This window comes from Liolophura sinensis, chromosome 11, assembly GCF_032854445.1.
Source record: "Liolophura sinensis isolate JHLJ2023 chromosome 11, CUHK_Ljap_v2, whole genome shotgun sequence".
Taxonomy (NCBI): domain Eukaryota; kingdom Metazoa; phylum Mollusca; class Polyplacophora; order Chitonida; family Chitonidae; genus Liolophura; species Liolophura sinensis.
The window spans coordinates 7,985,318-8,057,406 of NC_088305.1; the positions used below are offsets into that span (position 1 = coordinate 7,985,318).

Here is a 72,089-nt window from a genome sequence, read left to right on the forward strand (position 1 = left end):
AATCCCAGCCCTGGGCAGGAGGCGTTGGTTCGATCCCAGCCTTGAACAGGAGGTGTGGGTTCAATCCCAGCCTTGGACAGGAGGCGTGGGTTCAATCCCAGCCCTGGGCAGGAGGCGTTGGTTCAATCCCAGCCTTGGACAGGAGGCGTTGGTTCAATCCCAGCCTTGGACAGGAGGCATGGGTTCAATCCCAGCTCTGGTCAGGAGGCGTTGGTTCAATTCCAGCCTAGGGCAGGATGCGTGGGTTTTATATACTTCCTTAATTCTTATATGGTTTGTGTTATACGTTGCATTGCGAATTGGCCTGACGATTGTTGACCTGGAACGTCTTTATCGGTTGACGGCTGGTATTCGACGCCTAGAGGTTGGCGGGAGGCGAGGGTTCAATTCCTGTCATGGGCAGGAGGCGTGAGTTCAAATCCAGCCTTAGGCGTGAAATCCTTGATGACTTCAATTAATACGATTTATTTATTTATTTGATTGGTGTTTTACACCGTGCACACGTCAAGAATATTTCAGTTATAGGAAGGCGGCCAGTATTATGGTGGGAGGAAACCAGGCAGAGCTCGATGGAATCCCAATACCATCCGCAGGTTGCTTGAAAACCTTCAATCAATATGAAATGCATATGTCCGTTATTAGAATGCTGCTACCAGCTTGTTGTCTTCTTTGGTAAAACGTATTTTACTTCATTCACTCCTCCGTCAGCTAACTGCTTTGCAGGGTAGCTTTCTTCTAGTTGGTGAGTTACTTGCAAAAGGCCGTGCATTCTCGGGATTTGACTCGGTATGAATCAAGGTTCAGCAGCATCAGTCTACACAACAAGCGGTGTTAACCTCTCAGTTAGAATGATATGCCAGCTGGGTGCCTTCTAAAAGCTCTTATTTTACTTCATTTAGTTCTCCGTTGGTTAGCTGGCTGCTTTGTAGGGTAGCATTGTGCTAGTTTGAGTCTCCTTCGAAAGGTTATATTTCCATATATAAATTCTACCATTCTTCTAATCCAGAATTATTCGTAGGATCCACCCTGTTATTCAAATGTTTCTATACACCAGATATTTGATACTTAGCTAGTTTAAGCGCTTGTCCTATGAAACAAGATGCTTATCACAAACGAGGCAGTCCTCTTGGTTGTCAAAAAAAAAAACATTGTACAAAACAAAAATATATGGTATTTTGTACTGTTCTGCAGCTTCTGTGGAGGATTAGCAGTTAATTCATTGCAGAGCAGAGCATGTGAATAAACCGCAACGCATCGAATTCGCGAGAGACTTCAACCATAGGTTTTTTCACAGAATGTCCAACAACCAAAGATTGTTAATAGCGCTGCCTGTTTCTGATATGAAACTGTGACGTATCGTAAACAGCTGTAACAGTGGCGTTGGAAGAAAATTAAAGTAGGGGTGGCCAATTCTACAGCACATTGGACCAGGGGCCGCCTATGTCAGTGAAACTCCGCAACACTAGATTACTGTGGATGAGACCTCAGCTTATTAAATGATGATCCAGGGGCCGGTTAGGTCCCGGAGGTTCCGCGACATTAGATTGCGACAGACGTAAACGTCTTCTTGAGCAGACATTCAAAGTTGGGGCGCCAAGACATGGGATTTAAATGTATAATGTACAGTCGTAAGAGTACCAAGGGTCAAGCTTTATGAAAGACTTAAAATGGGTTGCCGGCTGGTCTGTGCTATTCATTTTAATTCCGGTACAGTAATTTAGAAATTACTAAATTTAGAACGAGGCCCTACAGCACATACTTCACATTTCCTATTGTTCTCCATCCAAAGTAAAACATGGCGTTTGGGGCTCAAGCATATCTGACCCCCTCCACTTGAAAAGTGAGGGTGCTCCGGGCATCTATCCCCACGTTCCGATGCCATTGTGTCAAGAAACAATAAAAAGGAATCACCTAGATGCAAACTACAGTACAAATGGCCTTATGTTACTTTTCTCATTAATACAACCAAAAGCATTGACTCCTTATATTTGTGACAGAGTATTGTTTCCTTTGAATCTGAAAAAAAAGATAAACGGGCTCATGTACGCCCAAGGGCAAATGTTCACGCTATTTTAAACTAATAGTTTAAACTTTACATTTGGTGTAAAGAAACAACTTCAGAAAATATCGTAAGACATGGTTGTATCTCAGCGAAAACATTGCTGCTACACCCGAGGTGCCTTGATCATAAAATATCCCTTACAGCACCACAACATTTCACCAGTTATCTATTGTGTTGTAGTTGTAAAAGTGCCGAGAAACCTCAGCATGACGTCAAAAAAACATAATACACATGTAACATTTATAATAATGGATGTCTTAATAATACTGACACTGTGGTAGATGCTGGTTATCATGCTAACATACAAGGTCTCGATAATAAAATATGTATCTCAGTTGGGCTTTGATTACAACTGTTCATATTCCCAAAGTAGAGATCTATTTCAACAAGATGAATATATCGCCCCTAGTACCATTTCCAGTTGGAAAATCTGTCTGTTATCTTCGCTGCAATAGATTGTGTCCTTGCTCCACGGAGATAATTATGGTAGTAACACCGTGTACCGAACAACACAAGCACACCTATGTCTCAAGGTGATTACCATCACTATGTCTGAAGGTGCAACGACAACTATTTCTGAAGGTGCATACCATCACTATGTCTGAAGGTGCAACCGTAACTATCTCTGAATGCACAACAATAACTCTCTGCAGGTGCATACCATAGCTATGTCTGAAGTTGCATACCATCTCTATGTCTGAAGTTGGATATCATCACTATGTCTGAAAGTGCCTATCATGATTACACAGACGGTGCGGACGATTTTAATCTGTCAACAACAGCCTTCAAGAAGCATGGAGAGTTTAGAGTTAAGATTCAGATCGCAGTCTGAAAAAAATACTGAAATGCGGAAGGAGTGCTGTCCCGGAATTTCAGTCGAGAACAAATGGCTAGTCTCTGGAAACAGGGCATGTAAACCTACACGAGACGTCTCTCCTCTTTTCACCGTACTTCATATGAATGTGTTCTGTCTAAGTATTTGTTAGCTCTGCCTTACCTTGACAGTACTATCTTAGCTGTGAACATAAAACTGTCCTTGTGATATAAGAAAACAAAGGAAAAGTTAGTATTTCATTGCAGTGATGTTCCGTAGAACAACATTCGGGTTGTGTTTTAGGTTCTTTTCCGGTAGGAACAGCTTTTCCAGGTCAACTAGCGTCTGGGGCAAGTCCCTCCCCTTGGTTTCCGGAAGTAAGGGGCAGGCGAGGGCCACCAGCAAGCAGAGCCCTCCGAACACAGCGACCGGCGCCCAGGGTAGTTCACGGGCCTATAAACAAAATTAATAGCGAATATATTTGCGTGATTCGGGTTTTACTCAAGACTATTCTATCCTCACACTGCTAATCTGATTGTTCCTTAAAGCCAGTCTCCGAAATGATTCAATTATACTGTTAATTTCCTTGGATGAAGGAAACTGGAGCGCTCAGGGTACCTCATGTACCAATATGGTTATGTGTAGCATATTGGTAGGAGAATAGTGGTTTTCAATGTTAGACTGCGCAAACGATCAGGCTAGCGTCCTGAACCGCTTGTTTTCAACAAAGACGCACAAGCATTGAGGGGGGGGGGGAACTACAAATTGTATGTGCCAGACCAGTTTGAATTACACCAAAATTAAAAGGTTAAAAGGAAAAATTTTGGTGGCCGGGGTAGTCATTATCATATGAACTAACTACTCATGTACACAAGCTGTTTACTGGCTGCAAGCTCGTGGGAGAGGGGTACTACTGTTCGAAGGAAATAAATTCACGCCTAGACCCCGTCTAAAATACCATTTGTTAAATACATGGATGAGTTATGTTCGGTTCGGTGCCTTTTCCGGGGTTCATTAAGGGGACGCTACCGAACAGTGAATCCGAAAGTGCTCCCTTCCCCCCGCCTTCTCTGTCGCAATCAATAACGTGATACAAACAATCTAAAAAACTATCTTTCATTTATTTATTTATTTCATTGGCTGGTGTTCTTCACCGTATCTAGAATTATTTTACTTATATGACGACCGCCACTTTTATGGCGGGAAGAAACCGGGCAGAGTGTCGGGTGAGTGCTTGTGTTTTTTTCTTGGGGGGTCGGGGGGAGGGGCTATTAGGACGGACCCTAAGACTGTTCACAGCCCTTCTCAGGTTTAGACTCCTGTAACAACCGCATGACATCACATCGTACGACGGCGATAGATAGTCCCGTGATTTACCATGTCCTGCATTTGATGCATTTCAGTCTGTTGATGAGTGTCTCGAGAGATTTTGTGACTATGAAGAGCGACGTGTATTATTACCAAAATTTGATACTGTGTGTCTTCATCTTATACAAGAAAGCGTCTGGAGCACTGCAAAATTATTAACAAAAAAAAAAATAAACGATGTGAACGTATTGTGTTCACTGGGCACACATGGGAGAGCACTATAGTTAGTCGCCTTTTACGCAAGTCTAGCCTTAGGTCATATCGCTTTCATCCACGAAACACCAGGGAGAGGCTTGATTTAAGAACATATACCAAAAGTGTGTGCCATAAGTAGTACTGCATATACCAAAAGTGAGTGAGTGAGTGCTTGGGGTTTAACGTCGTACTCAACAATTTTTCAGTCATATGACGACGAAGGAATCATTAGGGTATAATGTGCCTCCTTGTTGCAGGACGGATTTCCACCGCTCTTTTATTTAGTGCTGCTTTACTGAGACGACTTACCGAAGGCAAGTAAGCCCGAGCCATTATACTGATACGGGTCAACCAGTCGTTGCACTATCCCTTTCATGCTGAACGCCAAGCAATATGTGTCATAAGTAGCACTGCATATACCAAAAGTGTGTGTCATTAGAAGTACTGCATATACCAAAAGTGTGTGTCATAAGCAGTACTGCATATACCAAAAGTGTGTGTCATAAGCAGTACTGCATATACCAAAAGTGTGTGTCATAAGTAGTACTGTATATACCAAAAGTGTGTGTCATAAGTAGTACTGCAAATACCAAAAGTGTGTGTCATAAGCAGTATTGCATATACCAAAAGTGTGTGTCATAAGCAGTACTGCATATACCAAAAGTGTGTGTCATAAGTAGTACTGTATATACCAAAAGTGTGTGTCATAAGTAGTACTGCATATACCAAAAGTGTGTCATAAGTAGTGCTGCATATACCAAAAGTGTGTGTCATAAGTAGTACTGCATATACCAAAAGTGTGTGTCATAAGTAGCACTGCAAAGCAAAGGAGGGCATTACGGACTCACTGGATGCAATTAGTTAACTACACTTGACCCTAGCGTTAAATATGCAATAAGATAAAATAAGATTATAAATGTTACAAAGCTAAGGCTTCCATTTACCCTGATGAATTAGACATTGTATACTAACGATACAATGTCGAACAAAGGTCCACTTCTAAAAACCATGACAAGGAACCAGAACCAAGCAGGACCACCAACATGCATCCATGTTCACCATTTATAACATTTGCGCTCAAACAAAGGAAATCATGCTGTAGACACCAGACCTGACATCGCACCCAGTCATATACCGACAGGGTCAAAAATCTCTGACATTCTGTTGCAAGACTGTGTCTAATTCCGCTTAACACGAGGGTAGGGGTAGTCTATTCATCGTGTTTAATTGGATCGCCAAGTTTGATATATAAACTTGCAATCATTGCGCAACTTAAATACATGTTTTATTATAGGCAACTTATATGCTAACATGGTACATGCATCTTTCCAACATTATTGAAAAGTGTGCACAACTTCTCTTTCCAAGTTCTTTGGTAGTTTGTGTTAAACGTCGTTTCGGGTAATTTGCCTTGTAATTATTGACCCAGAAAGTCCATTTTGTTTGACGGCTGGTACATGGTGTCTGTTATGGTGCGTAGATTTCCGACTTCGAAGCTGAAGCTCTAATCACTAGGCTACGGAAGTGGTCCCATCAGAAAAGAATACCCATGAGGGCAACCGTGTGTGTGTGATGCCTGGGCACTTACGCCAGGTTCTCTCTTTCGTCACGTTATTTTGTTGAGCAGTCAACTTTCTATAATTCTGCTGGTCACTGGATTAGGAGGGGTTCCAAGATCTTATCCTCCATCAAATGTGCGCATGTTGCTCTTAATGCATTGAGCAAGGGCCTTAGACAGAGGGATTCTTTTCTATGGGATTTCTTTTATAGTCCGATCTGAAAGCATCTGTAAATGATTCCGTCCTGATTTCGTACTTTCTTAGTATTTCGGAGCCTTGTGTTAAACGTTTTGGGAACTGACCTCGCAGCTATTGACCTAGAGCGTCCATCTTGGCTGGTATTTGAATGTCGCACATGACGCATAGATTCCTGCAGGGAATAATTTTATTCCAGATTAACAGCGCTGCAACTTTTCATAAACCATCTATATGTAGTTACATGTGCACTTTTTAGCCTTTTAACTATTGGTGAGTTTCATTATTACGTATACTAAACAAGTATCGGCTTCGTCTTAGTGCGTGGTCACCATGTTGTTATTCCACTGACAGAACTCCTACAAAAGACACACACCACTTTGCCCAACACAGCAGGTTATCTAAACCAGTAGGCTTATCCTATGACGAAATATTTTCACCTTTTCCCACCTTATCATTGTTTATGTCAAGTGTGAAGTATACTTACCTGTTTTGTGGTATACATGTATTTAAATCTAGTTCCTATACTTATAACAAATATACTGTAAAGATCAGAAATCGTAATTTCATTTTGTAAAGTTACAGTCCGTTTTTGGAGATATACGCTTGTAAACTTAGGTGTAACACTAGCGCTTGGGTATAGATAGATATTGGCACAAAGTGCAAATGAGAGATCGACAGCCTGAAACCTGTTAGGTGTGAGGTCACATGAAGGCGAAACAGATGTTAAGTAGATATGTTCTATGTGTACATTCACGGACTAGTATCTTGCTGATATCTCGTGCAGCGGATTGCAACTGACTTAATTTCTGACCAGAATTTGCTGCAGATTTTGTGATAATACTGATGCGTATAATGTGGTTTTAGTAAGAAGTCGTGTTTTAACAACTACGTGGACTTGTTCAACTGTAATCCAACACAAATTTTTACAGCTGACCTAGTCATAAACTCTTCACCAAAACTTACAGTCCAAAAGACAAAATCTTTGTACGGCCTCCTTTTTTCCCACACATACATTTTAATTTAAACATATTTTTTTCAGTGCAAAGTATTATCAAAAATAATGTCATAATATGCTGTAGTTGACAAAACATTCTCCTTACCTCGCGTACAACTTTTGGAAATGTTGGAAATCAAAGATTTTTCCAAATACGGCTGATAAGATGGCCATTATATTTTTCTTGTTTAAAAGAGGCACAGGCACTGTCTTCTGTTTCTCCTTTAAACTATAAAGCAAAAGAGTTGACATTACTTTTTTGATAATATTCCCGAAACTCGCCGAGCTGTCCGAAGGTTGTTGACGGATAAAAATCGTCTGCTGCGCATCGGAGGCGAGAAGACCCCATCGTGGAGAATGCAGGAATCCGCATTTCACGCATGCCCTCAACGTCAGAGATGGTGATCTTGTCTGCATGTTCGTGGTGTTGTCTAGACCTGGTCAATATGACCGTGACAGGAGCTGACTTTGATCCAACAAAAGTGCAGTCCCCTCGGCTTGGGAATGCAGAATGAGAAATTATCTGATAAGAAATGCTAAGTGTTTATTCAGTGACGATGGGAAAATACCTACTGGTTTAGGGAAAGGACCTCTAGAAGACCTTAAATACCGTTAATATACCACATCTCTTTCATTAGGTTAAATTGAAGCCTTAATTTTGTAGAATTTTTAAGCTTCTGAAATTATACATGTTCGAGGTATTTTCATCTTATTACCTATCCACCATGAGGGTTAAATGTAGTTAACGAGATGCATCCAAGCTGCAGTAGTTTCAAATGTCAACTTAAGTATGTTGTCATTTATGTCCATGTGAACTGTCCATTTATTTTCACTTATGTCCATGTGAACTGTATAACAGACTGTGACGGTGGTGATACCATACACTTCTGCTTATTACTATGGTAACATGGGTGAGTGGGTCACCATCTGTATGCCCACTTTTCTTTCATTATAATGTCCAGCCGTCGTAAAACAACAATGGAATAAATAAAATAAAGTTAACGCCACCTGAAGAATTCAGGAAGGATTTCTATCAGAAGAATTAATTGATGTGTACTGGGCGATTTTGAACTTGTATCACTGCAACCATATCTATGGTGAAGGAAACCCGAAATACGCAGACTTCGAAAATTTACCACAGTAGCTGCAAAGGGTGCCAGAATTCCACCGATTCTGGAGGAGACGCTCGCTGCTCCCAGACCAAACGCTCTGTATATAAAAGAAGAATACCAGTATGTTAGTGCAGTATGACTTTCAATTAAAATTCTTATCCGGTTTCACCAATACCCGGTGAAGGTCGGTGACTTTCACCACACTACGTTTTAGATCTTAGATTTTAGATTACTCAGCCGTCAATTAAAGCTTGGCACCACACTCATATTCTATTTAGTTGTTTACTTACTTATTTGATTAACTTTTTACGACGTACTCAAGAATATTTCAATTATACGACGGCGGCCAGCATTATGGTGGGAGGAAACCCGGCACAGCCCGGGAGAAACTTACGACCACCCGCAGGCTGGTATCAGACGTATCCGCGTACGGCCGGAGAGGAAGCCAGCTTGGACTTGAACTCACTGTGAGAGCACACTGGTAGAGGCTTCTGAGACACTCATATTATAAATATATAATCTATAGAATGTGTGTCAATAATACTACAAAAATGATATGGTATAAAGGTTTTACATACTGAATGACAGCACAGCCACTGACGCGGTAAGTTGGAATAAGGAGATCGGTGACGTGGTGGAACTGATGCAGGAGCATATGAAATATTGTTTTTATTATTTGATGTACCTTTTATTCCATATTCCTAAGAGATCGTGACGCGTATGATGGCGATTACGCTTGTACATGTTTTAGTAATTAATCCAGATTGAGACTGTTAAAAACATGATTTTTGGATAATGGAAACAAAAATTTGAAATAAGCACCAGTGTTAAGGCCATTGAAAGCTATGTCTATCCATATATATTTACTTATTCTTCTAAACGGAGATCACATGGACAGATCATGTGATCTCCGTCGTATTGCACGATTAAAGTCATGAAGGAAAAATCCGCCCAACCGGAAGAACGTTAAGTTTGTAAATACTGTGTGTAATAATAATTCGGGTTAATTCTGATGAATTTCATTTTTTAAAAAATTTTCAGATGGCGCGTCCAGTTATTCCTTTCCATCTCCTCCGGAATGACAAATTCACCAAAAATGAAGGTGTCAATCAGAAGTAAATCATCCAAGGGACCTCGCAAGAAGTATGCGTTCGTGGATCCCGACTGCATGTAGTGAAACGCCTAGGGCATTTTTTGTTTAGATTCAGCGAAATTAAAGTCCTGCTTATTCTTAACCGAATTTGACATCATATACATGTTGTATTGGTTATCTATGTCTCTCCCAGACTAAATGATGATTTATGGCTGATGATTGGATGAATATTCATTGATTCACTGCGTTTGGTTTTATTGATTGGTTGAATACCGAGCTGACGTAACACGATGGCAAAATCAATGATTAATTGATTGCATAACTCTGATTGATTAGTGCATTGATTGATGAATATTGGCTGATGATTTATACATTTATGATTAGTGATCCATGATGCATTGGTCAGTGATTCGTTGTTCAGTGGCTGGAACCTGACGATTCGTTGGCGTTTCGTGGTTGAATGGAAAGTTATTCTCTACGTCTTTATTTATCTTCTATCAATCATAGATAATCAGACATGAGCGCTAAATATATGCAAAACTGGTGATTCATGATTGACAACTCATATATTGGGGATTCATGGTTGATTGATCATTAATTTGTGCCGATTATTTATGATTCATGATTGACTGAATGTTCATGTGGCGTTTGGTGGTTTATTGATGAATTAATCATTGTGAGGGAATGCCTAAATAAGCTATCAAATTATCAAACGTCTTTTTGCTTAATTCAAAAGATCGTGGATGACTAATGATCCTCGTTGACATTAACCCTCATTATGTCATTAAGTAATGACCTGCATTACTTAATGACATACTGAAGGGCGTCCAATTTAACTTTAAATAAATTCGTTAACTATAATTCGTATATCAGTCGTTAACCAAGATGGACGTTCAAGATCAATAATCGCAAGACCAATTCTCAACTTGACATTTAGCACAAACCACCAGTGTACATATACTTAGTATATAAAGTACGAAATTAGCACGGAAACATGCAAGAGAAGCAGGACAGAAGTTGTGAGAAAGTAATGTTTGAAAAACAAAATTTGTCCAGGGGCAATAAAAACTTGTCATAACAATGTTCATATGTTAATTCTGTCCATGGAGAACAGCTCACTCCAGAGGATATGACATCATGCGATACTTGTGAGCTAAGTAGAGAGGTGATAAAATTTCTTGCCGATAAAGCCAACGATGACAAATCTTTCGTGACAGTCAGAAATTTCTTGATTGTACAATGCCTATCAACAGTGTGAACTGGAACAGTGTGATCGGAGGCATGACACTCCCAGATATGGAAAATGTCAATTATTTCTAAAGAAGATTTTTACTGGTGAGAGTACTATTATTGGTAGGTGTATACACTGTCTGACCTTTGCTGTTTGAAATAATTCGTAATATGCTGTTGATTTTAAAGGCCTAACCCAGTTCCAAGAGGAACCAAACGAGGCATTAGTCTTATGTGAACCATGTGGTATATCGACAGAGGCCTTTATTTCACCGGATACGTGTGACCATTCGCCAACAGTTACACTGTCGTACCTGCTCTGGTTTACTCTCCATGCTGTAAGTTTTTTTTATCACATTTGGCGTAATTCTTATTTTGCTACCTCAAGTCAATAGGCGACATGTATTGCAAAAACTTCTACAAAGGTGTCTTATTCACAGGGTCAGTGGTACTTACCTAATATTTGTAGGATATACTTCTGGTGTGTACATAAAGATAACGCTGTATGTACCGCTGATGCCCACCTTTCCAACCACTATCACACATGTCAGAGCGATATACCCTGTATATCCACCTAACAAACGATGAATGAATGAAATTATTATTTTCTTCGACACTTCGGTAATAGTGCAGTCAGAGGGTTGTTGAAACGTCGCTAAACTAGGATATATACTTTACTGCTATAAATGTTTTAGTGGTGGACACAATATATTTTTGTGTTAAGGACACACCCTCTTAATGCCTTAACTTTAAAGTTTTTAAATTGTGTAGTGTGTATGAATGGAAGCGATAGAACAGTTGTGAACCAAAATGGCATGCAGGGTAAATAATGGCGAGACTAAATTCCATGACAATGTTCAGCACAAACAATCGAAACACTAAGGAAGAATATATAGATATTAGGGCGGATTTTTGTAAAAAGTTTCCAGTGGTGATGGAAAAGGGCAGGCAAAGGTCTAAGCTAAAGAATTAAATGTAATCAATTATGCAGTAAAACAGATGTGTATAACAACTATATTTTACGACGTAAGCTAAATTACATTTGCCTCTGTTAATTAAGTGTAGCTTAAAAGTGAACCAGCATCGTTTGAATAAATACATTTGTCAGAAATAATCCATTCAGAATGAATCTTTACAGTAGCCTATAGTTGCACTGAGAAATGTCGGTTAATCACAGATAATCCAGGCAATAAGTGTAACTAAATACGAACCCGTGGTTGCACTGAGAAGTGTCGATGTAATTACAGATAATCCAAGCAGTATGCGTAACTAAATACTAACCCGTGGTCGCACTGAGAAGTGTCGATGTAATCACAGATAATCCAGGTGTAACTAAATACTAACCCGTGGTCGCGTTGAGAATTGCGGCTGTGATTAAGGATAGTCCAGCCAGTAAGTGTAACGCTATCAGCACCGGTCGCCTTCCACATCTATTGGTGAGATATACAAATGTAATAATAACACTTTTCAAGGATTTCACAAAAACAGTTTTGTATGTGTTGGTCGATTGCTCGTCCTTAGTCCTCTGGATGCAAAAAACATAAACTTTTCAATAAAATATGTTCTTACACACGGCAATTATAACAAAGAAAACTTTAATGAAAGCCTAAGGTGTCGAATTAAAAAGTTTTAGTTGTTTGTGACACTGCACAACAAATTTAAAGGTATTATGTAGAAATTAAGTTTTGTTAGGCAACAAATGTTGATTCTGCTATAGACTGTATATTCTGGATCATAAATGTTATACAGGAGTGTCCCAACTCCTACACCCGTGAAATAGGCCAAAGCCGACAAATTGTGGAGTATCAGGGCTTGTCGGGCCGTAACCCGAAGAGTGAACATTACTTTTTGGTGATGTTCTTAAATTTCAGGTACATCAAAAGAAAAGATATCTTACTTCAATATAATAGGAAATACAAGGAGGCTGGCTGGGACCTCTGCCACTGAAGAGAGAAACAAGTTGAGGTAGCGGTTTCCCGACATCACGGATGAGACCATGTACAGGCCGTAGTAGGTCAGGGAGTTGGTGAACCTGGAAATGTAGTTAAGTTAGTCAGCCAGGTAGGTACGTTAGTGAGCTTGAAAATGTAGGTAAGTTAGTCTACCAGTTAGGTACGTTAGTGAATCTGGAAATGTAGGTAAGTTAGTCAGCCAGGTAGGTGTTTTAGTGAACCTGGAAATGTAGGTCAGTTAGTCAGCCTGGTAGGTACGTTAGTGAACCTGGAAATGTAGGTCAGTTAGTCAGCCTGGTAGGTACGTTAGTGAGCCTGGAAATGTAGGTCAGTTAGTCAGGCAGGTAGGTGCTTTAGTGAAACTGGAAATGAAGGTTTTATAGTCAGCCAGGTAGGTATGTTAGTGAACTTAGAAATGTAGGTAAGTTAGTCAGCCAGGTAGGTATGTTAGTGAGCTTGAAAATGTAGGTAAGTTAGTCTACCACTTAGGTACGTTAGTGAATCTGGAAATGTAGGTAAGTTAGTCAGCCAGGTAGGTGCTTTAGTGAACCTGGAAATGGAGGTCAGTTAGTCAGCCAGGTAGGTATGTTTGTGAACCTGGAAATGTAGGTCAGTTAGTCAATCAAGTAGACACGTTAATGAACCTGGAAATGTAGGTCAGTTAGTCAGCCAGGTAGGTACGTTCGTTAGTGAACCTGGAAATGTGGCCCCACATTTATCAAACATCTTAATATAATTAATGGTCACATGTAAACGGTGAAACAGGTCCTGAAGTGGTTTAATTCGTCAGAATGTTAGCAACATGTCTACGACAGAACAAAGACGTCATAATCGACGATATGGTCTGAAAACTGAATTTGATCTGCAACCTGTTGATTTGAGGCCATGAAGTAAATTTCCATTCACCATTAACGAGCCACTATGAACAAACCTTCAAGACTAAATGTGTACAAATATGGCCTGGATATCGTTCAAAAATGTAACCTATCAGGCCAAATTTCTGTGCCAATTTCAATTCCATTCGATCAACAGTGTTGATAAAAAGTTTGGAAAACTGTTTCGGAAGGTTGGAGGTGGGGGGGGGGGGGGGCAAACATATTATCCATATGACCAGGAACAACCAATGAGCTTGTAAATGTTGAAATGTTGCCTAAAATCTTATCAACCAACCATGCGAGTAACATGACCAGTGTGACCCTCCTAAGTTTGAGGTGCTTCACAAGAGCCAGGGCCGTCACCTTCGTCTGTGCTGTGCTCGTGTTTTCTACCGACACACTTGGTTCGGTGTTAGTAGATTTTTCCTCCGCCTTCAACTCCTTGTCCGTATGGTTAATTTTACTCATATTCCCGTCTTGTGAGAAATACCGGGCTATGGCAGATGCAATAGTATCGGATTTGATACCGTTCTTTTTTCCGGCTTTACGAACGAGACGTGTGCCCTCTTCATGTTTTTGGTTTGCCAGCAGCCATCGAAGAGGTTCGTCAACAAACCTATGGGAAAACGAATCACAGAAGGAAATTTGTCTTAATACCATGTTAAACGTAAAAACACGTCCAGTCTTCTTGGTTTTACATAATACTCTTATTCCGTAATATATACTTACATGTCAAATCGTCTGTAAATATCCTGTTTCCTCCCACCAAAATGCTGTCCGCCGTCGTATAAGTGAAATATTCTTGAATACAGCGTAAAACACCAACCAAATAAATAAATAATGTAAGTAAATATATGTGTTTAAAAGGCACAGCCTCTTTACCAATATCATCTCCAATAAACTTAACCTTTCTGACGAATGTCCTTTAATGAAATGACTTTAATTTCTGAAAAGTTGACAGCCAGCGCCACTGACATCATTTGGTTGCTTCTACATTCCGGATACGTGGAGCATGGCGTATCTCTGTCCCTCTCTAGCCCCCCTCCCCCTCCCAACAAAGTTTTAATAGCCCTACAATAGTTTTATTGACAGAAACGCGCTTATTTCCGATTTAACGTTGCAACATTGCTTTTGTCGTATTGCAACGTTCCACACCGCTTCTACGGCAACGTTATAACCTTATGCAGACTAGGTTGTGACGATGGAAATATTTTCCTAATCAAACGAACCCTGGCTGCGCATATGTAACGTTTGGTTCAGATTTTACCCATCTGTTACGAGGAATCAGGGATTACCTCAGTCGGCGAAAGCGCAGCTGGCATTGTACGTCATATTTGCCACCGATTTTTATCAATGCATTATGTAAATGAGTGGAAGTTATCCGTCGGCAAAATTAAAAATATTATTCACCTTACATGTAAATCTGGTTTGGTTTGGTAATTGTACCTCATTGCCACAAAAGCTAGTTATTCCGTAACATCACATTCGATTAACATGATAATAGAAAAACACTAATGCGTACAATCCTGGGCATTCTTGTCTTTTGCTTAATTTTTAAATAAATACAATTAATTACTGAATTACCTCAGTTCGAACTTCAACAATCCTTTGCGACACCAAATCGACAATGCTGACACACCGTCTGAACAAGATAAATATGAAACCGGCAATTCTCTGGCAAAATCAAGCAAACGAACGAGTCGTATCCCTGATGGAAATTGAGACGACCACACTGGCTGATCCTTCATTGAACTCTGTTCGTCAGTTGCAATCAGGCAAATTAAAGCAGACTGACGCAACTCTAAACCAAGGACAGGTTAAGATTTACAAGAAACGGAAGAGGATCCTTATTGCGCAGACGGAATCATCTTACGGGGTCCAGAATAGTAGTCCTAAGGCAAATTACAGTATGATCAGACTGTGACATAAGAGTCGTTGTCTTTTTTTTGGTAAAACACAGCTGATGAGAGAAAAAGTTTTGTTGAATATGTCATACACGACTGCTATGCATGTTGTTTGAATTATCATCACAACATGGGAGAACTAGTAAAAACATCAGAGATACCGCACAGGTGGTGGTTCAACATGTACCTGTGGCAGATATTTATGATTCCCTGACTTGTGGCTAGTATCCTGTTGTTATTCAACACTCTTGTCCATCCCGAGAAGTAGAGATAACAAATTCACCGAGCGCAACTTCCGTCATTTCAAAACGTGAACGCATTTGCACATGAGTAGTAGAGATATTTGCAAACGTGTCTTCTTGGGGAGGACGGATGAGGGAATAGGGAGTGTGTCGTTGAGTCCGCGCTTTGCGCGTGACGTCAGCCTCGTGACGTCACACTTTCCATGTCGCGCCAAAATGTCACGCGCGAGAGCATCAGTTCCATGTCGCGCCAAAACGGACCAATGCGTGAGTACCATTTCGTTCGCGCCAAAACTGGGGGAGCTTCATGTTATTCGCGCCAAAACTGATGTCACGCAAGTGAGCAGCTCTGTTTTCCCCGCTCGATTATTTCGTCGACGTCCGCGTTGTATAGTCCAATGAGCGAGGAGGTTGACAAATGCATGTACATTGGATAATATATATCCACTGTCTGGGGGTAGGTTCACTAACTACACACGGACACCAGGACGACGTCGGACTGTGCCTCGCACCGGCCGCCAGCCAATTCGTCAGCGGCAGCCACCGCCCCCGCCGCCGCGAGACCGGAAGAGGGGTCTGAGAACGCTCGAGGGCAGAGGCTCAGACCCGGTCAATACCGCTCTCCGTGCATTGTACTATGACCCCAACTGTCCAGCGTCTTACAATGGTGTTCCTCCCTTGCTCAAGGCAACCCAGCAACATGGACTCAAAGTGAGCCGGACCCGTGTGTCGGCTTGGCTGGCTCAACAGGACACATACATGCTGCACCGTCCTGCGCTACGGCGCTACCCTCGTAACCGAGTTGTGGTTGGGGGTATAGACAATCAATGGCGGACCTGGTTGACATGACACCGTTTGCCAAAGAGAATGACGACAACCGTTACCTACTCACCCGCATCGATGTCCTCTCCAAGTACGCCTGGGTGAATCCACTGCGCACCAAAACCGGCGTTCGTCTTTTCAGGAGAGGACGTCGATCGTTGTACCTGCAAACGGAAGAGCGCAAAGAATTTCTGAACAGACCATTCCAAAGGACGACGGGGTGTTTTTCTTTCACACGTTTAACGAAACCAAAGCGTCCGTGGTTGAACGGTTTAACCGTACTTTGAAAGGACGCATGTACAAATATTTCAACACGTACAACACTTGGCGGTAGCTGGACGCCTTACCGGCGCTGGTCCGCGGTTATATTCGAGAGTATCACCAGAGTATACGGCGTGCACCCTTCGAAGTCACCACCCAGAACCAGAAAGAAGAGCGTCAAACCTTGTACAGTCCACCCACGTCCAAACGATTGGTGTACCGTTATCGTGCCGGCGATTTCGTGCGTATAAGTAAAGTGAAAGGGGAATTTAAAAAAATCGTACCTGCAGAATTGGTGCAGGGAAATGTTCTGCATCGTACGCACCGACCCTCGTCAGCCTGTCGTGTACTGACTGGAGAATTTGAACGGGGAACGGTTGCTCGAGACGTTTTACGAGACTGAACTGCAACCGTTTTATCAGGTGGAAAAGATCTTAAAAAGGGATCGTCGCCGAGCAATACTGTACTATTGGGTGAAGTGCATCGGCTTTAATTCTTGGGTGCCGGCCACGGACGTTAAACGTATGTAACCCCAACGATGACGGGGGTAACTGTCACTCCCTATCGACCTACCTCAAGGGATAGATCAGTGGGTAGAAGGGTTGCTCAAGGATAAAGGTACCGTGGCAGCCGTGCTCGGAGTTCTCTTGTAAATCGGAGTTTTAGTGGGTGGACTGGCCGTGGAACTGAGAATGCAGCTCCTCCAAGACCAGTCGACCCTTCAATATCTACAAGGACAATTCAACAAGACGGTCCTTCGTTGGTCTGGGAAGCCTTTGTCCCCATCGCCGCCGCCGTCATCACCACCATCATCACCACCGTTGTTGAGTGACATCGCGAGTGACATCGCGCGTCGGCTTGACAGCACCGTCCTGGGCGGTGACCTGACCCCCACCCCACTACCTACCACGGCATTTACCCCTCGGCAGGACGCGTCCACGGACCCAACCATCAATTCCCGGTTGAAGTTTACGGTTCACCCCAGCTACGCCGGCGTCACCGACCATCGCTCCCTAAAAACACTTCGGTACCGATCAACGTTTCCACACCCGTCTATTCTTCACCCAACACGGCGCGGAGCGGCATGTGCCGCAGCAGCAGCAGCACTGCGTTTACCTTGCCCTCCTCACCAGTGGCGACCAGCAGCAGCAGTCGAGGTAGCAGCCTCACCCTTCCCGCCCGTTACGACGGCGACGGTTTCCGCAGCAGCCTCTCGCGCTGTCCTTCACCGTCACCCGTACGACCAGCCAAACTGACTCACCTACCTTCTCCATCCTTGGATACTCGATTGGAGTATCCGTTTACCTGCATCGTCAGGAACGACGGGGTGTGGAAAGTCCGTGTTCGTGAAACGGTTGGTGGGACACGCTCAATCTCTCATTTACCCACCCCACAACGCGTCGTCTGGTGTTACGGGGAGTGGCAGACGTTGCACACCACGTTACCTAACGTTCGGTTTGAAGAAGGTGTGCCCAGCCCGTCAGCATTCCACCCGGGTTAGCGGTCGTTAGTCGTCGTGGACGATTTAATGGCCGAAGGGGACGAACGCGTGACAAAACTCTTTACCAAAGGCAGCCACCACCGTAATATCAGCGTGGTGTACATCGTGCAGAACTTATTTAACAAAACCAAAGATCATCGCACCATCAGTCTGAACACACACTACTGGGTGTTGTTCAAAAACCCGAGAGACGCTTCTCAAATTGCCACGATCGCTAAAGAGATGGTCCCGGGGTGGACGCAAGACGTGCGCGAGGCGTTTGAGGATCTCACTGCCGAACCTCAAGGGTATTTTCTGGTGGATTTCAAGCAAGCCACACCCGACCACCTGTGACTTTGCACCCACATCTTCCCTTGGGAGATTCAGCACGCCTACCTCCCCAAGTCATAAAACTTCGTACGCACGATCTGCCGAATCAGTTGTTCCCACGTCAACCACCCACGATGTCACGCCTGCTCCAACGTTACGGTTCCTTGGTGTCCCTGCTGGCTCGAGCCACCCTTGCTATTCGACGCGCCGTGCTGCGCAGCAACGATCCGGGTTTACTTCGGTGTTTGTGTGAATGTGCTAAGAATGTGTTAAATGGAAACGTTCCACTATCGAAGGGAAAGTTACAACGGCACGAGACGGGTCTTTGAACTTTGTTCAAGAAAAGTGTTCCCCTGCATAGGAAAAGACGGACTGTTCAACGCGGTGGTCTGATTGGAGCGCTGTTCGGCCCCGTCCTCACCGCCACGCCAGCCCTCATCGGTGGCATCGTTAAGAGCATAGCTGGGAAGTAATGCAGCACGCCAAGAAAATAGCCTTGGTCGAGCCACGGCTATTAGATACGCTCACGCGGCCTCCATCCCCCTATCCCGTCTCCCCGTACCTCGTGCCCAGTACTGTTAAAGCCCTTTACGCGCTCGACCAAGAAATGGCATCGACCCTCCATGACACGACTCTCTCGGACGATGAGAAAATACAACGGTATCATCACACCCTTCAACAGCACTGTGGGATTCAAGATCAATACCAAGCCGCGCAGCATCCAAGTCCGACGACGAACCCTCCCACCGCCAGACCGGTTTCGGAAACAACTGCGGCTCGGTTTCAGCCCGCCTCTAAAGCACGTCATGAATTTACCGCACAACTGTCAAATGGGGCCGGCGGATCTGCGCACATGCGTGTGAAGGATTTACATGCCACCACACCCACGCTGTACGTGTACACGGACATTTGCGAACCGCGTTTAGTGGGAGAAACGCTGGCACCGCTGCTGCGGCTGGTCACCACAAAAGGGAAGTACGGCCTGCACATTTCCAACACGTGGAATACATCCCCGTACAGCGCAAGCATTTCTCGACCGTGGACATCAGGGACGACGCGGGCCAAACAGTCGTATTTGAACGCAGTAAAATGGTGCTGACACTTCACTTTCGACAGCGGCAAGCATTACCTTTGCAATGAATGTCGTACACGACCCCGCCATGTGTCGATCCTACATCGACTATTACACCGAGCAAGCCGGTGAAGGTGGGTTACATGCGTTCCGGGGTGCCGTTGTACAGCGCAATCACGGTTTGAGCGGCACTTTCATTAAAGTGGCACAGCCCTTGTTGAAGACAGCTGTGAAAGCGTTGGGCAAAAATGCGTTACGTGCCGGACCGAAAGTCATGGACGACGTGTGGATCGAGGGGGTGCCGGTGAGCAAGGCTTTGAAACGACGAGCTCGCTTTTTCCGTACCGAAATTCTGCTGATCATACTTCCAATCAGCATACGCCTGGAACCAGGCATGATGTCATTCACCTCCGCGAACTCCGCCATGGTGGGACCTATGTCCTCCCAGCTCAAATCGATGTTTTTAAATATGGGTGGACATTCCGCAAAGTCCGCTTTGAGATGGTCCGGCACGTGGATGTCGCATTCGACAAAGCCTAACAACAGGCCTTGGATGACAGCCTGTACCAGCTGAGCCTGCGTCTTGGGCTGTCGCTGTGAAGGGGGTAAGCCGTACCGTTGCAGGAAGGCGCGCAAGGCCGGGTTCGTTTTGCCGCAGGCGAAGAAACTCGCACTCCCATATGCACATCAACTGGTATCCCAACTGGCGACGAATTTGTCCCGCACCTGCCGAGTGTAAGATGGCTTGGTGTCGTTGGGATCAATACGCACGTCTAACTCGTCCAGGATGTAGGCATAACCCGGTCATCGCTTCGTCCACAGTGGCCAAGTAAGCTTTGAAGTCGTAACATGCTAAGTAAGGGAATATTCCGTCATCTCCTTCCCAGAGGTAAATACCCATGTCCGCCAACACTTCGAAAATAGTGGGTTGATTGTGGAATACACTCCCCGGGTACTTCCCGCGAACTGTGTCGGTGCACGTTTGACCGTGCCGTCGTAATTCCCATAGCTTATTAAAGCTCTTAGAACACACTTGACAGGTGAAAGACTGGACGTAACGCCTCATATCCTTGATGTAGCTGAAAGGCTGATTGTGCAGGTTGAACCGCATGGTGGGAGAAGTATAGCGCTGTGCACTGCGATGGATGAGTTGAGCCAAGTACAACTTGTCCATGGAAACGAGCTGGTACTCTTGAATGCTTACGTTAAATAGGCTCTCCACCGTGTCCAGCGCACTGAGAGGTACACCTTGGAAATACCTCGACTCTATCTGGACCGCCCCCATATACATGCGGTGGTAAGCCCAGTCTGCTTGTCACAGTTTATTGGTTTGGGCTTGTCCAGTCTTTGAAGACGTCGACGTGCATGGTTTAGTAGAACACCACCACGGTAATAGGGCAATAGTACGGTCGCATAGCACCTTGACTGGGTGTAAAAGGTCTGGGGCGTGTGATGACGCGACACCCCGCGCGCAGTGTGTAAGCCAGTGTCCATGGGGGCTTGCCGAATATTTAAGGTTTGTTATAGATATAGTATCGCATAGTATAGCTATAGTATCGTAGAGTATATGTATAGTAGAGTAGAATATAGTTACAGTACAGTATATTGTTTATTTATTTATTTGAATGTTGTATTTACAACTATAGTAAAGTAGAATATAACTATAGTAAGGTCACATTCCGTTCAAACATGTGGGCTTAGATGAACCATACAGCGCCAATGGCTGGTCCCCGTCTATAGCCGTGTCAACAAGCGACCCAGAATTATTTCTCCTGAAATTCTCTCTCACAAATGGTATTGCTGATTCTAATGTGCGAAATTTGGCATGGGTTTATACTGCATAGTATGATAAATACGTCAGTTTTAGTCGACGGCCTAACAACACCTAGGCTATCTGGAAAAGCTGAAAAATACATTTATAAAACTAGGATATCTGTGAAGCTGAAAATGGCACAAATCTTTGATGTTCAGTAATGATTGTTTTATTCATTACATAAATTTACATAAATCCGTTTAAACAGGTGGGCTTAGATTAGTCATAAAGCGCCAAAGGCTGTTCCATATCTATAACCGTGTCAACAAGTGACTCAGAGTTATTTCCCCCTGATATTCTCTGTACAAAATACGGCATGTGTTTATACTGCATGATCGTAGGATAAATTTGTCAGTTTTAGTCTACTTCCTTCAGGTCTAGCATTATGTTGTACAAAAAAACATTACCGAAAAAAAAACCGCCTAGGCTATCTGGAAAATGCTATCTGCATGTATGTGCAGAAGCGAATAGAGGTGGGTAATATGTTTTGCTCCATAAAATTCAGAGGAAGTAACTCATTATACAATGATAATAAATCCACAGATTTATTCCCCTTGTTAAAACTGTCCTAAAATGTTTCGCTCCATACCAAACATGTATGAGCCTGGCCACCAATGCTTTAAGTTCAAACAATACAGCAATTGAGGACCAAGAGAAGTAAGCTGATAACTTGGAAGCATAGAGTTATGTAACACTCCCGGTGTCACTTCGAAAGCAGTTCACCAGTAAATGTCAAGTATCGAAATGAATATGACGACAGAAACGTGTTAGGCAACATATAGGTACAAAAATAAGCTGATAACTTGGAAGCATACGGTTATGTAACACTCGCTGTGTCACTTCGAAAATAGTTCACCAGTAAATCTCAAGTTTCGAAAATTAGACCATTGATAGTACGAAATACGGCTTGTGTTTATACTGCATTATCGTATCGCGTAGCCGAGTGGTACAAACTGTTCGGCTTTTACCAAACAGTGTGTGAGTGGATGTGTGACTTACCTTTCCGTGTTCAGCACGTCGTTGGACGCGCCATTCCCCTAACCGGTAAAAGGTCTTGTCACACCCTTCGCATTTCCACACACGCTCCTGTTTTTCATGTCGCCGCTGGTGCCGGATCACATGGCTCCGGCGGGGAAACGTCCGCCCGCAGGTCGGGCACGTGAACCTTGCTCCTCCATCCTCCTCCACGTGGCGCGTCCTCTCGTGTCGTAGCCAGTTGTCCCGCCGGGACTTGGTCAGTTTTGGTGCGGAATGGAGCTCACCCATTTGTAGTTTTGGCGCGTCATGGAGCGGAAGGAGCCCCTAAACCCAAATTTAGAAGCCGATGTTTTTGGTGTGACAAATGTTCTCCCATGGGTCAGTTTTGGCGCGAACAAATTGGAGCTCACCCATTGGTCAGTTTTGGCGCGATATGGAGCTGAAAGTGCCGCTTTTGCGCGTGACATCAGTTTTTACGCAAAATGATGTAATACTATACACACTGTTACAATGTTATACTATACAATATTATACTATACAATGTTATTTTGCTCCCTTCTCGAGTACGACTCCCTCAGCCTCCTCGGTCATTGGACGACGCAGCGCGGACCTCAACGAAATAACTGAGTGGAAAAAGCACATACACTCAAACGATCCACTTCATTGGTCCGTTTTGGGGCTACACAACGCATGACGTCACGGAGACCCATTGGTCCGTTTTTGGCGCGAACGGCATGGAACTCACCCATGGGTCCTTTTTGGCGCGCCTCACGTGACGTGTCACGTCACGCGCATGCGCTAACGTCACGCTCAAAGCGTTCATAAACCTAACCACTGTTATAAAAATGAAAAAATCTGGGACATGCCATTAAAGGTCAGTTCATCAGAATACAATGTAATGTGGACTTTGGTCAGCAGTAGACCACCCAGAAACTACATCTACGGGTGAACGGGCACCGTAAGTCTGTGCGCAAGAAACAATTGCTAATAGGCAAGCATTTCTCTGCCTCCGACCATGACTGGGACCATTTCAGCTTTCAAATAATAGAATCGGTTTATTCATCAACAAATGAGACAGATGTCGAATTTGTACGTAAAATTCGTGACCGTAAGCTTTTCTGGATTCTAGAGATTGGTTCAGTCTTCCCATGTGGGTTGAATGATAACGTTATGGGAATCGGCAATGTAACATCTAGCCAACCACATGACTCCGTCATAACAAATTTATTCAAATACCATAAACGTAGACCTCGCAGTTATAGTAGGAGAAAGTTCAACGGAAACATGATTCACAAACACGTTACAGTTAGCTATTTAGTCGGACTGTCGTATGACACCATACGCTAAAACAGGTAGTTCAAGACGTCAACATTCGATCAAACAAAAAAAATATCATCTCGGCACTTGAGGAGTATGTTAAAAATGGTCAAAACGGGAGAAAGTGTATTCTTCGGTACTTAACGATTGGCTTGAGATTGTCAAAAAGAAGGTTAGTTTAGCTATAGACATTGATGCTCTTCCTAAAGTTAAACAGGTTCTGAAGGATTCCACTAATCAAGAAACACTCGCTGACCTTCATAGTAAATTTGTCATCACTGTAGCAGACAAGGCTCCTAATAATGTCATCTTTATTTCCAAGAATTATTATTATCAAATTCTTGTTCAAGAGCTATGTGCATCTACAACAACATCCACGTATTCTGCTACTACATGTACTCTGGAAGACCTATTTAACAAACACAAAACCTTTTTTAAAGAAAGGTGCACAAATATACCTTCCCGTCATACAGAAATACCAAAACTTTACTGGATTCCTAAAATGCATAAATCCCCATACAAGGCTCGACTTGTTGCGGGTTCAAGAAGCTGTACCACAAAACTCTTGTCAGCCCTACTTACGAGAGCGTTACAAGAAGTAAAGTCATTTTGGATTAAGTATTGTTGTGCCATAACAAAAAATTCAGGTGTCAACTACATGTGGACTCTTAACAACTTCAAACGTCTTACAGAAGAACTTGATACTCATATGCATATACCGTACAAAGACGTATCCACATGAGATTTCTCTACTCTCTATACAACGATTCCTCACAAAGATCTTATTGAAAGAATATCCTCGTTAATTGTCTCTGTATTTACTAAAACAGGTCACCGTTACATTAACGTCCGAAGCAATAGGGCTTTCTTTAGTTCTACTATTTATAAAGGTTACCACTCATGGGATGTTACATTATTTATTGAATTACTAGCATTTCTCACTAATAACATCCATGTGAAATTCGGAGATACCATTTACCAACAGTGCATAGGTATTCCAGTGGGTACCAATTGTGCGCCTCTTTTGGCAGACCTATACCTGTTTTCATATGAATACGACTAAATGCAGGAATTACTTAAAAGTAATCTCTTTAAAGCTCGATCCTTTTCATTTACCAAGCGATGTATTGATGATCTACCTGCGTTAAATAACCCCCATATTTCTGAAGCAGTGATGGAAATCTATCCCCCTTCGCTGGATTAACAGGAGACAACAGATAGTCCTGATGGTACATCTTATTTGGATCTATATTTGTACAAAGATGAACAAGGCCTCCTTTCACGCCGCCTTTACAAAAGGGATAACTTCAATTTTGATATTGTAAATTATCCTTTTTTAGATAGCAATACACCAAAGGGTCCTGCATATGGCGTATACATATATCAGCTTGTAGCATTTGACAGATCTTGCGTTAATTGTGATGACTTTAATCTAGTTGCTAGTTCAAAACTAGTTTGTGAAGGATACTCCATCAAACGCCTTAATTCTAAGTTTCTCAAATTTTGCAACAAGTATAACACTCTCCTTGGCAGGTAAGGACAGAGCGTTCAGAATCTCTGGCGATCTGCATTGTGATCAACCACATAGACGGCGCTGTTTTTCCTATATACATATCTATCACGTACATGGTATTTATCAAAATAGATGGCGCTGGTTGCCCAGTGTAACCGTCTATCTTGCATGTCATGTGTAACATCATAGATGGCGCCTCTTGTAGCATGACATCTTTACATATTAATGGGAAGACGTAATCGTCCTTTACTTTTGAATCACAATCTGGTCGGTTAGGGTCTGTAACGCTCGTCATTATTAAACTGTATCTAATACCGCTTAACCTGGGGCTAGGGGCTGTGAAAGTAGCCATGCTCATTACATCAGCATAATGCCTTTATGAACAGTTGCAATTAAAGCGCGACTGAGATACTTGTTTAATTGTTATTTGACCTGGAACTCATTCATAGACTACGAATGTGAACGTTGATATGGAATTCATGCCTGGAATATGCATTGTCTGCCCGGCATCATTGAAAACTGATGACCGCTTCTCTCTTGTGTGTTACCGGCTTTATTTCTTATTTGTATAATTTCTTACATACCTTTGTCTTTGGGAGTTAGTGTTAAACTTTGGATCTGCGATTATCGACTTGGAACGCCTTTCACGGACTACGAATGGTATATGAATGTCGTATTCGACGCTTATATATTATCTCTAAATCAATGACAATCGTGAAACTGAGGTAAGTCCTCTATTTCCCCCTGAGAAAAAAATAGTTTTGTGTATGAACGACCCAAACCCTTTTCTCGCCCTGAGTGATCCAATGCCTTGCAATGTATTATTCACTTACAGAAACTGTCCAACGATGACTACGGACAGTGCAGACATGGCTAACTGGACGTAACGCCAGCTGTATCCCTTCATGAGGTAACCCAGAGCCGGAAGAAAGCAGGCACTCACACTCCAAACGACGTTTGTTATCAATGCGGCCAAGGTTCTGTGCCTAGGCAGGAAGATCTCCAGTGTTATCACCCATCCCACCATACCAGTGGCCTGACCAACAGAAAGATATAACGAAGAGAACGAGGACATGTTAATACCGTGAGTCAGTGATTGGTTTTCGAAGCGATACCTAAAACATCCAAAATCAAATAACATAGGCGGACATGTTTAAATGAGTTGAAAGAACCAATATTCAGATAAAGCTCTATATTCTACACTGTAAGAATAGAATGCAAAGTTACAGCCTGAAGCACTGTATATTGCTACAGTAAATGATGTTGTAAATATTTTCCACCATTTTTCAGCGCGATTCTACATCTATGTGGTGTAATTTTGTTCTAGTCGATGTGTACAGCAATGTCTGTAAAGCTGTAGCGGTTTGACCATTTGCAGTGCACTTTGCTGTAAACGTACACCGGTTTTCTTGGTAGATATGTAGATTTTGTGAATTTACAATGGAGTTAACTGATTATTTATATGTAAATTTCCACAATGGTATATGTGGAAATATACTACTATTTTGGGTGTAAATATTAAACAGCACATCTTGTAAATCTACAGTGAAAGAACTGGTCTCAAAATTGCCAGCACTTTTCACTGTAAAATTACAGTGTAATATATATAGAGAGCATGACATTCTAATTTCGTGCAGGCCTGCTACAGAAAGGCGTTACATGTCACAGGTGGAAATGAGTTAATAATTTGTCAACATAGCGAATAACTTTACATATAGGAGCGAACAGACTATCTCTGTAACAAATGAAACTATGAGAAACTAGCAAACTTACCCCTAAAAATGCGCCGATGAAAAACCTGGCGACAATAAATGACGTAATATTGGTGGCGAGACAATTTAGGAGCGACGCAGAAAGGTAACCCACATGACACCAAAGCACCACTTTTTTTCTTCCGTACGTATCCGCTATCGGGGTGAACACCACTGTCCCCAAGGAAAGGCCAACAGTGAAAATTGTCTGCGAAAGCTCAGAGAGGAAGGTACTGCCGCAGACCAGGTCCCACTGGAGATAAGTTGTATATATCAGGACTGGTAAATAAAGTTTGCCCCCACCCCCATATTTTCTTGGTTACATATTTGCGTTATAATCAATGATGACTGTCCAGAAAAGCCATCTAGATTTCATGAAAAGGCACACTCTGTAGTCTTAGTACATCTGTTCAAAATGCAACTCTTCATACATGTTTTTACTCACACAAAAATTGTTTTCTATATTAACAGGTGAGTAAATTTATTTCCCACACAACCTGGGGATGGTCGTAGGTTTTCTCCCACCATAATGATAACTGCAGTCGTATAAGTGAAATATTCATGAATAACACACCAATCAAATAAATAAATAAAATATTTGACTGACCTCGCTCACAATAGACGCCTCCTTGGGCTCGGCGTAGACAAATCCCCCTGAACACTCCCCAGACGTGTTTGCAGAGACACTGTGCCACACACATCTCTGACCGTAACTGATATTCAAGGACTGGTTCGGAGAAACATCTTTTAAGTCAGATCCTGGGGCTAAGCAGACAAAATCTGGAACAAACCCTACAAGCAACGAAACTATTACTCTGTATTTGGTCCTTGTAGTGCTATAAGGAATGTATAGGTGTCTAAAGAGACACTCATATCCTAGCCGTTGATTATGACGGACGTTCCAAAACGACACCAAAACGACAAACGACATAGGAAGAGTAATTAAATAATTAGGATGTATTCATGTAAAGAGAAGCTGTCAACAGAGACACAAAATGCTCTAGGTTACTTAATTTAATCAGCATAAAAATTGTGTAACAACCTAGTTTGTGAGTTTTCCTTCATTAAAACATGTAAATCAGTTGCGCTTTGAATGCAACTGTTAACACATATCCGTCGTGACAATCCTAATCATCAGAATTAGACCCAAAATCTACTGGCTAAAGCATAGGATGAGAAATAAAACTGTCCGTTCAATACATTCCGCTGTGGCTGCACAAAAATAGCAAGACATTCGACACGTGAAACTGTTTCAGGTATGTTCTTAGGTCGTACATGTAATATATCTAAGAGCCCAAGTTAGTTATTATGTATAAAAAAGATGTACCAGTTCAGGCCAATTTGTGTATTACAAGGAAAGGTGAAAATCACACAAATTACTGTTTTCGTGTGCTTCAGTTTTGTGTGTGTAATTTCGCTTATCCCAGCTCAAGAAAGTTTGGATCAATCGTGTTGAATAAGATACTCTCGGTTGGATGTGTGAGCATACTGACATGGTACGTAACTGCAGTACACTCTAAGAACTTGCTCTGCTTCTTTGCGAAATCCTTGAAAACTGGTAACAGCTTCTCTTAACATAATTCTGTTGGTGGGCTAAGCATCCTCGAGGGATGGCCGCTTTGCATTCTTTTACTGTGTTTGGATATTAAATGTGATGTCAGTGCAGTTTGAGTAATTCTAGACTAGTAACATCCAATAAATTGCAATTTACATCACAGCATTTTTGGCCTAATTCTGTCCTTGTGCCATTGTGTTAGAGTGTGTGTAATTTGCTACTGATTAAGCATTTACATGAACAGTAGGAATAAAATCCTAAAATGAAGAGGTTTTTAGCACTTCTCACTTGTGAGCATTTGCCAAGTACTACGCCGCCATACCTGCTCATATTATCATTTACAATCACATCTCTTTAGATATCCATTCGTTGTCTTATGTCAATCTAGAAAAGAAATAAGGTCAGTGAATAAATTGAAAAGTAGATTCTTTTATACACATACTGGTGTGGTTTTCGCCAAGATATAAGTACAGTGTTTGTCTAGTCACGTCCCTGATGTGTTCCTGTCAGTATCCCCTTTCTTCGCCCTAAATGCATTATACAGATATATATATCTTATGTGTTGTAAAACTGCGACAGGTCGTGCGTTTCCCACCCCGGATTCTACCTAGCAGTTATGTTTATTTATTTATTTGATTGGTGTTTTACGCCATACTCAAGAATATTTCACTTATACGATGGCGGCCAGCATTATGATGGGAAAAAACCGGGCAGAACCTGGGGGAAACCCACGACGACCCGCAGGTTGCAGCCAGACTTTCCCACGTACGACCGGAGAGGAATCCAGGATGAGCTGAACTTGAACTCACAGCGACCGCATTGGTGAGAGGCTCTTGGGTCATTACGCTGCGCTAGCGCACTAACCAAATGAGCTACGGAGGCCCCTGGTAAAGGAATACATCTTATGGTCATACTCATGGGAAGGTCTACCTGCGGATGGTTTTGGAGTCCAACTATAATGCTGACCGCCGTCGTATAAGTTACATATTCTTGAGTGCGGCGTAAAACCGCGATTAAACAAATAAATAAATAAATATTTGTCAGAAAATTGTACACGTTAGCTAAACTATTTCTCGGGTGCTTGATGTAAAAACAACGATGGAACCGCCTATGTTGCATACATGTACCTACAACACGAATGACAGCTTAAGCATGCAAGAGTTCGGTGTTGTTTGAAAGGTATATTTTTACGCAAATGCTAGTAAGACTACCGTTGACACCAAAATCTATTGACTGCCTTTCTTTACAGGAATACGTTCTTGCTTTAGTTGTTTCTTTGTATACTTTTGTGATATGTGCTTAACGTTGATTTGGGAAATGACCTTGCGGTTATTGACCTTGAAGGTCCATTTTGGTTGACGGCTGGTTTATAAATAATTAGATCAAACCACACGGAAACGCATAAATCTTCGAAGCCGTCATCTGTCTCTTCAGAGAATCGAACAAGTTCTGCGTCAACAATCTGACTTACCTAAAATGAGTATGCCAAGCCCTTGAGTCGCCCACGAGAGGTAAAAAAGCGTCAGCATAATAAACTGCAATATTTGCCATTGCCCAACGCCCAATAATTCCAGGACAGCATCAGCGTTTGACTCGTGATCAACCATCATAGAATCTTGACAAAGTAACGACGTGGATTTCAAGAAGTCCGGTGTAGCATAGTCCAGAGTAGTCTCCACTGTGAACTCAGTATGCTCTCTCTGCTACTGATCTCAGGCTATTTAAGTCCCTCCCACCTTGGATTGAACCCAAAGCTAAAGCAAATAGCCCAGATAAAATGTTATTCTACTCGACAATGCAGGTCATGCTAATATGAAGATGTCCTATGTTAATATACATCGTAAACTACCAGCACTTTAAAGACATATATATCAAACATAAAGACAGTCTTTATGTTTTTTCTACATAAACTACAATATACGTAGAATCCTCTTTTGCGTGCTGATCGAGTTATATACCAGTATGTAAAAATGATGACCCTTCTTATATAAATATTTTTAAATATTTAATACTGAAATATTATACAAAAATACACAACATTATGCCATGCATTATGACAATTTTATGTCTTCATCAAGGATAAGCAGTGTAATTTAAACACTAGAATAAAAATAGGTTACTTCAAAAATGAGCTATAATTCCTTCTAGGAATCTATGGAAGCTTGAAAATATGAAGAGACTTCAGCGCAGAGAGGAAAAGCAGAACGACGATGACAGTATGATAGTGACAAAAGGACACATAGGTAATAGCTGAAGCTCGGCGTATTGTTCGCTTACTTTAGTTAGAGAGCCAGCGGTGGTTGCGACGTTTTACAGCTGTGATAATATTCTTTCCGAGGTAGATGATACAGAAATACTGCCTACACATTTTCATGAACGAGTCGTAGGTTTAGATAACGAGGGAGCAAGGTCATCAGTCCCAAGAGAACAACTTTCGGTTTGGTTTGGGATTCTTTTGTACACTATGGAAAGGAACGCGTCGTGACATTAGTGATGAATTAGATGAATGTCCAGCATGTCAGGTTAATGGACAGGTCAACAGATGGTCAAGGTATTATGAAATGCCTATTCCACGCTATTCTAGTCAACTATTAGAAATGGATCTGACCATTATTGACCAGTATTCAGCCTATTTATGAAGCCTTTCCCATTAAGTCGAAGACTAGACTAGACTAGTTAGTGTATACTGCACACACCATGGCATTCATATTACATATGTATATAAAAGAACTATATTTTATGATATAGGCCAATGGCCTATAAATGCTTAACGACAATCAATCGAATACAGAGTTCACTGTGTAGAAACTTTCCCAAACATGAGCAAAGCCTACACAGTCAAAAAGAATATGTTTGATGCCGTGTTGAGCATCACATCCAACACACTCGAGAGCACGGCTTCCATCAGGAATAAAACTGTCTGTCAAACGAGAATGCTGAATACGGCATTGCATTAAAACTATTTGGTCTGTGCAAGACATACCGGTAATTATAAGATGTCTGGTTCAACCTCGTTTCTTTAATAATGTCACATAGATGAAACCAAAGACTCGAATGGAATGAAACACAGAAGAGCGACGAGCTTCAATTATTTATTTATTTATTTATTTATTTGATTGGTGTTTTACGCCGTACTCAAGAATATTTCACTTATACGATGGCGGCCAGCATTATGGTGGGTGGAAACCGGGTAGAGCCCGGGGGAAACCCACGATCATCCGCAGGTTGCTGCAAGACCTTCCCACATACGGCCGGAGAGGAAGCCAGCATGAGCTGGACTTGAACTCACAGCGACCGCATTGGTTAGAGGCTTCTGGGTCATTACGCTGCGCTAACCAACTGAGTCACGGAGGCCCCAGCTTCAATTATTTCCCTTGCACTGCAACAGCGATTCTCAAGGTACAAGGGTATTTGACCGCTACATAAGAATTATATCTAATGACAGGGTGAATTTCATGGAGCTTATTATGGACTTGTAGGTCCATTCACGCTGCCAAAGGTGACCAATATGTTTAATAATTTTGGAACAAAATTCAGTGTACTAGATTTTTGTTTTCGACAGTAGGTTATTAGGGGCAGCTTAAGCTTCCGTGTCTACGACTGTGTTTTCATGGATACCAACTTGACTCGGTATCCAACAAACACAATATTTATGTATTTATTTGTTTGATAGGTGTTTTACGCCACACTCAAGAATATTTCACTTATACGACGGCGGCCAACATTATGATGGGAGGAAAGTGGGCAGAACCCGGGGGGAATCCACTACCATCCGCGCGCTAAACAACTGAACCACGGAGGCCCCGATTTCTGGAAGAGGTCAGATTTCTAATTGCGAAAACACGCTTGTGGAAAGTTACCCTAAAAAAAGCGGCCATCTAACGGACACGTTATTACATGAATTAAAATAACAGCTAGAGTCAAAGTAGACAGCTAGCTGGTAGCCACATTCTAATGACACCTTGCCAGATGAAATTCATATGGACAAGTGATCTTCAACGAACCTTATGTAACACCACCTTAACGAACAAACGTTTGGTACTGCCATCAAGGCCAGTGGGTGGGAGTGAGTGAATTTCGGAGAGTCCCTGCCGGAGACTGGGTTTGAACCCACACCTCCTGTTTAAGCAATTCAGAGACAAGCATCTTTAGCACTCGACAATGCCTTGCGTCCTATCTTGGCTTAAAGCAGCGGCCAAATTTGTGAGAGCTAGATAAAAAGTTTACAGGTGCAGGGTCAGCAGTCATTTGGCATGTTGCTATTCATATCTTTACTTTTTATAACTTTACATTGCATGTGTTCATCTTAATGAACACTTGATTTATTTATTTATTTGATTGGTGTTTTACGCCTTACTCAAGGATATTTCACTTATACGACTGCGGCCAGCATTATGGTGGGTGGAAACCGGGCAGAGCCCGGGGGAAACCCACGATCATCCGCAGGTTGCTGACAGACCTTCCCACTTACGTCCGGAGAGGAAGCCAGCATGAGCTGGACTTGAACTCACAGCGACCGCATTGGTGAGAGGCTGCGCTAGCGCGCTAACCCACTGAGCCACGGAGGTCCCTTAAATGAATACTTGAGATTTAACTTATAAAATAATATTTCCTTGTAAGACAGCTTGCTCACGGATGACCGTTCTCTCCGAGTATACGTATTGCTCTGATCTCCATATCTGAGGTGAAGTTTACTACAGCGGGCATTTCCTCTTCCTTGCGTCCAACAGCCAGGCTGGTTAAGATGCCATGAAACGGGTTTTGTAGTCTAGGGTTTGTCACACCATTCAAGATTGAAGACCACTTGTCTTCCGCTAATATGGTGTTTATATTTGTACGTCACGTTCGTCAACACCATGCCAAAGGTCGGTGTTTCAGTTCGGGAAGTTCGGTTTTTGCTAATCATAAAATTTTCCCACACTTGTAAATATAAAACTCTTGAATATTGCGTTAAGTGAAATTAATAACAACTGGGAAAATTTTGAACAAGAAGTTGCTTTACTTCAGAATCACCATAGGTTTAAAACTCCAACTGATGTTAAAATATTAAGAGACATTTATGTCAACAAACGAGTAGAACATGGGATATTTGATAATAAAATAATTTTGTCAGGTCTTATCGAGGCTTGGTGGCATTAAATTCGAACAAATATGTGCACAGAAAAGATCAAAGAACTGGAAAAGATGCTGATCATTAAACAAGGAGTTTTTGATGAAATCGGTCATTTAGATAATCTGAACAGGTAGGCATATTTAGACTCTATGGACAACATGCAAGAGGAATAACGATTCCATTGGAAAACGTGGCTTGGTCCTTATCCACATCACAGGTACTAGCGCCAGGGGTCGACACATGGAACGTCCAGATACCAGGAAGGTCGGAAAACTTGCATTGTATGTAGTCACAATTGGCGTTAACGGTCCCATCCCATCCACACACATTCGTGTAGCCAAGTGGCGTCACTTCTTGAGAAGACATTAGCTAAAAATAAAGAGAACGGATAAGAGATTAGCATAGAAAGTAGAGGTAACATATTCATCCAGCAATCCACAGTGTCCCGTATTCTTTCAACTTCATCCAGCCATCCACATTTTACACTCATACCCACAAACGGAAACAGGTATAATAGAAGACTTACAATATAGAGAATAAAACCACAGAAGCGACGATAGTGTTCTCCATCCTTTGCCATTTAACCATTTACCTTCAGTTATGGTTTAGCAAATGTATATGCTTAAATATTGGCTAGTTCCACGCCCTTATCACCACGGCTTTCGCAGACTTAACTAAAAATGCAGTGCCGTTAAATTCAATTGATAAGAATTACTTAAAATTACTGTGTTGTCATCATATATAGCACACAATGACATCAAAGCATTGCGAAGCTACTTGGCCCCGGGGATGCTATCACTCAAACCATTCTACATTTACTTATTTATTTCATTGGTGTTTTACGCCGTACTCAGGGATATTCACTTATACGACAACGGCCAACATTATGGTGGCAGGAAACCCGGCAGAGCCTGGAGAAAACCCATGGCCATCCGCAGGTGGCTGGTAGACCTTCCCACATACGTCCGGAAAGGAAGGCAGCATGAGCTAGACTTGAACTCACAGCGACCGCATTGGTTAGAGGCTCCTGGGTCATTACGCTGCGCTAGCGCGCTAACCGACTGAGCCACGGAGGCCCCCAAACCATTCTACATAAGAAAATTTACACATTTCGCTAGTGACATTTGCGGTGATGTGGTGCAAAGATTGTGCACAGCTAATAGACTTGGCTTTGTGGCACAAATTACACCTTTTTCTTAGACATTAGCTTTTTAGCCAGTACCCACCACAAAGGCGGCAAACTACCATATTAATAAAAACAGAAGTTGTCAGGAAATACATCGAGTAGATATAATTTTCAATACGATAAATGGAGACCAAGGAAATTACTTGTTCGAGTGAGAATGGAACTTACAACCGTGTCTGAATAGCTCAGATATTAGATGGATAAGTCGTCAGTTTTCAGTCTCGAGCCGGTATTTTCGCTCGTTGTCATGTATCAGTTGGTTGCACGAGGATTGCAAAATCCTCGGTTGCACCCTGTTGATCACCACCCTCTCTACAAACCGTAACCTCTCTTAATATAAGGTGTGTTTTTAAAAGTTTGCATCTCCTGACAAAGTATTACTGTTTTAACATCGGAGGCTAGTTGCTCAAAAGTGTATCAAATTTAATCCAGAATTAAAAAATCTTAATACCAGTTTCATCCCAATACAAAGTTAATTGTACTTTAGTCTGGACTAATGAGAATAAGTTTTAATGCGCTTTTGAACAACTGGGCCCTGAGTATACAAAGGTATGAGTACATACAGCAGACGGACTTGTATAGGTGGTAATGCGCGAAGTCGTGCTGCATTTTTCGTACAGCACGTAACGAGTTCCCGAAATACTTATTTTGGAGCCAACAATCTTCAGGCTCGCTGCTGCCGTAGCCGCTGGTATAAAAACCAGGAAAGCAATGGAGAAGATCGCCAACGTCTTCATCGTTCTGGAATACCTCGTGAACAGCTTCCTACAAACTAAAAAAGTTGAATTCAGAGGTTAGTACAGAATATGGTGCTCTTCATTCTTGTGAGGTTCATCAACACTTTAATGTACATTAGTGTAGAAACTTATACTGTCATCAACATACCAAGCACGTGTACTTAACAAGTGTTGTTTTAATGTGATTATAGGTTAAATGTGATGACAACACAGTATATTAAGTAATTCTAGATCGGTGACGCCTAATAAATTGCAATTAATATCACCGCATATTTTTTTTTACCTAATTTTCCCGGGGGGGGGGGAGGTGGGGAGCGTGTCAATTGCTAATATTTATGAATTTACATGAACAGTTAAAACAAAACCTTGACTGAGGTAAGTTGACAAGAGGTTGTATTACACAAGTTACTTGTGAGCATTTGTCAGCTATCACAGTCGTCGCTGGTATGGTTTGACTATCTACGCTGTACGTCTTTAATTCTGATCAAATACTACATGCAACCATTAGAACAGGTCAAAAACTAAACACAATAAGTAAAAAAAGGCTTCTGGTTTTCCGTTGAAAATCTTTAAAATGATGACCCCGTTGTTGTAAAAAGGTTTTCTGTGTTTAACGAAAACCATATTGTAAAAGTTGCCGACAGAAATCGTAACAATACGAGACAATGATCAACAAGTAATAGTCCTTAAAACATGAATTACTTCAAGTGTAATAATACCATGTAAACTGAGGCCTGATCTTACCAGACAAACCTGCCCCTTTCCCGAACACCACTGTGTCGTTGCCACTCTCATATTAATCGCTATGCTGTAGTTGTAGATTTGGTATAATTTACACACATGAGGTTTGGGATCGTACTTGTGGTACTTCATTATCTTGTAGGCTAAAAACCTTCCAATTGATAAAATGAGAAGTGGGGAACCTGACAGTGCAATTGCCGGCAACAGGTTACAAAACCGTGCTTTCCCCTGGTTACTTTTCTACACGGCCAGTCTGAAATAAACTTGATACTGGAAACAACTCGATTAAGTAACCTAAATGTTTATTTATTGATTTATTTATATTTTTATGCGAGTGGAGCTTTACGCCGTAATTAATCACAGTTTACATAAACAACGGCGGCCATCATTATCGTTTAAGGAAACCGCCCAGAGCGTGGGTCTCCCACGACCATCTGCAGGTTGCCGATAGATAAGTTAATAAAGCGATAACTATTTACCGGTTGACACTTTGTAATATTAATGACTACAGCAGTTAGAGTAAAAACAGAGCAGCGAAGGCAGTGTGATTTTTGGCCAGTGGTGATTCGTAAACGGTGAAGTACGGTCTCCTGTCATCACTACACTGGTTTTGTCTTCTGTATTCGTGCATTTACCGGAATTCTGCTCGTGGACTAAGCATACCCGAGGCTTGGTCCCTTTGCGTAGTTTTGTGTAATTAAACTTCATGAATTAGGTAACTATGTGCTCTGGTATCAACTGCAAATTGTCAGACGTCACTGCTGTAGAAATACTCACAATGTGTCGTCGTCACATTCAACATACATAATTAAGCTGATGATATAGGAAAAGAAACAAAGTTATTCACGCACATGTTGGTTTTTACATCAGCGGTAGGCCTAAACGATTTGCTATTACAGTGTTGTTTTAGCACATGCAAGAATTAAACGTTTCACACTGTTAGAATTTGAAGTTGTAATTATTTTCAAATGATCATTTTGCAAACAATTTGCAAGCAATCAAAACTTATTTAAAAAAAACCTGACTAAATACTGAGGTAGGCTGTAAAACAGTGCAGAAGGAAGCAAAGCTTCACTGACTCACCTGATAAGCTTAACAGCAACTGAAATCCGGTAAGTGGTTTCTTAGCGTTTCTGCCTCTTTTTATATCCTAGTGACCATTTCCAATTTTAATGATGCACAACTGTAGCAAGGCGACCATTGGTGGGTACTTGTTACGCTCCGCTTAACAACTTATATGGATTCAAATGCAGTTCACGAAAAGTCACAAGCGTGACAAACTATGCTTGGGTTTGGGTGAAAATGTCAGTTAATAATTTCTATTTGGAAGAATTACAATATAGTTGGTTAAATTTATTTGTGTTTCACACAGTACTCAAAAGTACTTTAATTATGTGATGGTGGCCAGCATCATGGTGAGAGGAAACCGGACAGACCTCTTGAAAAGCCCACAAGGTTGCTAACAGAGCTCATGTACGGCTGGAGACGGTTTGTTAAACTTTCTAGTATTAAATATTTAAATGCATGGTAAATTGTTCAATAGTTTATTTATAAAATGTAGTGCCAATCTCTACTTTTTTCTTCTCAGATGGCTTGTTGCCAAGTACTCAATAGACCATAGTGGGAAGGTTTTCCAGCAACCTGCGGATGGCCGTGGGTTTTTCCCCGGGCTCTGCCCGGCTTCCTCCCACCATAATGCTGGCCGCCGTCGTATAAGTAAAATATTCTTGAGTACGGCGTAAAACACCAATCAAATAAATCAATAAATCAACAGACCATAGAGAAGCATGTTTGCATGAGCAGGTTTTGTGCTTATTATACATATAACGGTTACCTAATTTACAACACAAAAATGACAGAAGTATGAATCTCACTCAGATCTTCTGAGTCTTGTTCTTGGATTATTTCCCAAATATTTTATACACTTGCAACCCACATTTATATTTAGTATAACCCCAGTAGAGGTTCAGACACCCATTAATTTCCCATAATCGACAGTGTTAACGTTTAGCGCTGTAGCTCAGCCCCAAACATCCCAATAAACATGGGCCAGGTGCATATCTTCCCCAGCCTGTAAGAAAGAAGCCATAAAAGTCTTGACATAGGTTGACTGTCAAAATCTGGACAATTCCATACCGGCAGCTGGGAGGGCTGCGTGACAACGCCAAGGGGATGTCTCGCAGCCTCATCACCAGCTGTCCTTTCGCCAAGAATTTCACATACGTCATTAAAACTCATACCTATCCATAGCGTAGACAATTTCCATCATTTTGATACCAAGTATGCACCTGTACACCAAAAAAAGGACAGAAAAAGACTTTACACCTTAAAATACACAGAACTACAATCCAGAAGTGAGAGTGTTTATGGGCTCTTGATTCCTATTCATCCCCAGTTCCAAGGGTAGTCTCAGCTCATGTTCTGCAAATTTTCGGTACAATCCACACTATATCTGAACGATATGAAATCGATCATGCCAGTGCTGTCATTTAGTGTCTGAAAGCTGTTTATATTTTAACAGGTGTTTATCTTGTGTTTTCGCCGTACTCAAAAACATTTCCGTTATACGACGGCGGTCCTTAGGATGTGAGGAATAAACGTATGGCTATGCATTAGCGCGAGTTCGGCAATATTGCAGCCATATTGCAGCCATATTGTGGGGAAAACACGTTTAAACGAAGAAACCGTAAAATGTTTGAATTGCAAAGAGAACATCCAAAATCAAACAAAAATAGACGAATGCTTTCGAACAAATCAGAACAAACATGAAAGACAAGTTTTAAGACAACTGTCCTCTAACATCACTAAATTTGGTTCATATACAATAAAGTTAAAAATATATTTTAAATATCTATCTACAGCACCGCCAGCATCATTGACTTTAACCAAGACACAAAACACATCTGATGATATGGACTTATTCTATTCACCAGGCCTACACAGTAAAGCTCCAGATAAGTCGTCTTTTACGCCAAACTACCCTAGAGGTCAGAGGTCTTATCCTCTTTACTCCGGAGAACCCACTGGGTTTTGACGGGAGGAAATATACATGTCTCTATGCACATTTGCAGCTCATATCTTTTAACATATCAATTAACTATTGGACTTTTACGTTACGTTGTTTAGATGGTAAGATTTTCCGACGGTCACTGTTCGTTTGATCGTTTGTAAAGTCTATAATGTTTATTGAAGACCAATTGTCTTTGTCACACGGGAGAAAGTCTGTCAGTAACATGCCACAGGTCGGTTTACGGCTGATATTCCCATTCTCTACACCCATCAAAATGATTGCTATCGTATAAGTAAACATTCTTGAGTATGGCCATGAACAACAATCAAATTAATGAAATATGTAATAATTTTCTAATATGCCTCTAATATTCCAAACCATGTCATTGACTGAAGTTTTTGAAGGGCATATGGTAGTTCTAGAATTTTCTAGTGATTTATGTGTTTAAACCTTTTATTTGTTCCAGTTGTCCATTTGAATGTTGCTACATTAATGCTCCCTTTACTCTTTGAAGAACAGCTTGAGGTCTTAATTGTTATTGACAAAATGAGTGTAAACTTTGAAGTAGTTTCAGGTGGAAGGAAGTTAGTAATATCTAATTAAAAACTGGTACAGATTTACCAAATATGTTAAAAGAAAATATCAAGCCACGATAAACTGAGAACGAATAAAAAAGTGTTAATTAACTCGATCTCATCCAATTAACTTCGATTAATTGTAGCTTTAAATTATATATATATATATATATATATATATATATATATATATATATATATATATAATATATATATATGGTGGTGATGGTGTGTTTGTGTGTGTGTGTGTGTGTGTGTGTGTGTGTGTGTGTGTGTGTGTGTGTGTGTGTGTGTGAGTGTGTGTGTGTGTGTGTGTGTGTGTGTGTGAGTGTGTGTGTGTGTGTGTGTGTGTGAGTGTGTGTGTCACCCTCTTTATAAGGGGGTTGGGAACATAAGAGGCTTTTTCTATCCCGCTGACGGAAAGAGTGTGTCAAAGTTGAAATAGTTCATCCCGAAAGATGTATACACGGATTTATATAAACTAATGAATTAATAAACTACACTCCTTCAAATTCGTTATTTAGGTTCTGCATTATCTCAACTACCCGCCTTCATTTCACCATTTTATCCCTTTGTGGTATTTGTAACAGGTGGAAATAAATTCAAACGCAAATCGTCAGCTAAAACTAGCTAATTATATCTACATTATACTTGTATATTGTGTAATGTTAGCAGAGGTGAGGTAGGGCGTACACGTAAGTCATAACTGTTACTGATGTCACAAATGCTTAGAACAATTGGTATGTATGCATGCAGTGTCCCTGTACCTCGTTTGCCCTGTCGGGATTGACTATTGGCATGATTACAGAGCAGCTGCGTGTATCACATATAATCTGCACTAAAAATTACCGGGTGGTTTGCGCGCTAGCGCAGCGTATTATCCCAGGAGCCTCAATGTCCCAGAAGCCTCTCACCAATGCGGTCGCTGTGAGTTCAAGACCAGCTCATGCTGGCTTCCTCTCCGGCCGTACGTGGGAAGGTCTTCCAGCAACATGCGGATGGTCGTGGGTTTCCCCGGGGCTCTGCCCGGTTTCCACCCACCATAATGCTGGCCGCCGTCGTATAAGTGAAATATTCTTGAGTAAGGCGTAAAACACCTATCCAAAAAAAAATGTCATCAATGTGGTCGCTGTGAGTTCAAGTCCAGCTCATGCTGTCTTCTTCTCCGTGGAAAGGTCTTTCAGCAACGTGCGGGTGGTCGTGGGTTTCCCGTGGGCTCAGCTCGGTTTTCTCCCACCATAATGCTGTCCGGCGTCGTAGAAGTGAAATATTCTTGAGTGCGGCGTAAAACACCAATCAAATAAATCAAATACATAAACAAGAACAACCGATCTCCATTTCCTCTCTGCGGAAGGCTAATCGTCCAGCAGGGGGTGTTGGCTATGTCTCATTCCAATCGGCCATTTCTGCTAGGACTTTTGGAGATTCGTGTGATACTTTCTCATTTCCAAGCCTTCAGGGAACTATCTAAATGCATTCAAAGGCCTTCAAAATTTGGAGAGCACAGTGTACTATTATTGTACAATGGTATCATATCGCGACAAATGCTTTAGGTGTCTAATATTTAGCTCACTAATGTCTCAAATGTTGTGAAAAAGTTAAAATTACATACAGTTAACATGGACTAATATGGGGACATCGAGTCTAGTCTTAAGTCAAAATGGAACTATTGAATGTATTTGATTATTTTGGAGATTTTCCTTAAACAAGTTCATACTGTATATTGCAATCGCGGCACTTGGAATAGCGTGAGACGTATAGCTGAAATAAGCCGTTTCGCTCCCATATTAATTCAATGGACAACTTATACGGCTTACTGTCTATTTGATGCGCATGCGTACTAGACAGGACCCTCGATTGTTGCATACGAGGTTTGTCGCTGCTCTGGTCTTACTCTCTATGTTGTACGTCTTTAATTATAATAACCTATAAGCATGCTTTCACTCGCAACCGAGTGTAATGTCCTAACAATAGATCTAATACCAGCGAGGTCTAAAACGATTCCACTAGTAAAACATAACGAAACCAGGATCCTTCCTTATATATTATAGAAAATCTGAAATATCAGTGAAGCAAAAATGGGCACATTCTTACTTAACGCCGAAAGAGACTGAGAGAACACACATTTGTTTGACTTGGGTTTTTTTTTAGTTTAGTTATATATTGTTTTGAGCGATTTTTCATTCGCATATCAGCCGTCAACCAATATGGACGTTTCCAGTCAGTAATCACAAGGCCAATTCCCAAAACGACGTTTAACACAAAACACCAAAGAACTATTTATTTATTTACTTATTTGGTTGGTGTTTTACGCCGTACTCAGGAATATTTCACTTATACGACAGTTGCCAGCATTATGGAAGGGGGAAATCGGTCAGGGCCCAGGGGATACCCACGACCATCCGCATGTTGCTGGAAGATCTTCCCACGTACGGCTCGAAGAACTAAGAAAGTATACAATTATTAATTAAAGACGTACAGCATCTCAATATGCAAGACCGACAGCATGGAGAGTAAAACCAGAACAGTGACAACAGTGTTATAGTTGGTATAAGGTCAGACATAACCGCTGAAATACGGCCACTTCTCAATTTACCTCAGGATTTTATTCTAAATGTCAATGTTTACCAAATGTACCATGGCTTAAGCAGTATTACGTAAAATTGCTTTGGCGTTAGTTGCAGGTATGTTAAAGGTAACTAGCCTAGGATTACTCAACACGTCGCTTTTTCATCACATGACCTACAGACGCAGCCAGTCAGGTGGAGAACGGATTTCCACATTAGAAATAAAACATTATTTAATAAGAAGCAAAGATGAAAGGCTATTTAAGTTTATATTAGCATAATTCTTACATCTTCTAGGCATGAACATCAACTGGTGTCAATTTAATGTTTTCCAGCCTGCAGATTGCTTTATGTAAATTTATATAAAACAAAGCTCATGAAAATATTATTTTACAACAGCACAACATTTTCCATTTGTTTTGTTTTTTTACTGTTAATAGCTTTTTGTGAAAGGGTTCCCTGATATTTCCATACGTTGACATGAAACTTACCCCTCGACCGGAACTCATGTGATCAGTAGCGTGAAAATAGATTTGTAAATGACTCCGAATCAAATGCTTCGTTTCTAAACGAATGTAAAAATTCGGCTCATTATAACGCTGTGCAACATGGCGTAAACCTGGAGCACTGTTTAATTTCACTAGAAAATTGTTATATTGCTTTTTCTTAATAGCAAACCATTTAACTATTATACGGCTGTTTAATCCGTTTTAAATGTGCGTGACAAAGGGTACTTTTTGCACGGATACTCGAGTTTTTAATGTGTGTTTGTTCATTAATTTCTATAATAAATTTCACACAGCCAGAAGATTGTCTCCCGATGCTTTTAGGTGGCTGTTTTATATCTATAAGGTTAAGAGTCGTCAGTGGATTGGGCCGAATACATCGTGACAGCATAACGATGTACAGTTAAAACAATATGGACAGTAAAGACACATGTACACGTTTTAATACCACATAGACATTATTATCTACAACTCTATCTCTAAAACAGTATAGAACAGCCTGCAGAAGAAGCGTAAAATAAGAACAACGGAGATAGAGAGACAGTTGGGAAATGGGTACACTTATTACAGGTGGACTCCAGCCATTCATCTGTTTATCTCAGTCAGGGTTTTAGATTATAGCCTAAGACACAACCAGTATACATCTCAGGAAGAACGAATGTGATGTCACGAAATCGGCCTGTGGGGCATATATAAGACATATCAGTAGTCCCAAAGAAAAGGTAAACATTCAATGCCATGTTAAGTCATTTTGAGTTCATTCAACGTTGGATTTAAATTCAGTCAAGCTGATATCTTAGAAAAGTGACAAATATGTTGTTCTTGGTGCTACATGGTACCGCACCCCTTGCAGCTGCTATATATGTGATTTGTTTATCCCTGGTAGGTGAAGACGGAAATCCCTGAGGTGGTCCTGGTCACTGGGTACATTGTTTCAATCTCAATGCTATACACCATCCCAATGCCAAATCTTTATTAAGCTTAGGAATTTTTGCCTAATTACTTTTTAATTTGCTTTTTAAATGGATTTTTTAAAAAATATACAATTGTGATTGGAAGATGGCACGTATAGTTGCAATACCATCAACAAGAAACAGGGGAGTACGTTACTAACACTTTCCAGGTTAACATTTTGCGCGGATCCCTCACGGAGCAACCGCGGGGTGTGATATGATATGTTGGGACTCAGCCTCTGCGGGGGAATCAAATTGCTCTTTGCAAACCAATTCACGGCATAGACAACACAACGGTGTACCGCAGAAGAAGCATTTTTTTCGCTTTTGTGTATTCAGCTTAAAATGCGTGGTTGCGTTGCATGTTCCGACTCGCTTGTTGTCTTCAGTTTTTTAGTCTTTCAGCCTGTCGACAATGTTCAGTTGAATGCACTGGCTACCACAATCGCCTATAATCAGTGACACGTAACAACACAAGCTCTACAGATCATTAAGTTGGAAGTCCATATTCTTGCATAAAAATTAAAGTTAGAAACTTTTTCTTATTCATAAAACTCTATAAGTCTAGTTTCATCAACAACAAGTCATTGCGGCCAGTGACGTCATTATTATTACAAATAAGTGGCCTGGTGGACAATGGGCGTGGAGAGTAATTTGTTTCAGAAGAGTTGTATCAACATGCTGTTAGAACCAACCCCACGCAATAACTTCTCAGTAGTTTCAGTGAATCGACTGCAGTGTTTATTATAGCAGAATTTCTTAGCACCCATCTCTAAAATCATACTGCGGTGAGATCATATGCAAAAGAAAATTCATATAGGACGGCTATATTACTAACACATGCGAACAGTTTCAAATATGACAGTGCTCGGAACGGGGTTTATATCAGTTTAGGTAACTTGCGTCACAGTTGGTCGAAACTTGTTTCAGTTGTACCTATTTATAAATATATCAGTAAATCTACAGCATTTATAGGTTTCCAGGTTATAATTTTCAACAAAACTGCCAGAGCTAACATCCATGTCAAATTCGCACGAGTGAGTTAATTTAAGCACAAAGATGCTATATGGAATATATGCGCGTGTAAGTATACAGTTTACGCTGTATTTTGTATATTGTGTTCCTATATAAGCCAGTGCTTGGTCATTCAGCATCCTCGAGGCCTGATCTCTTCACACTGTTCTGCTGAATAAATGTTTGTTGACATATCACGATAACTTTAGTTCCATATTTCAACCACCAACTTCAGCGCACTTTTTCTTTTTACCTTATTATGGTTTCTAAAAGCCATGGTCTGAGGACATGCAAAATACTAAAACTTAGGCTTTTATATGAACAGTAACAATCAAACTCAAAAATCAGCAAGGGACAGTCAATAAGTTAAAGTAGATTTTTCTTAGACTTAAACAGACTTGAATAACAGATTAAGTTTTTGCACTATCACTGTATGCCCCTCCATTTTTGGAACATGGCTTGTGTGATCACATGATCAGCGAGCTGTTGTCACAAGCCAGCACCATATATTCCATTGATGGCATTATGAAATCTGGCCGTACAAACGTGTACTCCACAGTCTGCCTAATGTTTAAATTGTTTGTTCTGTATTTTACGATATGGACATGAATGAAAAGATGTACCCATCTTAAATGTTTTAATTAATTTATTTTTTTTATTTGATTGGTGTTCTACGCCGTACTCAAGATTGTTTCATTTACGCGAAGGACCCAGCCTTACGCGGGAGGAATAGAACAGAGCCCGGGGGAAATCCATGACCATCCGCAGGTTACTGGGAGACCTTCCCATGTACGGCCGAAGAGGAAGACAGCATGAGCTGGGCGAACTCACAGCGACAACATTGGTGAGAGGTTCCTGTGTCATTGCGCGTGTGCTAACTCCCCACAGCCACGCAGAAAGTAGTGTCACTGAAACTGTGACAAGGTCAAGTCAAGTAGCTGATAAACTTGTCATCCATGGTATACACAGTAAAGTACAGCTCAGCCTAATAGTCAATTGTTTACCGCTCGTATCGCGCCCCAAGATGCTGAACAGCGCTCCACTGATCCGTGACAAACCCTCTGCTGAGCTGTCTTCAAGATCTGCTGAAGCGCGCAGGATTGCCGCCGATTGTGTGCATTTAGTTCCGTCTACTGACTAATCCTAGCTAGTTTACAAGCGAAGTTGCAGTCCCCGTGTGTTCAGCTATGTCAACATATACCAGCTGTGAAAAGCGGGAGGTTTATCTTGCAATATGTAACCTACCTCAACAAAACGAGTTCATGAACTTAACCAAGCCATTTAAATTAATAATTAGTTTTTTAATTTTAATTCATAGCCATTTTAATATGCGATCGAAGTCATCGATTGGTATCGACGGTCGGCGTACTAATTTTGAGATACATTTGTGTTATGCCATATAAAACCTTACCTGAGATATTTTACAGCAAGCTTGACCAAATCTTTTTCACGGGGCAAGCCCCAACACGCAGACAACAATCTTGTGTGGCCGTACCTTTGCCTGATCCTTCACTCATGTCTTATCTTTGTGGCGTTTGTATAAAAATAACATCTAAATAACGTCATGTATTTATATTAATGTAACGATCGTGCAAGCCTCATATCAAGAGAACTAAGACAAAAATAAACAGTGTGTGTCAGTTAATAAAGTTTGACACTTGTGAGTATTACGTACTTACTCCAATACAAAATGCCTACTGATTTCCAATCTTGGCAGTGTCACAGCTGGACAAGCTAGGTCTCTGTGTGAAACGTCTGAGTATTTTAATTAAGCCTAGAATAACACGCTTTGTTGTTGCTGCTAACACCCGTGATATTTTTTTACTGAAATATAGTATACACCTAAACATTACTGTCCAAACCGAAAAAATTATTAGTTATTGAAACAAGCAGAAGCTATTCACATACATTTTGTTTTACTCAAAGTCACAAAAAAATTGATATCAGGTTTCATGAGGGTGTTGGTTCAAATAATGTAGTGTCAAGCATAAATTACCAGATTGAAATTATTTCCCTGAAGACATTTTATTATCACAGAGAGTCTGTAAAGCAAATATTTAAGGTAGGCTACAGTATGCCCAGTAAGCCAAAAATTCAAATAAAGAGTATTGGTGCAAAAGGGAAATTATTTCTTCTCCTGTGTTTCATTGTTACCACGTTTCTACATGAAATTCGTATTGTAGCACCGTGTTGTTGTTGTTGCACATCATGTCAGCGTCAAAGTATAACTGATTGTCTGTCCCGAGGCTCTCTACAGGTGCTCTACAAACTCTTTAGGATCATGCTAATTTCCTGTCTGGTGATGACTTTCGGTCTGAACTGTATTGGAGCGAACATGCCTGTTGGGGAATGAATGAATGACTATGGTTTAAGGCCAGGTCAGTAATAGGCCAGTCATATCGTGGTGAGAACATGTTTGAACCAGGAAAGGGAGAGGTGGAACTCAAATTCCGTGACTCAGTGACACGAAGAACGACTCGGCAAACGCTAAATAACTTCATTTAAATATTTTTCAGTATTAAGACTACACCTTACGAATAAATGTTTTGTGTATGTTTCGGATGGGGATATAGTGTTACTTTTTTCACTTTTTGAACCATTAATAAAAATATTGCACGTGTTCAATGAATTGTTTCTATTGTTTATTAACTAAGAAGCAGAAGAACATTGAAGAGGAAGACAGCTTTTCTGGGTAGAAACTTTCTCTATGAAGTAAGACCGAGTTGCCAAACTTAGGTTTGGATTGCATTTTGTTCTGAATAAAACTCCGCACAAGAAACGGTTAGAAAAAACGTTTACATTGTGTTAAGATGCGACGTTTGCATGGGTTACAATATTCTCTTTTGTGTAATACGATGGTAAATGAAAAGTTAATACACAATAACATGAAACGACCATATGGGGATAGGCAATATCCCAACAAGCGTATATTAACCGTGACATAGCAATAAAAGTATATAAAATGACACCCTGAGTTTTTGAAATACTTGTTATATCATTAACAAGGCCGAGCAAAATTGAATATATGTCCTACTGGTAGTAATATATACCAGGTTCCTATTTTTAGAGCTAAGCTCGTTAAACACTCAAGTCCAAAACACGATCTTGCCTGGACCAACTTTGTTCAAGGCATTACGTCAAAAACACCTATGCGTAAGGCTTGGAACATGGTTCAGAAACTTCAGGTCAAAAATAGTGAAGAAAAAAGGTCAACGTTTAGAAGACGACAATAATATTCTTACTTCTCCCAGCAGTTTCTCACTGAAACAGTATCCCAGAATTTCTCTTCTGACAATTATTCTACAGCGTTTCAGTAGATTAACAATCAGAAAGAGAACATTAAATTATCCTTTTCTTACAAATATTTGGAAGGCTATAATAAACCGTTTAGTACTGATGAACTGAAAACTGCGTTCAAAATATACAAAAAATTTACTGAGTTTTTTAATGATTGTGTTTTCATTTCGATTTTAGTTCTTGTTTTACTAAATCTGTTGTTCAACTTCACTATTAGTTAATCTGAATATATACTTAGAATAAGTACGACTACATATATTTCAGATGAAGGCTAGAATGCTAATTAAAATTTATTTACCTTTATCTTGCTTCTATTTAAGTTTACACCATCATACAGATTAGGAAACCTTAACCAATTCATTTCTAGGCTCTTTTAAAGTACTTTTATTTCCAATTTTATCTGTGGAACATGGTTAATAGTTCTGAAAATATATACAATTACAGTTTTACAAATGGTCTAAAATAATAATATTTATTCTTTGGATATCGGAGAGGACGCCAGCATAAAGTGGACTTGAACTCTCCGCAACCTCATTGACGAAAGGCTAAAACAGAACACTTTGACAACCATCAACATGCACGTTTTGTTCAGAGTAGCAATATCCATACACTGGAGGAGGAGACTTATTCTTAGCTATGCAATGTAGTTACCTTTAGACTAATCTGTGGACTAACAGTTACAAAGAAACATATCCTGGAATCCACGAATGAAAACTTGCCCAGGTACATAAAATCAAGATTTGACTTATCTCAAACGTCAACTATTGATTTACAACGGTTTGATCACGATTTCCAAGAATCGGTAAATACAGATATAAACAAAGTAAACATCTACGTAACGATGGAGTGCGCAATATAATTTATTTATTTATTTGATTGGTGTTTTACGCCATACTCAAGAATATTTCACTAATACGACGGCGGTCAGCATTATGGTGGGAGGGAACCGGGCAGAGCCAGGAGGAAACCCATGACCATCCACAGGTTGCTGGAAGACCTTCCCACGTACGGCCGGAGAGGAAACCAGCATGAGCTGGACTTGAAGTCAGAGCAACCGCATTGGTGAGAGGCTTCTGGGTCTTTACGGTGCGTTAGTGCGCTAACCAACTGAGCCACGGAGGTCCAGTGCCATAGAAATTCCACTGTTCCAAACAAGAGTGGTGCAGACAACACTCGTGACATTCATAACAATGACCTCGGTGCAGACCAATCTTCCAATGCATACCGAATGGAGAACGAATGATGAAAATATAAAAACCGGAACAAAAACGTTCGGATATGCCAAGACGACATTTCGTTAAACCTACTTGGTATATACTTAAACATAACACGTGTATACGTTTTATAGTCAATGACAGGGTTAATGGCGTGCAGATAAATCTCATTCACTCTGCTAAAGGCGACAAATATAGTTAAGAATGTTCGACCGAAAATCAGTATAAGCTATTTTTTTTTTCGATACATGTTTATTGAAGGCAGCCTTTGCCTCCTTGTCTACGACTGTGTTTCCATGGATACCATCATGACTCGGTATCCAATAGAAAAAAATATCTTAATGAAAAGATATCTCTTTTCAATAATTTTTTTTTATGTAAGGCCCAAAATTTCAAAAATTAACGGAACTTAAAATTTGTTATGCTGTAATGCTAAAAGGCAAGAGAGCGAGTCACTACATATCATTGCCTTCTGGGCACGCCCAGAAAAAAGGTATAAGGGCCGAAGAATAGCCCTGGCCTGGGCTGAGAAAATTGAAGAAGATGAAAGACGAAGAGACCCGCTGTTCTAAGACCGCCACAGACGCAGAGGTCTCCTTCAGTATATATAAATTTATACATCCGCATAGTTAGCCTTAATATGATACTCAGTGGAGGATGATGGAAATGGAATAAATATGTTAACAACAGTTATACTGTGTAGCTTGTGCTATTTTATTGCAGTTGCCTTATTGCTACTGATTAAAAAAATTAAAATTCGTTCCGAGGGTGGGGGCAATTGAACTATTGTACACTGTAACTGTACAGTGACGTTATCATTAGAGCTGGACGGTGCAGTGGCATACACGGCAATTAATGAAGGCACATTTATTACGTTTAAATATTCGTTATAATACCTCTGATGTAAGGGAGGTAATTTTGCAAGTTTCTAACCGAGGCCTCCTTTAATAGGGAAAAACGGTGGATTGTTTGAGCACTGTAACAATATCTCGATCATTTGAATAACAAAATTACACAAACGCATGTATGTCGGAGACCTCTCTCAATCAAGGCACACTACATCGAGAGGTACTGGTACATGTAAAACAGTATTGTTGGGTCTGAATGATCACAATTTTGATATTAAACGTTGTTACAGTTTCGCAAGCGGTGAATATGAGTTTGCCATGTTCGTCTGTGTGAAACATTGACTCATTCACTGTCAGGGAAATTGAGCTAAAGAAAAAACTTTTTCTTCGAAACAACTTAAAATGTCTCAGCTTTGTGGATTTCTGTCAGTTCTATTCTCGCTAATGAACGGTCTACAGCAATGCTAGATTTGTCAGTGATGATTGTTATCAAGAAAAAAATCCTGTCTAGGTTATGTCTCGATCTACATATCGTAATGAAAGGCGGCTATGTATCGTATTAAAGACCATCATAAGCCATTTGGACAAACCCGAGGCAACCGATGGCCGCCTCTTATCAACGGACACTTATTGAAGAGATGGGAGTTTTACTATGCAGAAACGGACGCTGTGAGTTAAAGTCCAACTCATGCTGGCTCGCTCTTTGGGCGTTAGCGGGAAGGTCTTCCAGCAACCTGAGGATGGTCATGGATTTCCCCAGGGCTGTGCGCGGTTTTCTCCCTCCATAATGCCGGATAGCCGGATGTGAAATATTCTTGATTGCGGCGTAAAACACCAATCAACTAAAGAGATAAATACTAGGCATAAAATCTACTCGCCTGAGCAGACATGCCTGAGGTGCAAACGCTGGTTCTAAAACATAAGCTCCGTGACCGTCGTGTCAGGCTGTTGGTGTTTAACTGTTATAGATTAAATATTCATTTAAACCTTTTATAAAGTAACCAACCAGTCTGAGCATTAGGTAGCATTATATATATTTGCACACAACACTTTTGTAATAACTTAATTGTATGTATGTTAACAGATCTATTGAAAAACCGATTGTGCCTTTCCAACACGCTTGAAAACTGCTTCTCTTCGCATAATTCCGTCCTTTTTCCCTCCATTGTCGGTATATACTTTCTTAAATCTTTGGTGGATTGTGCTATGCGTCGTTTTGGGAATTGGCCAGGCGGTTATTGACCTGGAACGCCCATATTGGTTGATAGCCGGTGTACGAATGTCTGTTTCGACGCATAGATTCTACACTGAACTGATGTACGCTTTCGGGGATAAATTCACCATGTTTACGCAGTCAATGGATACGAAAATGTATGAATCTGAAACCCTCGCGCAGTATGTCAGTGGTTTGTTAATACTTGTATTATCAACCGAGGTCACCCGTGGTCGGCGCATAGATTTTACACTGAACTGATGTACGCTTTCTGGGATAAATTCACTATGTTTACGCAGTCAGTGGATACGAAAATGGAGACTAATCTAGAGCCCTCTCGTGTGGTCCAGGTGAATATAATAGGCTCACATCTTCTCGGATTGGGTGAGAGGCAACCGCAAAGCGACCTGTTTAGCGTTAGTTGCGACCTGTAATCTCTGAGGACGGGATCCGGGTGGCTGACGACGTGGTGGTCTTGCGAGAACCTCACGCCCAACACCCCACTTTGGCCCTTACTTGAAAGGAAACGGGAGGGCGGATGGACCCGGTTCGATCAATCGGCTTGGTCACGTCTTGCCTCTATGTGGCCTCAAAGTTTCTCAATTTCCTTCTAGAGAACAATTGTGATTTCTCAAATTTCGTTTTTGCGGAATTGCGTTTGAGGCGGTGGCTCATGGATCACTTCGCATAAACTTTACAAACCAGCGCGACTTTCTTGTGAATCAAGCACGTGTAATACTGCACGCCCCCTGCATAGGACATGCCCCATCACAGGCAGACAGCAGTCTCGTGCTGCCGTACCTTTCCGTGATCGTTCACTCTCATGTCTTTATCCGTATGTCACGATTGTATAAAAATACCTCTAAATAACATCATTTATTTATATTACTGTAAGGATCGTGTAAACCTCAGTGTGTGTCAGTTAATAAAGATTGACACTTGTGAGTATTATTTACTTCTTCCAACACAAAATGACAACTGTTCTTAATCTTGGCAGTGTCACAGCTGGACAAGCTAGGTCTCTGTGTGAAACGTCTGAGTATTTTGATTAAACCTAGAATAGCCCCCTTTGCTGTTGCTGCTGACACCCACCATATTTTTTACCCAAATATAGTATACATTAAACATAACTGTTCAAACCGAAAAAAAAACAAAACAAAAACAATTACTGAATATGTGTTATTGATACACGTATAAGCTATTCATTTATAGGCGACAAATAAAATTTCCGGTTCATCCAGGTGTTGGTTCAAAAAAGGCATTGATAAGCATAAATTAACAGAGTGGAATTATTTCCATGAAGGCATTTTGTGGTCAAAGACAGTGTGTAAAGAAAATATTTAAGGTAGGCTACACTATGACTCCCACAACAAGGGAAAACCTCTTAGGGAAGAAACAAAAGATGTTTGTCCACTTTTAAAGCAGATGAAGAATCTGGTAGTTTTCACAGTCGTGGTAATTGTTACACCTCTAATTAATACATTTGCTCCAGAATATGACTCATCACAAAAAGGCAAAACATCTTGTAACAATAAAGAATGAGAAGCTTCAATACCCTGATCTTTGTATCACAAAACATGTCAGTTTTAAGTGAGACTTTACCGTCACAAATGAATGGCTCAAAAGCCTTCATAATATTATCCTGTGAATTCTGTGTACAATCTACTGGTGGAATCTTAACATAATCAAATGCATCAACATTGTTCACTATGTCAGACTTTCTAGCAGTAACACACAAACCAGTGGGCTTGGAGCCACCCTCCTGTTCTTGCCTTCTCTTTAAAGCATAACAATTTGACATTACGTGGCCTGGCTTCCTACAATAATTACATGTAACCCTGCTAAACTGTCTATCAGTAAATGTATGGTCAGACCTTCGTTGAGTAGTGTTCGAATTAACAGGTCTTCTTTGCTCACCTGATTTGTTAAAATTTTGAGCCTGTTTCGGTGGGCCTGAATTTGAGTCAAATGAACCGCTGGAAAAGGGTTGAGGCTTTCTAAATGTAGACGGCTTTTTCTGAAATGAGACCTTATGTGTATCCGTGTAAGTATCGGCCATAGTGGCTGCTGCTTCTAATGTATCAGCCTCTTTATTCTCAACGAAAGTTCTGACATCATCATTAATACACCTTTTAAAGTCATCAATGAGAATGATCTGTTTTAACTTTGCATAATCTTTGTCTAGCAAATTCAATGTAAGTCTGATCTCTTTTCTCAAAATTTCTAAATTTCTGCCGATAGGCCTCTGGCACAAGCTCATATCTTTTTAAGATAACATCTTTCACAAAATCATAATCTGCAGCCTGTTCTGTGGATAACTTCTGTGGAAAATTCTTGAACACTTGTTGTAAACAAACAGGTCCCGAACTGAGGGTATTCTGGAACATTCTAAGGTAGAGGCAGACAACAGGCCCTGAACTCAGCATATGTAAACAGTGGCAAGCTAAATTTAGAAGCCGACGGCAGTTATGCACATAACATAATCCATTACGAATCTCACATATACTCACTCATCAGTTACAGGTTTGATATTTTACTTGTTTCATGTATTGTGTTAGTCTTTCAAAAATCTTTTAAAAATCATTCCAACGAAGAAATAAATTTTCCGTCGCCAATTTTCCACAGCCAGCACCAAGGCCTTCCAACGCTCAGCCGCGTGTGTGTGATCAGTCCGCAGTGGGATCACTAACTCTGCAGATAACTGTCTGTCCCGGGGTCCTCTACAGGCACTACAAACTGTCGATGATCACGTTAATTTTCTGCCTGGTTTGGACCTTTAGCCTGAACTATACTGGAACTTTTTAAATATCGTACTCTTAGTATGAAGTGCTCTTAAACAATAGAGCAGTGGGACATGCTGCTGCACGGCCCGTAAGAAGAAATGCCTGGGACTGGAGATAGATGGATTAGTATGATCCATACCAGTCCTTAGAACTTGGATAATACACGCGTCCCTCTACGAGTTTGGAAAATTAACAGTTATCCAAATATTATTAAGTAAGTCCAACAGATACTCAAGTGTTTCGGGTGGTAAATGATTCCGAAATTAATAACAAACATTATCAGGCTCACATGCAGTGTCATGAGCCTTTTTGATGCAGTTTTCAGTTCATCAATACTAAGCAGTTTATTCTAGTCTTTAATAGTTTGGAAGAAAAGGTTGATTTAATCTTGTTATTCAATTAAAACTAAAAAAATATTGTTCGGAAGAGGATTTCTGACATATTGTTTCATGAAGCTTGGAAACAGTCAGAATATCATGGCCGTCTTTTAAATGTTAAACTTTGACTGTATTCTATTTTTTCTGCCCTTAAGTTTCTGAAACATGTCCCGAGCCTTATGTATGGGTGTTGTTTACGCAAAGATGCGCCAACAAGATCGACTCTTGGACTTAGGTAATCGACGAGGCTTAGCTCTAAAAATAGGAACCTGGTAGGACATGTGGGACCAGTTCTAATTGGTAGGATGAGTCTTTTGCAAAATACATTGGTTTCTCTAATGTTTTGTTTACTTTGTTTCTAAATTAGCCACGAATCTTAAGTATGTAGTGCTTAAAAATGCTTGTGCGTGAATAACAAGGCGGATGGTCAGGTTAATTCTGGAAAAGGTCAAATTTCTAATTGCCAACGCACCCTTGTGAAAGGTTACCCTGAAAAAAAAACAGCCATCTAAGAGACAGGTAATTAAATGAATTAAAATCACAGCTAGAGTTAAAGTAGACACCTAGCTGGTAGCCACGTTCTAATAACAGCCTGGCAGATGGAATTCGTAGGGATAGAAACAAGTGATCTTCAACCAACTTTATGTCAGACCGTTTTGTACTACCATCAAGGCCAGTGGGTGGGAGTGAGTGAATATCGGGGACTCCCTGCCCGAGACTGGGCTTGAACCCACACCTCCTGTTCAAGCAACTGAGAGACAAGCATCTTAAGCACTTGACAATGCCTTGCGCCCTATCTTGGCTTAAAGCAGCGGCCAAATTTGTGAGAGCTAGATAAAAAGTTTATAGGTTCAGGGTCAGCAGTCATTTGGCATGTTGCTTGGTGACATTTAATTCAAACAAATATGTGCACAGAAAAGACCAAGGAATCGGAAAAGATTCTCATTATTTAACAAGGAGTTGTTGATGAAATCGGTACTTTTGGATACTATGAACAGGTAGGCATATTTAAACTCTACATACAACATGCAAGAGGAAAAACGATTCCAATGGAAAACTTCGCTGAATCCGAATCCACATGACAGGTACAAGTATCTGGGGTTGACACAAAGAACCCTCAGATGAAAAGAATTTCGGCAAATTTGCATTGTGTATAGATACCATTGGCGTAAGCAGTCCCATTCCATCCACACACATCCATGTAACCAAGTGGCGTCACTTCTTGGCAAGACATTAATTAAAAATAAAGAGAACAGAAAAGAGATTAGCATAAAAAGTAGAGGTAACATATTCATCCAGCAATCCACAGTGTGCCGTATTCTTCCAACTTCATCCAGCCATCCACATTTCACACTCATGCCGACAAACGGAGGCAAGTACAATAGAAGACTTACAGTTTAGAGAGTAAATATAAGCGTCAAGTCCGACATTCCTATACCATTCGTAGTCCGTACAGGGCGTTCCAAGTCGATAATCGCAAGATCCATTTCCAAAACAACGTTTAACACTAACTCCCAAAGACAAAGGTATGTAAGAAATTATACAAATAAGAAATAAAGCCGGTAACACACAAGAGAGAAGCGGTCATCAGTTTTCAATGATGCCGGGTAGACAATGAATATTCCAGGCATGAATTCCGTATCAAAGTTCAAATTCGTAGTCCGTGAATGAGTTCCATGTCAAATAACAATTAAACAAGTATCTCAGTCTTGTTATAAAACCACAGTGTTGTTGATCCTTTGCCAATTTACTCTCAGTTAAGGTTAAACAAATGTATATGCTTAGATATTGGCTAATTACACGCCCTCATTGCAATGACTTTAGCAGACTTAGTTAAACATGCAGTGCCCTTAATTAAAATTGATAAGAATTACTCAAAATTGCTGTGTTGTCATCAAATTTAACATAGAATGACATTAAAGCATTGGGGTTTACGAAGTGAATAGAATAGGACGTCGGCCCTCTAGGCAAGCTTGTCATAAAAGGCGACTGACCTGGAGCTCTGTTTTGGGGGCATATGTTTGGGTGGATCAATAGTTTCTTATCGGGCAGAGTTATCCAAGTGAAAGTTGGTTCTTGTCTATCCAAAAAAGTAGCTATCGCAACCGGAACACCCCAAGGCTGCGTTATATCATCTACACTGTTTAATGTTATGATAAATGACCTTCCTGAGCCTGTACCATCCAGTGTCAACAAGTCTTTATTTGCAGATGATAAGGCCGTCTGGTTTGCGAAAAGAAATCTCAAACATGTAGTAAAAGTCATTAATATCACCGTATCAAATATTTTTCAGTGGGGAAACCTATGGGGTTTTAAATTTTCCTCTTCTAAGTCAGAAGCCCTGTTATTTACTAAAAGGAAAACCACATGTGACATATCATTAAAACGAGCAGATTACAATATTAAATACACCTAGTATTTCAAATTTCTTGGTATGGTTTTTGACGCTAATCTTACGAGGAAGAATCATATTGATGGGGTGGTGGCCAAATGCCAGTCAGCAATTAATCTGATGAAAAGTATGCCTGGCACTTCTTCTAGAAATGCATTGGGTACACTTTATAAATCTTTGATTAGATCTAGGTTGGATTATGGAGTGGAGGCGTACAACTCTGCCTCTCGTACACTGAAGATGAGGCTTGACTCTATACAGGGACAGGCTTCACGTATATGTACTAGGGCCATGAGGACTACCCCATTACAACAGGTGAACTCCCGTTATGGATTAGACGGAAAATGACAAGTTTTAAGTATTATTTGTTTCTGTTAACAAGTCATAATAATCGTGCCTTTGATGTTTTGACTGTGAGTTGGCATTTTGAACTATTAGAAAAATTAAAAACTCAAAGACAAAGAAACATTTAGTGTTCACTCTCAATCCACTCGAGATGAATTGCAGCTTGATGAGTCAATTGTCCAAAAGGAAGTAAGATTTCCATTCCCTCCATGGAAGCTGAGGCTTCCTTTTATATCTACAGAACTCCATTCGAATGTAAGGAAATCTGACCCTATCAAAAATACAGAATTGTATGCTAAATATCATATTCGATCAAACTGGTGTGATTATCTCCACATTTACACAGATGGGTCGAAATGTCCAGAATCTGGAAGAACATCTGCAGCCTTTTGTGTACCTGAAATCAAGTATGAAAAGTCTTACCGTCTATCTGATCATGTTACTGCCTTCACCTCTGAATTGGTTGCTATCTTTGTGGCGTAAAAATTTGTAGAAAAATTTCGTCCCTTAGAATGTGTAATATTTACTGACTCTCTAAATACGTTCTTTGCTCTGATCAACCATGCTGGGTTAACCTGTAAGAAGAGGCAGCTTAAGCGCTTTTTGGGTATGGCTGGATATTACAGGAAATTCTGCTCAAACTTTCCCACTATTAGTGAGCCATTTATTTCTTATTTGTATAATTTTTTACATACATTTGTCTTTGGGAGTTAGTGTTAAACGTTGTTTTGGAAATGGATCTTGCGATTATCGACTTGGAACGCCCTTTACGGACTACGAGTGGTATAGGAATGTCCGACTTGACGCTTCTATTGACTCATCTGTTGAAAAAATCCAGCAAGTTTACTTGGTCAGATGAGTGCCAGACTGCTTTTGATGAGATAAAAGCCATACTTAAAAGTTCGCCTGTGTTGTCAGCACCTAATTTTGAGAAAACTTTTAAGTTAGCAGTTGATGCAAGTGATGTTGTAGGTCCTGTTTTGTTCAGGAAGACAATCTTGGTGTTGATCATCCAGTTTGTTTCTTTTACCATAAAATTAACAAGTTTCAGAGAAGTTATTCAACTGTTGAAAAAGAATGTTTGTCTGTTATTTTAGCTCTGCTACACATTAAAGTTTATGTAACAGCTGTGATTGTAAATACTGATCACAATCCACTTGTGTTTCTACAGAAAGTTAAAAGAAAGAATCAGAGATTGTTACGGTGGAGTTTATTGTTGCAGGAATACAATCTTGAAATCAAACATGTTAAAGGAAAGGATAATGTTATTGCAAATTGCTTGTCTTGTGCATAAGTTGTGTATAAAAGGTTTAATTGCATGTGGTTTTACAATGTTGTATATATTATCGTTTAACATATAAACGATAATTTCTTATTCTAGAAAATTCCACCAGTCTATATAAGACCAATGAAAGCAGGTCAAAGGGGGAGAAAAGGAGAATTATTGAGAGTTTTGGGTGCTTTCGCTGTGTATTACCTTAGTAGGCCTTTGTGCTGAATTTTGGTGTCTTTATAGCCTCTGGCTTTGTTATATCCTATCTCCACTGAGCACTTGTTCAGTCTGAACTTGTATATTTAATTTGTGCTCTTGTGTACACAATGCTTATTAGTACACGGACCCTGTCTGTGGAATTTTGTGTATATTTCGTCATACACTCAGTTATACTGTGGATTTTCCCTCTTATGAATATTGCCTCTGTGCATTTATGCCTGTATGGTTTTCCGCATTGTGGAATATATGCATCCGTTTGTACTCGACACCGTTGCACATGTAAGCACTTTAGTATTTGTATAGATACTGCTATCCTTTCTTGTTAAACTTAAGTACTTTAGTATTTGTATAAGTCTTGTTATCTGTTCTTGTTAAACCTAATAAATTGTTGTAAAATAAAATCTGCTGGTTTTGGTTACTTTTTTGTGCGGCTAAACTGTCGTGTATTTCAAACAAGCCATCTCTTTTTAATGCAGACAGTTTGGGTCGTAACAGTGACACATTAAACCATAGGTTCAAGAGTAATCTAACAGTTCCAAGGAAAACTAATTGCATGTAATACCTGTACTCTTCACACAATCAACTTCTGAACAAAACATTAAAAATGATGGTCCCTTGGTTCCATTAATACCCTTGTGATCATGCCATGCTTTTCAGCATTTTCTTCAGTATGTTTTACTTCACGCTTTGGACCGCTTGGATTTATACGATTGTATTCAAATACTCTGTTGATATTGCCACCAACAGCAGTTCTGAAATTAGATCCTGGCTGCAAATATTTCGGGCAGCAGAGCACCCCAGTGTGCTGGTTCATGTTTAATACTGTACTTCTTGCAGCTGTATCACAAGTGGTAGAAGAAAGGTATGCTTGCTGTGAATCACTTCTTGCGACTCATCTTCCATACTTATGTTCACATTAATGCCTTTTTCTATTTTGACAAGAGTTCTATGAAGCGGATTGCAAAATAAATTCATTATAGGTTTGTTTAAACCAACCCACAACCCACATATGAACAAGTTTTCTTTCCTTTTTCGCATTCTGAATAGCAATTCGTTAATCCTTAGAAATATTGGCCACACTGAGCTCTTACTGCTTTTAAATATAGGTATACCATTAGTACTGAAGGTAGATGTAATCTGACATTCGGAACATCCCGAAGTTACATTCAGTTGTCCAAAATGACCACGCTTGCTTGAAAGGACTTTGTAGTTAATGCTATCATAAACATCTTCTACATTGCTTACACTTTTTTGCTCTCACTTGCAGGTAATTCAAATTTTCTCTGAACTGTTTTTTTTAAGAAGAAGATTATTTAGTTGTAACTCTATTGGTAGTTCCAGAAACCATTCCTTTGCGTTTCTTTCTTCAAGGCTTTTTTACATAAGATATTTGAGCTAACTTAGGGGTGTTGCAAGAGCCACAATAGAAAAGCTTCAGGTAAGGGGTTTTTAAATTTTTGGAAAAATCTCTAAAATCTGTGAAAACTTTAAAAAACTGGATTAGTAGTCATTGTTAGCAGACTAATTAGATTGAGTAAATCTGGCATTTGATTGGAAGTAAGAGGTTTTGTCTTTATCTATAGCCAAATAAGCAAGACAGTTTACTTGACTGAAAGGTAATGACCGGGTAAGATGGGATCATCTTCCGTTGATTCTTCAGTGATGTTATCCTGACAGTCAAATTCCTCATCTTCTGTCACGTGACAATTTGAATTCCCTTCGTCTTCTAGGTCTACATCTCCATTTTGACAGTGAATTTGATTTATAAGTTCATACAATGTCAGCTGCTCCCGTTTCAAAAAATCAGTTAAGTTTTTTTTTCAAAATCCTCCTTGGCAATTCCATCTTTAGTACTGGACTTGACATGGGTAGCTGCAGAGATGCCTCCTAACTGTGAAGATTGGTCGTAGTCATCACCGTAATGGTCAATACCTTTCGCTCCACTGCAACCATCTTCACATGCTGTATCTGATGTTTCGTCATATCCATGCACATCATCTCTCTTCCTTTCACTGAATTTGCTCTTATACCCCCTCGGTCTTACTTCAAACTAACCCCTCCAGACCTATTGACGTAAAATTTGTCTCAACTACCCGCAACAACAGTGTATTAATTCACATAATACCTGGCAGTTTTGCTTGGAAGTTTTTTTTGTGTGACTTGGAGGATGGGGGTGGGGGCGATTTCTTATCACCTTAACAAGAAATGCAATACTGGTATTAAGTGCATTAATTTCGAAAACATATTGCATGCTGATTACTGAGCTTGACTTTACACACTGCACACAATACCCTCCTCAAGAAATTAAAACAGCATATATTGAATAAGGCCTGCCCCCTCCCCCTTCCCCAACAAACACGCACACACACGCGCATTGGAGATGTACAAAAACTGCCACACTGTGTAATGTTTGTAAATTTTAATTTTTCATTTATTTTACAAAAATAGCCACTTTGGGGTTTCTTTTCACCAGATCTTTACTTTTTTAACAGGTTTGTCACAATTTGAGTCCTCAAGATTCATGGTATGATTAGGCCCCTATATGCTGAACAAATAATTAAGAATTTCTTGTGAAAAATTAAACAATACAAACGTTTAATCCTGTTGTATAAAATTCTTCTGAAAACCAAACTGTACAGTTATTTTTTTAACGATTAAGTAAGAACCAAAATCAAAGAGATTTCTTTTCACTCACCTGCAGCAGACATCCGGGCATTTGCCGTTTTACTCTCGCCACCACGCTTACTCACTCACAAACGCTGTCTAAATAACATGGGAGTTAATGGGATACCTGCAGAAGTCAAAAGTGGGACGTAACAGTGGGTAGACCAAATACGTCACAGACGAAACTACAACACGCAAGATGTCTTGCGTTACGCAAAGAAGATTTGTGACATGCAAGTCCTAAGTCACACTATCGCCACTTTTTGTGAAAGGAAAATCTGCCGGTACCTCATTCATAGCTTTGAGCATCCGGTGTATTCGCAAGGACCAGCAGGTCCATAAAAAACATGGAGCTAAATGGGCGAAATGGTGATTTTCGCAGATTTGTTAAGGTTTAAAGTCCAGGCCTACTGCAGGACAATGAAACTATGATATTTGAAAATTATGCACATTACTTTTTACTTTTCCAGAAAGCTATATTTATCATCATTTGTGCTATTAGCCAAACTCTTATTCAAGACCTATCTCGCCTGGGGTTTGTTTTCGCCGAAAGTACTTCAGTCACATGACTAAACAGCGTGCTGTTGATTAGCTCAGAGTTGCTATGACATCACTTCAAAACCGATGGCCTCATAGGTCCAAAACTAGGTTTCGTTGACCTTCACATTTTTATGTGTCTTACCCATCAACATTCTGATCTCTTACATACTATAATTACTGTTCGTACTTCTCTGAATATCGTCCAATGTTGTTCACTTTCGTATACCTTCCCATCTTATTTTCACTTCGTCGTCTGCTTATCGCTACCGCGCAAGAGTGAAGTGCCCGGATGTTTGCGGTCTACGACTTGTGTGTTACCGGCTTTATTTCTTACTTGTATAATTTCTTATATACCTTTGTCTTTGGGAGTTAGTGTTAAACGTTGTTTTGGAAATTTTTCGATTTTGCGATTATCGACTTGGAACGCCCTTTACGGACTACGAATGATATGTGAATATCGGACTTGACGCTTATATCTAACAAAATTCGATAACTAGATAACATGAAAGCTGCATATAAAAGGCCATATGGATAATAAATGCAGTAGACAATTCAGCTAACTACGTTCTACTACTACATTAACATATCTGAACAACATACCTCTTGTTTCTTGTATCAGCATGCATAGGAACCGCAACCATGTCGCTGGACTGATGAACCGGCCCGTTGAACGTTCACGACATAGTCTACTTCAACCTCAATCGTTCTTGTGGATTAGGATCGCGACCGCGAACTTTGTATGATAATAATTCCCACGGACAACGACTAGCCTGTTACCGAGGCAACCGAGAAGCTCGAATGCAAATAAAAGTAGACTTTTCTAACTGTCATATTCAAGACGGATGTTTGTCTCAAGCCAATTAAATTTTCAGAATTTGGAACAGTTGGTCCCCTTTCCGCAGCCCCATCCGTTTTTGCTGAAACGGGCGAAAATATGATACCGTCTGTGACATTGAGGCCATGGATGCGGTGATTGTGGCAAGTATATTTCTTTACCTGATTTGTGAAGACTTATTATTTATAACTTGTAAACGAAATAAAGCGTTTGAATTTATTGGATATGAAACAAGGAAACAAAGCTTTCACTCTTTGAGGTCTAAATCACTCCGTCTCTTTTCGTACATCGATCCCAGCTACAGTACACTGTACAATATGCATATGCATTCGGTACTACCAGACAACAAAACTGGTATCAATCTATTATCTAGTGGCAAATCGTGGGAGGGTAGCTGTATTTTTACCGATGCTTAAATGTTTTTCGTTTTGTTTTTAGTTACATGGTCACTGGTTAGATTTGTGGAGGATGAAATAATCAGTACGCTTATCAGACTACATGACCTTGAAGACGAGGAAACGGGGCAAGATGAACCTACAGCTGCACTAGAAGAAAGTGACATTTGCCTGGCCCCTTATTACGGCGAAATGTTCTTCGCAAAGACTATCCGCCTTTGCAGTAAGTGTAACGGTTACACTAAAGAATGCATGCTGAATCAAAATTGACCCAATTATGTTTACGTACCTCTTTTCACAATGTTTCAATTTGTCTTAATCAAAACAGATTTTGCAGTTTTAAAATTTGTCAGTCTCCGTGTTAAAGTTAAAACCGTCGGGTGCCTGTATTTAAGGGCTGAGGGTAGCACGTACATTTACCGATTACATGGACTGGATTAGTACATGTATGTATAGCGTCTTTTGTCAGGAATTTAAACTGGGGGCGCTCACGACTATACAGAATCACCGATGACACCAACCCATAATTAGAACCAATCACATAACAATAACGGTGAATAACGTCCAATTATTGTCTAGGCTAGGCTGTCGACACCGCTGTGTTTCCACATAATCGTAACCACCTTCAGTCACTGCCGTTACCCAGTGATATTCCAGGCATGAATTCCCAATCAAAGTTCAAATTCGTAGTCCATGAATGAGTTCCAGGTCAAATAACAATTAAACAGGGTATCTCAGTCGCGCTTTGATTGCAACTGTCATAAAGGTGTCATGCAGATGTAATGAGCATGTCTGCCTTTACGGCCCCTAGCCCCAGGTTAAGCGGTATAAGATACAGTTAAAAAATGACGAGCGTTACAGACCTTAACCGAACAGATTCTGATTCAAAAGGAACGGACTATTACGTCTTTCCCTTTAATATGTAAGGATCTCATACTACAAGAAGTGCCATCTATGATGTTACACATGACATGCTGGTCTGTTTAAAAGCTGTCTGCAAGATAGACGGTTACACTCGGCACGCAGCGCCATCTATGTTGTTAAATACCATGTAAGAGATAGATATGTACATAAGGATAACAGCGCCGTCTATGTGGTTGATCACAATGCAGATCGCCAGAGATTCTGAACTCTTTGTCCGTATCTGCCAACAAGATTTTGCTCATTGTAAAATTTAAGTAACTTAGAATGAAGGCGTTTGACGAAGTATCATTGACAAACTAGTTTTTGAACTAACTTGTGACGCAGATTAAAGTCATCACAATTTACGCAAGATCTGACAATTGCTGCAAGGCGAGATATGTACATGCCATATGCAGGACCCTTTGGTATATTGCTATCCATATAAGAATAATTTGCAATATCTTTCATTTAAATATCGGCAAACGTACTAAATCATTTATACTGAATGCTTTAAGGCATGTACATACTAACTTTATGACACATGTAATTCTTATTGCACTGACATCATTTATACATTTGTTGCAGAAAAAGGACGAAGGGTTACTAACTGTAACTCCAGGATAATTAAACATCTAATGGACGGATTTTTTTTTCTGTGGATGGGCTGTAAGTGACTGGATTATCTGGTGCATTTTTGGATACACCTGTCCACAAGCCACTAAGATGTAAGTCATTTTCTTGATTCTCTTTTAATTTAGTGGCCATATCCACCTGAGCTGCAATTTATAGTATGGCAAAACACTTTTAAAGAGGCTTGTTAGGAAAAATGTTTGAAAATGCTATAATTTCCTGCTGTGTATATGTGAAAAACAGAGAGTTTACCTAATTTTGGTCATCATACATCGCTTCAAGCTTGAGTAAAATATTTATTCCAAGTCACCTGGAAAATGTGAACTTTGAGCCTGGAAATTTTAAATGTGTATGAACTCTGTTCTTTGCAGTCTCTGATATGCTTTCTTCTTTATTGTTATTGCTCATACCATTATTGTATCGTATATTATGATTTATTGGTGTAAATAAAAATTTTAATTGAGCTTTGGCACATATGACGTACGAGTTATTAGCAAGTTATTAGTATGAGTTTTCTGCAAGTTGTTATGATGTAATTTATAAGCGAGGTATTTGCAAGTTGTTCATACAAGTTCTTAACAAGTTGTTCATTAGCTCTCATCTCATTTGTATGCGAAAATTAACACGACAGGCTCGTTTCTGAAATAACAAACACATTGTTTTTTTGCCTGACACGGCGAGCTTTCAGATGGACACCTTGATAAAAATGGAATCGGCAAAATTAAATGATTGTCGGTGACGAATCCTAAATTGAACGCTGCGCAACTGATGCTGCTATAGATATCAAGTGCAAAAAACGACAGTAAAAATGATGGTAACGAGAGATGCCCCTCAACCCCCGTTTGTTTTGATGTCGCTCTGTAACTCTCCGTCCTTCAGCATATCAGTAGCAGAAATACATACTGTAACTATCAATACCCCTATATCGGCACAGTTTTCATTTTTGTGTTAAAAGTAAATTTTCATTGATCCTTGCATGTCAGTATTTTAAAATAGTCGACTTCTTCCTCCTATTTATGATGCATGTATTATTTCCTTGGATTCATTTATATCCAGTCCTGAACTATTTCAGTCAAAAGAGCTAGATCTCCAAAATAGGGACAGTAACCCGATGGGACAATTATTCGGAGCTTGAAATGCGTGTTGCAGTGTACCGACTTTATGAGAAATTGTTGGATTTTTGTTCACAGTACTGCTTTTAAAACAGTTTTACAAGAATGAAAGCATAAGAAATAATTCAGAGGACGTTCGTGACATGTTTTGAAACTTGGCTTGCAGGTTGCTGCCCATGAAACCAGCTATATAATAGTAATATAGTATACTGAAAAAACAGACTTGTAAGAGCAAGTATTCGCCTATCAGGAACTTGCTTTTGTGTGACACAGGTTTGCACTGAGTGGGCACAATTGGTTGAAATAATTACGCTGGTATAATTGCTTGTTGATCGATTTAGGCTATCAATACTTTCCAAAGATTGATTGCCTATAGTCTGAGAGTTTAACGAATTGATTGCAGTTTTGATGTCAATGTTGTCTGAATAAATCCTTACGGACATGCAAGTCCATCAGGTCATTTAACCTAGACTGTATCATGGTGGACCGCAGGTACGAGTTTAGCCTACGGAGAGCAGAGAAAGACCTTTGGCTTGTTGCATTTGTGGCTGGCATAACAAGAATCACACGAAGTACAGTGCAAACCTTGGAGAAAAAGGTCGTATCAGAAAAAAGAGAAATCAGGGACTTCAAATCAACTGGTGAGTTTGTATCTGAGTAATTGCTCTCTGTTTATCAAAATCTGATGTGCAGAATGCTACCACGGCTTCTAGTTGCTGACTGTACTCTTTATTATTGCAGGCATTCAAGAACAGATCCTGAAGATTTCTATGTTGTCGAAACCCCGGCTGATCAAACCTGTCTTGAATTGCATTAATGATACAATCAAGAACATCAAAGTACTGTTGCCTGTGAACCTCTCGCGGCGTCTGAGGGAATGCCCTGTCCCTTGGCCAAGTTCCTATCTTGATGGCGTCTTACTTTTGCGCGGTAACACGGGATCTTCTGCGTCAAATGATTTTGCGTTTTAGAGAACCTTCTCGTAAAACAGGTCAAAATCTCGGTTTTGCCAAACAGTCAAAGAAGCAATTTCTTGACCTACTGCTGCTGACAAATATGGACTTTGTAATGTTTTACTAAAATTTTCTTAAGTGCTTAAGAACGAGGTGTGTGACTGCACTGCAATAATCCTAGCTTTCACTTCAGTGTCCGTCGCACATTGTAGTGCCTCTTCCCACAGATTAAATAAAACCTCATAGTTATCAAGAATGCTCCCCAGTGAATTTGCACGGACAGTCGAGCGTGTAGGACAAAGTACTCTAATTCCAGGTGTATCGGGTTGAATATTAGTTTTCAGGTTATCAAACAATGAATGAATGATTATGGCTTCACGCCTGGGTGAGTATTTAATCAATTTACAAATTTCGTGTGTAACTTCCAAAGCGTCTTTAGTAGCTTTTACCTCTTTGATTGGCATCGTTACACACAAGATTTAATGCGAGGCCATAACAGTGTGTAAACAACTCTTTCGGTTCCAACTCCTGTAACCTGACAGCCACGCCGGATTTTCTCCCACTCATATTGCTCGCGCCATCATAACGTTGCCATCTGCATTTTTCTTTTGATACATTTATTCTACAAAGAAAATTACTTGTACCAAAGTTTAAGCACTGATGTCATCAACCTTTGTAATCCCCCAAGGAAATTTTCCTGGACAATAAAATCCTCTCCTACCGACCTAAAAACTACCACGACCAGGTCATGATTGGAAACAGCTAACTTATCGTTTATTATACAATAAAACTCGGGGCGATGGATAGACCTCAGAATTTCATTCATGACCTGTCTTTAAAGAACACGAAACATTTCATTCTGAATGTCATGTGATACATACTTTTTTGATTTCTTTTTGAACCACCCGTAGAAGAGACGGGTCGTCACTTCCACGCCAAATAAGAAAGCTGCGTGAAATTCCCATCGTCTTCATCTGCAGCAGTACTGCCTGCACTTTATGGTAAATCTTGTCGACATAAGTGACGTATATTTTCAAATATTTTATACATAATGCGTCTATTTTCCGCGTTTTCTTCAGCATGCGCTTGACTGAGGGATTCGCCAATATATCTACTCGTTGCAGGTAAGATAATGAGACGTTCAACGGCTTCGCTATGACACTTGGTAACTTCGTGTTTTCTAAATACGCCATGTGCTTCTTTCCAGTTGCTGAAACCTTTAGATATCAAAGTGGGCTCAGCCTTACTGCTGGAGGATAACCTTGACGAAAAAGTTGCGTTTTGGCATGCAAAACAGAAAGCTAAGTCGGTATTTTCTTGATTACGCAACCAGGTGTATTTATCAAACCATTCCGTTTGAAACTTTCGTTTGGCGATTTTTTTCAAACTCGTGGAACCGAAAATCAGACGATCTGGGTTGGTTGGGAGTAGATGACACAAGTGTCGTGCGAGTATGCTGTGGGGTTATTTGGGACCCAGATGTCAAAGGCTCGTTGTCACCGCATTGAGGGTATTCTTCTACAGCCTCTGCCGGAGGAGACGGATTCTGACGATTTTCTGAACGTGATTTTAGAGAGGAATACTTTAGAATAGACATTTCGACTTTTTATCTTCGAAATAATTAAGCGTGAGTGAAACGAGCAATGATTTAACCAAATTGCAGTCTGAGCACTTCTACAAATTAGCCTCCAGCAGTAATGGAATCAGCCGGTTACTGGACGGTATTTATACACAGGTTGTTATATCAAAACAGCGCCATCTGTTCTGCCACAATACAGCGGCATCTGTGCAGTCTGCTGACGGCCCACAGATTCAATCTCTTTAAAGTGGGTATATTATCTGCAAATGCATACTCTTTGGGACTTTCAATATAGATGGCGGCATCATTTTTCGATATGTATGATCGTTTTAGCCCCGAATTTCGAAAATTTATTTGGCACTAGGTGACAAAATACTTATATACATTGCCGAAAGATGTATTACTCGAGGTCCAATTTTCGCTACCTAGTGGATGTTTGACGCCCATATTACACCCCAACATTTGCTTTTTTCTTCGCCATTGGACACCGATATGTGTGTGAATAGTAAGAATTCAGCACTTCATATATCTTAATGCAGTTCCTAATTTTAGACGCCAGAAATCGCTTTCAACGTCTCTGCTCCCGTCTAGCGACCCCCAGCTTCCGGGGCCAAGGCGGCCCCATGGACCCTCGCCTATTGGACTGACATAGTCGGGGCAATCATAATTTGCTTCCGCCGCCCCTGACGTGAATGGATTTTATGCATTGCAGACTATTATGTGTATTCTGCTGTCAATGGAAATTGATATAAGGTCATTTTCAACAAAATCCTGTTGCTGTAATTTAAATCATGAAATAATCTGAGACAAAATACAATCGAAATGAGATCAGTTTTGCGTGATTTTTAGTTACCAGTATGCGACAAACAGTCGCAAAATTGTCGGATCGACATTTGAAAGCATTTGAATGTCGCGTCAATAAGTGCCAAAATATCGCAAGACCATCATCGCTAGGCAAACGGGTTTCATGTCGAGATATAGTGGATGCAAGCACCCTTTCGTCAAATCTTGGTATAAAACACGCGGAGGGAATTTAAAGAGTTCAACGCCTCAGCTCAGAGGTTAGATTTGTTTTCTTGAAAACCAGTTCAAACACCAAGCTGATCTGAACGCACTGCGAGAAGTAGTGCGGCTGCAATTCTGTAATAATGGCAACATATTTTTTATCATTAAAACTTCAGTCTCGCAAAAATCCTAGTGCTTCGTTGTATTCTGGAGTCTGGAGTTGGAGTAGAAGTAGGCAGATCTGGGACTATTTTTTAATATATATATATATATACATATATATATATATATATATATATATATATATATATATATATATATATATATATATATATATTAAACACGCAGATATTAAACAGGGTAGATGGTTGGTAAAACGCTGGTGCTGATCCTTGCACTTTGACAATTTTGGTTAAAAACTTAAATATTCCTCTTGCGATTCCTCTGGATACGAATACGATTGAATCAAAATAACTGTAATCAAACGCAGATGATTCCACTAGCGTGGAAATAGATACATTTCTTTCTCACCGGGCATCTCGTCCGATAGTTTCAATCGTTCCATGTAGCGATTCGTCCGACTTTGCCGTCCGGAAAGAAGTGTGGACATCCAGCCAGTGCCTGTTTTGATCGGTTATGATCAAGCGACCTAGTTTCACCCCACGTGGACTAGCAAAAAGGCACGATAATTTTTGTTTCCGCATATGTCTTTACGCACAAATACACAAATACAACTGCAGCATTCGCATCTGTTTCCAACCAAGTAGAAACTTAGGTTATCAGTGATCTCAAACGGCACTCTATTGATGCAAAACAGTAGTTCCAAATATCCAACGATGACATGGTTAGTATTGTGAAAGCGAGGAATGTGACGGAACACAGCCGGTAGGTAGTGTTCTTGGTGTTGACGAGCGTTTCATACCCCTGTATGTAATTGTCGCAGATCAGATCTTGAACAATTCATGATAAAATTTTTGTCTTTGGAGTACGAATCCTGGATTAGACTGTAGCCCCAACTCGACCCCCCCCCCCCCCCCCCACACACACACACACTTCCTCCTCCCCATGGAGTCAGAAGGCGTAAACTGGGTTGCCTCTGTTAGCCGGTAAGCGATACGACGGCCATTCTGTTGTAGCGCCCCTGGAGTCGGATGGTGTTAACTTTGATGTCAAAGAGAATCAAGTGTGTACATTTCTGTTTATGCAGAAGCCTGCAAAACGGGCTGAATGGTCAAGAAAACAGTTTACTGCACTTAAAATTAATCATGGAATCTGATAATAATTTGATGCTTCAATTTTTGATTAAAAAAGGAATTAACGCTGTAGGCCACCCACATTTTTAAACAATAGTTTGGTCATGTAGACAAAGGGGTTGCCCGCAAACCAATATAGGCCTATTTTCCCGAACCGCTTAGCAGGAGTATATTACACACTAACTGTAATACTGGACTAGACTATGCATTTATAAAAGATAATTGTCTGCTTTGATCGAAACATGTATTTCTACTTTTTTTTGACCCAGCCAAGCTTTACGAACACTCTCCTCGTGACTTCCAGTGTAACATCTACACAAACCTCTCCCTCATTCGCTTCTGTAACACTGCAAGATTAAACCCTGTTGTTGTAGGTTATTTGTAGGCGGGAGGTTTTCATTCAACATGCAGTTCTTCAGTTTTCTAGCTGTGTCTCCAACCCTTTAAATGGTTCTGTAATAAACGTAACTTTTGCTGTGGGTTTAAGAACCACGAACGCACATTTCCAAGGAGATGTCGCGCATAAGCGGTCTGAAGAGACCTTAGTGTCTTAAGATATGGGCTAAAGACGACCTCAGGATAGTCGGATCACTGTTCAGTATGAAAAATGGAGGATATTCTTTGCCGAGACGTTAATGTAGCACCGTGACTCAGTAGTCTCCCACTAATGTTGTCCATGTGAATTAAAGTTCAAGCTGGGTTTTTCTCTGATTTTCTGCTGATAGTCGTAGGTTTTCCCCTGGCTCTACTTGGGGGGAGGGGGGGGGGGGGCGTTGTGTAAGATTTATTTATTTATTTGATTGGTGTTTTACGCCGTACTCAAGAATATTTCACTTACACGACGGCGGCCAGCATTATGGTGGGAGGAAACGGGGGGAAACCCACGACCATCCGCAGTTGCTCACCGACCTTCCCACTTACGGCCAGCAGAGAGGAAGCCAGCATGAGCTGAACTCACAGCGACCGCATTGGTGAGAGGCTTCTGGGTCATTACGCTGCGCCTGCACGCTAACCAACTGAGCCACGGAGGCCGTTGTATAAGAGAAATATTCTTGCGTTAGTTTATGAAATTTATGCGTCGAAACAGACATTCGTGCAGCAGCCGTCAATCAGTAGGGAAGTTTCAGGTCAATAATCGCAAGGTCAATTCTCATAACGACATATGACATAAACCACTCAAGAACTAAGAAACTTTATAAAGTATGAAACTAGAACGGAATCATTCAAAGAGAACCAGTCAACATAGCCTTACACAAATAAATGTTTGCACAAACTTACTCTTGCAACAAAATTCAAAACTTTGTATGATGTTAAATATAAGATCAATGTAGATCTATTAACGGAATGTCAACAACCTGCGGAGTGGA

At 40.5% G+C, this 72,089-nt stretch overlaps 1 protein-coding gene across 1 annotated transcript; it reads right to left on the bottom strand.

Moving 5' to 3' along the window:
• Positions 1-3,125: 3,125 nt before the first annotated feature.
• On the bottom strand, positions 3,126-26,112 carry LOC135477818 (solute carrier family 22 member 3-like). The gene is made up of 7 exons (XM_064758022.1): positions 26,018-26,112; positions 13,748-14,068; positions 12,523-12,657; positions 11,970-12,055; positions 11,082-11,199; positions 8,327-8,399; positions 3,126-3,329 (listed from the first exon to the last, which is right to left on the bottom strand). Exons 1-7 carry the CDS (start codon positions 26,089-26,091, stop codon positions 3,126-3,128), a joined length of 1,011 nt encoding a protein of 336 aa, XP_064614092.1. The 5' UTR covers positions 26,092-26,112.
• Between the last annotated feature and the right edge of the window lie 45,977 nt (positions 26,113-72,089).

Coding starts and splice junctions, on each gene's coding strand:
- LOC135477818 (XM_064758022.1), bottom strand. CDS start 26,091: ATGAAGGGATACAGCTGGCGTTACGTCCAGTTAGCCATGTCTGCACTG. Junction 12,658..13,747: donor CTGGTCATGTTACTCGCATG/GTTGGTTGATAA, acceptor CTACATTTCCAG/GTTCACCAACTCCCTGACCT. Junction 12,056..12,522: donor GTATTTCCTATTATATTGAA/GTAAGATATCTT, acceptor TCTCACCAATAG/ATGTGGAAGGCGACCGGTGC.